General features: G+C 43.1%; 7 non-coding genes across 7 annotated transcripts; 2 read left to right on the forward strand and 5 right to left on the reverse strand.

Moving 5' to 3' along the window:
* The first annotated feature begins 7,895 nt into the window (after positions 1 to 7,895).
* On the forward strand, positions 7,896 to 8,009 carry LOC140282414 (U5 spliceosomal RNA). Its single transcript, XR_011909851.1, has one exon. It is a non-coding gene; the product is annotated as a U5 spliceosomal RNA (small nuclear RNA).
* A 4,885-nt stretch (positions 8,010 to 12,894) lies between these two features.
* LOC140282469 (U5 spliceosomal RNA) lies at positions 12,895 to 13,011 on the reverse strand. Its single transcript, XR_011909899.1, has one exon. It is a non-coding gene; the product is annotated as a U5 spliceosomal RNA (small nuclear RNA).
* Positions 13,012 to 26,745: 13,734 nt separating this feature from the next.
* Positions 26,746 to 26,936, reverse strand: LOC140282454 (U2 spliceosomal RNA). The gene has a single exon (XR_011909887.1). It is a non-coding gene; the product is annotated as a U2 spliceosomal RNA (small nuclear RNA).
* A 297-nt stretch (positions 26,937 to 27,233) lies between these two features.
* Positions 27,234 to 27,347, reverse strand: LOC140282420 (U5 spliceosomal RNA). Its single transcript, XR_011909857.1, has one exon. It is a non-coding gene; the product is annotated as a U5 spliceosomal RNA (small nuclear RNA).
* Positions 27,348 to 30,382: 3,035 nt separating this feature from the next.
* Positions 30,383 to 30,496, reverse strand: LOC140282507 (U5 spliceosomal RNA). The gene has a single exon (XR_011909933.1). It is a non-coding gene; the product is annotated as a U5 spliceosomal RNA (small nuclear RNA).
* Positions 30,497 to 48,559: 18,063 nt separating this feature from the next.
* LOC140282433 (U5 spliceosomal RNA) lies at positions 48,560 to 48,673 on the forward strand. The gene has a single exon (XR_011909869.1). It is a non-coding gene; the product is annotated as a U5 spliceosomal RNA (small nuclear RNA).
* A 4,940-nt stretch (positions 48,674 to 53,613) lies between these two features.
* LOC140282473 (U5 spliceosomal RNA) lies at positions 53,614 to 53,729 on the reverse strand. The gene has a single exon (XR_011909903.1). It is a non-coding gene; the product is annotated as a U5 spliceosomal RNA (small nuclear RNA).
* Between the last annotated feature and the right edge of the window lie 18,360 nt (positions 53,730 to 72,089).

Consider the following 72,089-nt stretch of genomic DNA (forward strand, 5'->3'; position numbering starts at 1 on the left):
GTCTTACCCGCTTTTTAAAAACTTTAGTCAGAAATTTACACTTTGCAGCTGAACCACCTCCGCTCCCTGTTTTGATCATGTATGGTCTGGCAATACAACCTTTTCTTACCCGTTTGTGAGTAATTATGGCTGGACATTCACACCTACTTGCAGCCAAACACAAATTCTCCCGCTTTTGATGATGTATGGTCCGGCATTCTAGTCTTTTCTAACACATTTATCAGCAATTATGGTCGGAGATTCACACCTACTCACAGCCGAACACTTCCGCTCCCGCATTTGATGGTGTATAGTCGGGCATTCTAACCCTTTCTCATCAGCTTTTTACAAATTATGATCTGACATTCACACGTACTTGCAGTCGAACAGCTCTGCTCCCGCTTTTGATTATGTGTGGTTGGATATTCAAACCTTTTCTTAACTGCTTTTTACAAACTTTGGTCGGACGTTCACACCTTCTTGCAGCCGAACACCTCCGCTCCCTCTTTTGATCATACATTGTCGGGCATTCGCACCTTTTCTTACCCGCTTTTTACAAACCACGGTCGGACTTTCACACCTTCTTGTAGCCGAACACATCCACTCCTGCTTTTGATGATGTATGGTTGGGCATTCGCACCTATTTTTTACCCATTTTTCAGGAATTATGGGTGGACATTCACACCTTTTTGCAGCTGAACACCTCCTCTCCCACTTATGATCATTTGCGGTTTGATTTTCGAAAATTTTCTTTCATGTTTTCTAGCAATTATTGATGGACATTTAGACCTTCTTGCAGCTGAACACCTCAGCTCCTGCTTTTGATCATACATTGTCAGGCATTCGCACCTTGTCTTACCCGCTTTTTACAAACTTTAGTCGAACATTCACACCTTTTTGCAGCCGAACACCACCTCTCCCGCTTTTGATGATGTATGGTCCGGCATTCTTACCTTTTCTAACACATTTTTCAGCAATTATGCTCAGACATTCACACCTGCTTTTGATAAATTTATGGATTGGCATTCGCTCCTTTTTTTACCCATTTTTTAGGAATTATGGAAGGACATTCACACCTTCTTGCAGCCGAACACTTCCTCTCCCGCTCATGATCATGTGCGGTTTGATATTCGAAAATTATCTTTCATGTTTTAAAGCAATTATTGATGGACATTCACACCTTCTTGCAGCTGAACCACCTCCGCTCCCTGTTTTGATCATGAATGGTCTGGCAATACTACCTTTTCTTACCCGTTTGTGAGTAATTATGGCTGGACATTCACACCTACTTGCAGCCGAACACCACCTCTCTCGCTTTTTGAGAGGCATTCTTACCTTTTCTAACACATTTTTCAGCAATTATGGTCGGAGATTCACACCTACTCACAGCCGAACAACCCCGCTCCCGCATTTGATGGTGTACAGTCGGGCATTCTCACCCTTTCTCATCAGCTTTTTGCAAATTATGATCTGACATTCACACCTACTTGCAGTTGAACAGCTCTGCTCCCGCTATTGATTATGTTTGGTTGGATATTCGAACCTTTTTTTTACCCATTTTTCAGGAATTATGGGTGGACATTCACAACTTCTTGCAGCTGAACACCTCCGCTCCTGCTTTTGATCATACATTGTCAGGCATTCGCACCTTGTCTTACCCGCTTTTTACAAACTTTAGTCGAACATTCACACCTTTTTGCAGCCGAACACCACCTCTCCCGCTTTTGATGATGTATGGTCCGGCATTCTTACCTTTTCTAACACATTTTTCAGCAATTATGCTCAGACATTCACACCTGCTTTTGATAAATTTATGGATTGGCATTCGCTCCTTTTTTTACCCATTTTTTAGGAATTATGGAAGGACATTCACACCTTCTTGCAGCCGAACACTTCCTCTCCCGCTTATGATCATGTGCGGTTTGATATTCGAAAATTATCTTTCATGTTTTAAAGCAATTATTGATGGACATTCACACCTTCTTGCAGCTGAACCACCTCCGCTCCCTGTTTTGATCATGAATGGTCTGGCAATACTACCTTTTCTTACCCGTTTGTGAGTAATTATGGCTGGACATTCACACCTACTTGCAGCCGAACACCACCTCTCTCGCTTTTTGAGAGGCATTCTTACCTTTTCTAACACATTTTTCAGCAATTATGGTCGGAGATTCACACCTACTCACAGCCGAAACACTCCGCTCCCGCATTTGATGGTGTATAGTCGGGCATTCTCACCCTTTCTCATCAGCTTTTTGCAAAATATGATATGACATTCACACCTACTTGCAGTCGACCAGCTCTGCTCCCGCTTTTGATTATGTTTGGTTGGACATTCGAACCTTTTCTTAACTGCTTTTTACAAACTTTGGTCGGACATTCACACCTACTTGCAGTCGAACAGCTCTGCTCCCGCTTTTGATGTTTGGTTGGATATTCGAACCTTTCCTTAATACACCTTTTCTTAGCCGAACACATCCGCTCCCGTTATTGATTGTGTACAGTCGGGTATTTTAACCTTTTCTTACCCGCTTTTTACCAACTATGGTCGGACATTCAAACCTTCTTGTAGCCGAACACATCCACTCCTGCTTTTGATGATGTGTGGTTGGGCATTCAAACCTACTTGTTTCCCACTTTTCATTAATTATGGGTGGACATTCACACCTTGTCGCATCCAAACACCTCCGCTCCCTGTTTTGATCATGTATGGTTGGACATTCGCACCTTTTCTCACCGGCTTTTTGCAAACTATGGTCGGCTATTCACAGATTCCTCTCCACCATACTTGTATGGTGGGATATTCACACCCACTTGCATCCGAAGACCTCCGCCCCCACTTTTGTTAATATTTAGTCGGTCATTCGCACCTTACCCGCTTTTGGCAAACTATGACCTTCTTGCAGCCAAACACCTCTGATCTCGCTTTTGATGATGTAAGGTTGGGCATTCAGACCTTGCTTCACCTGCTTTTCACCAAATATTGTCGGACATTCACACCTTCTTGCAGCCGAACACTTCCGCTCCACCTTTTAGTGTTCTATCACACCTTTTTTTTCACCGCATTTTATAGATTATGGTTTGAAATTCTCACCCACTCTCATCCGAAGACCTCTCCTCCCGCTTTTGTTAATATATTTGAACTTTAGTCGGACATTCACACCTTCTTGCAGCTGAACCACCTCCGCTCCCTGTTTTGATCATGTATGGTCTGGCAATGCTACCTTTTCTTACCCGTTTGTGAGTAATTATGGCTGGACATTCACACCTTTTTGCAGCCGAACACCACCTCTCCCGCTTTTGATGATGTATGGTCCGGCATTCTTACCTTTTCTAACACATTTTTCAGCAATTATGGTCGGACATTCACACCTTCTTGCAGCCGAACACTTCCGCTCCACCTTTTAGTGTTCTATCACACCTTTTTTTTCACCGCATTTTATAGATTATTGTTGGAAATTCTCATACACTCTCGTCCGAAGACCTTTCCTCCTGCTTTTGTTAATATATTTGAACTTTAGTCGGACATTCACACCTTCTTGCAGCTGAACCACCTCCGCTCCCTGTTTTGATCATGTATGGTCTGGCAATACAACCTTTTCTTACCCGTTTGTGAGTAATTATGGCTGGACATTCACACCTACTTGCAGCCGAACACCACCTCTCTCGCTTTTGATGATGTATGGACCGGCATTCTTACCTTTTCTAACACATTTTTCAGCAATTATGGTCGGAGATTCACACCTACTCACAGCCGAAAAACTCCGCTCCCGCATTTGATGGTGTATAGTCGGGCATTCTCACCCTTTCTCATCAGCTTTTTGCAAATTATGATCTGACATTCACACCTACTTGCAGTTGAACAGCTCTGCTCCCGCTTTTGATTATGTTTGGTTGGATATTCGAACCTTTTCTTAACTACTTTTTACAAACTTTGGTCGGACATTCACACCTTCTTGTAGCCGAACACATCCACTCCTGCTTTTGATGATGTATGGTTGGGCATTCGCACCTTTTTTTACCCATTTTTCAGGATTTATGTGTTGACATTCAAACCTTCTTGCAGCTGAACACCTCCTCTCCCAGTTATGATCATTTGCGGTTTGATTTTCGAAAATTTTCTTTCATGTTTTCTAGCAATTATTGATGGACATTTAGACCTTCTTGCAGCTGAACACCTCCGCTCCTGCTTTTGATCATACATTGTCAGGCATTCGCACCTTGTCTTACCCGCTTTTTACAAACTTTAGTCGAACATTCACACCTTTTTGCAGCCGAACACCACCTCTCCCGCTTTTGATGATGTATGCTCCGGCATTCTTACCTTTTCTAACACATTTTTCAGCAATTATGGTCGGACATTCACACCTTCTTGCAGCCGAACACTTCCGCTCCACCTTTTAGTGTTCTATCACACCTTTTTTTTCACCGCATTTTATAGATTATTGTTGGAAATTCTCATACACTCTCATCCGAAGACCTCTCCTCCTGCTTTTGTTAATATATTTGAACTTTAGTTTGACATTCACACCTTCTTGCAGCTGAATCACCTCCGCTCCCTGTTTTGATCATGTATGGTCTGGCAATGCTACCTTTTCTTACCCGTTTGTGAGTAATTATGGCTGGACATTCACACCTACTTGCAGCCGAACACCACCTCTCTCGCTTTTGATGATGTATGAACCGGCATTCTTACCTTTTCTAACACATTTTTCAGCAATTATGGTCGGACAATCACACCTACTCAGAGCCGAACACCTCCGCTCCCGCATTTGATGGTGTATAGTCGGGCATTCTCACCTTTTCTCATCAGCTTTTTGCAAATTATGATCTGACATTCACACCTGCTTTTGATAATGTATGGTTTGTCATTCGCACCTTTTTTTACCCATTTTTCAGGAATTATGGGAGGACATTCACACCTTCTTGCAGCCGAACACCTCCTCTCCCGCTTATGATCATGTGCGGTTTGATATTCGAAAATTTTCGTTCATATTTTCTAACAATTATTGATGGACATTCAGACCTTCTTGCAGCTGAACACCTCCGCTCCCGCTTTTGATGGTGTATAGTCGGGCTTTCCAGCCTTTTCTTCTCCGGTTTTTACAAATTGTGGTTGGACATTCAGACCTTCTTGCAGCCGAAAACCTCCGCTCCCTCTTTTGATCATACATCGTCGGGCATTCACACCTTTTCTTACCCGCTTTTTACAAACTTGCACCTTCTTACAGCGGAACACCTCCGCTCCCTCTTTTGATGGTGTATGTTCGGGCATTCAAACCTTTTCTTACCCACTTTTTACAAACTATGGTCGGATATTCAAACCTTCTTGTAGCCGAACACATCCACTCCTGCTTTTGAAGATGTATGGTTGGGCATTCAAACCTACTTGTTGCCCGCTTTTTACTATGGTCGGCCATTCACAGCTTCCTCTCCACCATACTTGTATGGTGGGATGTTCACACCCACTTGCATCCACTTTTGTTGATATTTAGTCGGTCATTCGCACCTTACCCGCTTTTGGCAAACTATGGCCTTCTTGCAGCCAAACACCTCTGATCTCGCTTTTGATGATGTAAGGTTGGGCATTCAGACCTTGCTTCACCTGCTTTTCACCAAATATAGTCGGACATTCACACCTTCTTGCAGCCGAACACTTCCGCTCCACCTTTTAGTGTTCTATGGGGCATTCACACCTTTTTTTTCACCGCATTTTATAGATTATGGTTGGAAATTCTCACCCACTCTCATCCAAAGACCTCTCCTCCATCTTTTGTTAATATACAGTCAGGCATTCGAACCTTTTCTTACCCGCTTTTTACAAATTATGGTCGGACATTCACACCTACTTGCAGCCGAATATTTCCGCTCCACCTTTTAGTGATGTATGGTTGGCATTTGCACCTTTTCTTACCCTCTTTTTATACTGATTGCTGAAGATTAAGTTGTTCTTTCTCAAACTACAACATTTTTTTTATTGTTGAAACTTGATTTGAAGTGGATAAATAAAGAAGGAATAGAAGGAATTAATTTTTTAGCAAAATCTGTACTTCGTCATATGTCGAGAGATGCTTATTGCTGAAGAAGTTCTTTCTCATTCTACAAAGTACAACGTTGTTTATCGTTGAAACTTGATTAGACATGAATAAATATGAAGGACAAAGCAGTCTTAACTTGGTTTAAGTTAAGGAATTCGTTTTATAGGAGAATCCGAATTCGTGCATAACTCGTAAAATAGAGTTTATTTTCGGATTCCTGAAGAATGAGTCTGGTTCTTTCTCATAATACAAAGTTTGCTGTTTATTGTTGAAACTTCATCAGAAGTGAAGAAATAAATGAATGCCTATCAACAAATGTGGGATCTAAACTCTAGTGCTTCCTCTGAAATAATTTCCTTTCTCAATTCAGAAATTTGTGTGTGTAAGTCACAACACCCGTGACACCAAAACGGCTTTCTTTTCTCTCTTTTCTCTACACTCTACACTGTGAGCACACACACCAAATCAGAAAGGCTTTTTTCTCTCTTTTCTACATTATGGACTGTGGGGACACAAAACCGCTCTCTCTTTTTTTTTTTGATTGTGTGCCAGGGCGTTGTCTCACGTATTAGATTATGCTTAAGATACGAATGGGTTTATCAGTCACATCAGAATCCATACATACTGATCCTCCTGTAATAAAATGGTCGGATCTTATCAAACACACTTTGTTTCTTGTGACAATCAAGTCAGCGAAACAGCGTATACACGTCAAGACCCTGAATCAAGTTTGCCACAAGAACTCATAAGTTTGGCAGTATTGCTCTGCCGTCAGCAATCATATACCCATTTTATTTTCGTGAGACATGTGCAGGCACCTGTTCATCTACTGTTCTATCACTATGAATTAGTTTATCTATTATCAATAAGGCTACTTCTACAACTACTATCAAAGTATGTCCGGACTTCTTATGTTGTCAGTTGCTATATATGAATAAGTGGGTAGCTACTGACAAGCATTAAGCATGTCACACAGCCCAAACATATAACATTTCAGGACACACCACAAAGTTAACAACCACAGTGAAGCGTGTCAAAGCCCAAACATGTAACATTCAACAGGACACTTACAAAACACATTCAAATCAAACAGTCAGACAACATACAAGAACATATACCCCAGCCGGCATTGCTCCCTGCCTATTTTCCTAGAGCTCACTATGTGTGCTTACACCTTTATTCACAAACTCTTCAACTTATACTCTTTTACCGAAGCTGCTAAAGCTCGATTGGCCAAATACCCTTAGATCCTATTTCGGTGAATTTGACATCTGCCTTACATGTAACAGATTAGCGGTTTAGCAGTTTTAATTTAGTTTGAGTGAAGGAATTCATTTTATAGCAAAATCCGAAATCGTGAAGAACTCATGAAAGAAAGCTTATTCTCGGATTCCTGAAACTTTAGATTTGCTCTTTCTTTTACTGCAAAGTACAACGTTGGTTTTTTTGTTTAAATCTTTCTAGACATGGTAAATATGAAGGACAAAGCAGTTTTAACATAGTTTGAGTGAAGGAATTCATTTTATAGATAAAATCCCAAGAGTCTGCTGAGAAAAGAGAGTGAATGCGAAGTAGACTTTAACATGGCTCTGGGAGCGAGCAGAGTGTGGGCTAAGCGGGAGAATTGCTTGAAAGAAACGTGACACCGAATGAGCGGTCAGAACAAAGCCTCAATACGGTGTTCTTGTGGTGTTTTTGTTGCTGCCTTGTCTTTTGCACAGAGTAAAAGACAAGGCAGCCATCGAATAGGGCCCGATTGTTCCGACTTGGTCAGCTGAGGAGCAAGGGGGGGGAGCAAGCGTCTCAACCGAGCAAAGCTCACCATGATGAGGCTATGCCAACTAGCCTGATGCCCTGCTCCCGCAGTGACGGATAATCGTACTCTGGTTTCTCTTCATAACGTACAAGTCTTGCGCCTTTTACTAAAGATTTCTGTGGAGAGTAGCACTAATGAGTTGTTTCTATTTTTGGCAGGCTTTACCTTTGCGGGCGAATTCCTTTCTGTCTGTGCAAAAGAAATCTTGTTACTGTGCAGAGTGACTTCTCTGAGTAGAGTCGCCTTACTTGTTGCGACTGTGCCGATGTTCGAAGCTGGAGTGCAAAGTTGTTGCTTGAATGGTGCTCGCTGGAGCGTGCGGGAGTGCAAAGTTATACCATTTAAAAGGGCTGAAGAGTGCTCAGTGCAGCGGGTGGGCGGAGATGCAAAGTGACACTCTGGCCACCTCGAAAACCGATGTTACATCCACTCCCAGGGGCAGCCCAAGCTCTGCCGCAAGTGCGGTGAGCATGGGCACTTGGTTGAGGCTTGTACCAAGGTGATATGTGGGAAGTGCAGAGAAATTGGGCACACTTTTGGAGAGTGTCCAAATGGCAGGAAATGTAATCTCTGTGGAGAATTAAATCACCTCTTCAGAGATTGCCCTAAATCTTTTGCCAACAAATTAAAGACGGTAAAGCCACAGTCAAGCCAACAAAGAGAAGGACCAGAGGTGGCAGTTGGTGAACAAAGTGAAGAGGTTGACCCAATAAATTCAAACTTCCCGCCAAAAGCTTGGATTGGAAGTGAGGAGCAAAAAGGGGAGGAGCCTGTAGAGGCCTCACCACTCAGTGCTGAAGTCTGTGAGAATTCACAGGCAGAGGGTGGAGCTACGCTAAATGAGGAGGAAGAGCAGACAGGTGAGTCTAGTGAAGATACTCACCTCCCCGAAGGTCAACAGCCGAAGAGGACGGCATCTGAGTTGTCCTCTGATTCCCCAGTGGTATCAAAAAAGAGGGGAAGGGTCAGGTCCCTTTCAGAAAGTTCTTCAGTGGAAGAACCTAGACTCACTAAATGAGGTCTCCTTTTTATCTTTAGCTCTGCAATCAACCCCCAGGGACTCAAAGTTAAATGCAACATTACGTCAGAGAAAAGGAAATATAGATCACCCTACTCACTTTTCACCTAAAGAAATGAAGGAAGAACTAGTTTCCCAAGTAATAACCTGAGTGTGTAATTTGTTTTGATAACTTAGAAAAACGAAAATGACATACCTACTTTCCTTTATCCTTTTAATGGTTCTCACCTTCTCAACACTAAATGTGAGAAGTGTGAAATCAAAGACAAGAGCCCAGAGTATTTTATCCTTCTTAGACTCCATAAAATCAGATGTGTTTTTAATACATTAATGTGGACTACCTTTTTAAAAAAACCCATAGACAATGGGAGGAAATGTGGCCCCATTTATCGATATGGAGTGGCTCAAATAAAAATAAAAATGATGGTGTGGCCATTCTAATTAAAAATCCGCATGTTCTGGTGAAAGGTAGCACAGTGGTGAGAGACGGACGGGCACTTTTAGCACACTTGAATTTTATGGGGCAAGACTTTAACCTCTTAAATATTTATGGTTTCAATGGAAAAAATGACAGGTATGACCTTTTAGAAGATACACAGCTTTATATGCTAGGGCAAGTACCTTTAGTTGTAGGAGGGGATTTTAACTGTATCTTGAGCAGGAAAGATAGAAAAAGAGCAGGGGGAGATTTTAAAGTGGATAAGACTTCGATTTTACTTCAGGGCATATGCAGGGATTTTAAGCTTACTGACTGTTTTAAAACCATGCATCCCAGAGAGGAGGGCTTCACCTGGTTTAGTCATGATGGCACCAGAGCCTCTCGCATTGATTATTTCTTTACTAGAGATTGCCCACCCACTGATGTTAGATTCTTTTCAGACCACCTTATGCTCTCCTGCACCCTTTCACCCCCTTCTGGTGTGACGGTAAGAAGTGGTCTGTGGAAACACAACTGTTCCCTGTTGGAGGATGAAATCATAGTCAGTCAGTACAAGGAATGTTATAAAGAGTGGCAGACCCTTCAAGACCTCTACGAAACACATGCACAATGGTGGGAAATGGTGAAGGAAACGACCCAGACTTTTTTTAAACAGCAAGGTAAATGTAAAAAAAGGAAAGAGAATAGATGTATGATGGGACTATAGAAACGCTTACAGCGCTACTTTAAACTAAATCAGTGTGGCATAGACTTTAATGAAGAAATCAAAGATGTCAAAAAGGAAATGTCAGTTTTAGCAGAAATAAAGAGTAAAGGAATTTTTGCAAGAAGCAGGGAGCAGGAAATTGAGGAAGGTGAAAAATGCACACGGTACTTTTTTAAGAAAGTTATAAATAAAAAGGAGTGTATTCAAAATCTAAAAAGAGAAGATGGGTTTTTAACAAAATCCACACAAGAGATGATTGAAACTGTACATACCTTTTATAGTAACATGTAGAAAGAGAAACCAGTGCACTTGAAAACATCGGCAGAAATTTTAAAATTCGTTGACAAAACCGTAAAAGAGAATGCACACTTGACACAGGATTTTACTGCTTTAGAGTTAAAAAAATGCCTAACAGGTTTTAAGAGAAGTCGAGCTCCGGGTTTAGACGGGCTTCCTGCAGAATTCTATCTGACCTTTTGGGACCTTTTTTCATCAGACATTTTAGATGTTTTTAAAGATTTTGAAAAACTCGACCGACTGCCTGACAGATTTAGAGTGGGAATAGTGACTCTACTTTATAAAAAAAATTATAAGACTGACCTAAAGAATTGGAGGCCCATCACACTTTTAAACTTTGACTGTAAACTTTTTAGCAAGGTTTTAGCGACATGGATGTCCTTTGTTTTAGAGGAGGTAATTCACCCAGACCGGGCTTGTGCCATCTCAGGGAGACAACTCACCAACAGCCTCGTACTGATTCGAGACATCATTGATTACGCTAGAAACAGAAACACCCGGCTTGTCATCTTAAATTTAGACTTTGAAAAAGCTTTTGATCGGGTCTCGCATCAATATCTCTTTCAGGTGTTGCAAAAGGTGGGTTTCCCCCAAAGACTGACGACATGTGTGGGATTACTGTACCAAGATATAAGCAGTAGGTTCGTCATAAATGGTCACCTGACTGATGCAGTGAAAGTGAAGTGCGGTGTTCGGCAAGGATGCCCATTATCTGCTCTCTTGTATGTGTGTTGCATCGAGCCTTTAGCACAGATCTTGAGATTAAAGGAGTTGTAATCCCAGGCAGTGCAGGCTTGGTAGCTAAATGTGTCCTATACATGGATGACATTAACATATTGTGTACAGATATTTTATCTATAAATAGAACTTTCGATGTCACTGACTGGTACGCCAAGGGATCAGGGCCAAAAATAAACAAAGAAAAGACACAAACCAAATTTTACGGATCATGGACAGAATCAGAGGTGACTGGACTCCCCCTGACAATTGCCCACAGAGACCAAAAAATACTAGGGATCAAATTTGATACAGAAGGAAAAGGAAAAACAAATTGGCCAGATATTGTGGGGAAAATAAGGAAACGACTAGGGTTTTGGGGACTCAGAGGACTTACAAGAAGGCAAGATTTTAATTATCAAAACAGTTATTTTACCTCTGCTGTTGCTTGCCAGTTCTGTCTTTATGCTGTCACGGGTGTTGTGACTTACACACACACATTTCTGAATTGAGAAAGGAAATTATTTTAGAGGAAGCACTAGAGTTTAGATCCCACATTTGTTGATAGGCATTCATTTATTTCTTCACTTCTGATGAAGTTTCAACTCCAAATGGGAAAGGTTGAGGAGGGAAGTACTGAAGAAGCCAAAAGTGAAAGGAGGGAAAGCAGTACCAGATCTGTATTGTTTTTAGGAAGTCTCTTTACCTCTGTCCAATTAAAGTGTGCAATTAACCCATCCAAAAACCCAGCGGCAGCTGCAATGGCAAGATTCTGGATGGGGGCCTACTTGAGAAGACTACGACTTTTACCATCAGACCTGAAAGTACCTGTGTCTTTTAATCTAACAGAAAGTTATGCTTTTATAAAGACATTTTTAAACCATCTTTGGTCTCTGTTGTGCAGGAGCGGGCCCCAGTGAGTCCAGTGCGTGGGCTCACTATTGGCGAGCCCTCAACAGTTTGGCGCATTGTGAACCTTTCAGCTCTTCCGAACAGACTTTGGGATTTGTCATGGATGGTGGCTCACGAGATTCTGCCAGACAGATATGTCATGCACTCCAGGGGTATATCGGCGACGGCCACCTGCCCCCGTCCAGGTTGTGGCGCGCCTGAGACGGTGAGGCATCTCTTCTGGGAGTGCAGTGCTGCTGTGGACTTGTGGGCAACAGCCGACTCCTTAAATTTCCCGTACTTACCAGCAAAAGAGGTCCTGTCAGCACAACTGGTGCTTTATGGGGTGAGTCAAAATCAGAATCTCAGGAAAGAGGAATTTGTCAAACAGTGGCTCATCCTGGCCGCCATCAAAGACGCCATATGGACCTCAAGAAACTTGCTGGTAAGAAGGCACAAACAGATTCCCCCGTGGCTGTGATCCAGATGGCAGTAGCAACAGCCCAAGAGGCTGCAGCTGGAGGCGGCAGGCCAAGGACACAGCCACAAAGAAGCATCGCCTCTGTGCTCGCTCGGACGAAGGAGTCACACGAAAAAAAGGTCCAAGCAGCAGCAGTGCTCCCTGGATCGTGCAGGAGTGCAAAGTTATATCATTTAAAAGTGCAGCGGGTGGGCGGAGGTGCAAAGTGACACTCTGGCCACCTATAGCCATAAAAAGAACACCGCTACAAGTGCGCATTGTGCCAGGAAGGGCCCTCGGACGTGAACCAGTGGACAGTTATCGCTTCTCGGCCTTTTGGCTAAGCACTGAGCACTCTTCAGCCCTTTTAAATGGTATAACTTTGCACTCCCGCACGCTCCAGCGAGCACCATTCAAGCAACAACTTTGCACTCAAGCTTCGAACATCGGCACAGTCGCAGCAAGTAAGGCAACTCTACTCAGAGAAGTCACTCTGCACAGTAACAAGAGTTCTTTTGCACAGACAGAAAGGGCTTCACCTGAAAAGGTAAAGCCTGTCAAAAATAGAAACAACTCATTAGTGCTGCTCTCCACGGAAGTCTTTAGTAAAAGGCGAAAGACTTGTACGTTATGAAGAGAAACCAGAGTACGATTATCCGTCACTGCGGGAGCAGGGCATCAGGCTAGTTGGCATAGCCACCTTCATACTGGCATAGCAAATTGAGACACTTGCTCCCCCCCTTGCTCCTCAGCTGACCAAGTCGGAACAATCGGGCCCTATTTGATGGCTGCCTTGTCTTTTACTCTGTGCAAAAGACAAGGCAGCAACAAAAACACCACGGGAACACCGTATTGAGGCTTTGTTCTGACTGCTCATTCGGTGTCACGTTTCTTTCAAGCAATTCTCCCGGTTAGCCCACACTTGGCTCGCTCCCAGAGCCGTGTTAAAGTCTACTTCGAATTCACTCTCTTTTCTCAGCAGACTCTTTGGATTTTATCTATAAAATGAATTCCTTCACACAAACTATGTTAAAACTGCTTTGTCCTTCATATTTACCATGTCTAGAAAGATTTAAACAAAAAAAAACAACGTTGTACTTTGCAGTAAAAGAAAGAGCAAATCTAAAGTTTCAGGAATCCGAGAATAAGCTTACTTTCATGAGTTCTTCACGATTTCGGATTTTGCTATAAAATGAATTCCTTCACTCAAATTAAATTAAAACTGCTAAACCGCTAATCTGTTACATGTAAGGCAGATGTCAAATTCACCAAAGTAGGATCTAAGGGTATTTGGCCAATCGAGCTTTAGCAGCTTCGGTAAAAGAGTATAAGTTGAAGAGTTTGTGAATAAAGGTGTAAGCACACATAGTGAGCTCTAGGAAAATAGGCAGGGAGCAATGCCGGCTGGGGTATATGTTCTTGTATGTTGTCTGACTGTTTGATTTGAATGTGTTGTGTAAGTGTCCTGTTGAATGTTACATGTTTGGGCTTTGACACGCTTCACTGTGGTTGTTAACTGTGTGGTGTGTCCTGAAATGTTATATGTTTGGGCTGTGTGACATGCTTAATGCTTGTCAGTAGCTACCCACTTATTCATATATAGCAACTGACAACATAAGAAGTCCGGACATACTTTGATAGTAGTTGTAGAAGTATCCTTATTGATAATAGATAAACTAATTCACAGTGATAGAACAGTATATGAACAGGTGCCTGCCTGTTCTATAAATAGAACTTTCGATGTCACTGACTGGTACGCCAAGGGATCATGGCCAAAAATAAACAAAGAAAAGACACAAACCAAATTTTACGGATCATGGACAGAATCAGAGGTGACTGGACTCCCCCTGACAATTGCCCACAGAGACCAAAAAATACTAGGGATCAAATTTGATACAGAAGGAAAAGGAAAAACAAATTGGCCAGATATTGTGGGGAAAATAAGGAAACGACTAGGGTTTTGGGGACTCAGAGGACTGACAAGAAGGCAAGATTTTAATTATCAAAACAGTTATTTTACCTCTGCTGTTGCTTGCCAGTTCTGTCTTTATGCTGTCACGGGTGTTGTGACTTACACACACACATTTCTGAATTGAGAAAGGAAATTATTTTAGAGGAAGCACTAGAGTTTAGATCCCACATTTGTTGATAGGCATTCATTTATTTCTTCACTTCTGATGAAGTTTCAACTCCAAATGGGAAAGGTTGAGGAGGGAAGTACTGAAGAAGCCAAAAGTGAAAGGAGGGAAAGCAGTACCAGATCTGTATTGTTTTTAGGAAGTCTCTTTACCTCTGTCCAATTAAAGTGTGCAATTAACCCATCCAAAAACCCAGCGGCAGCTGCAATGGCAAGATTCTGGATGGGGGCCTACTTGAGAAGACTACGACTTTTACCATCAGACCTGAAAGTACCTGTGTCTTTTAATCTAACAGAAAGTTATGCTTTTATAAAGACATTTTAGGATTCGCAACTTCAACCATCGGGAGAAGGAGCCCTGTTGTGGGCTCAAACTAGAACACTCTAGAGTTGTTGGATTAAAAGGACTTAAATCACCTCCCGTGCGTTTGCTCCACTCAAGCGGTGTACACATTGTTGAGCGAAGTAAGTAGCCTCCACGAGGCATGGATGGGGCGGGTGTTACAGGGGTCGGTGACCCCCCCCCTACTGCTCCCGCGCCACTCAAATCTGGGTACAGAGAGTATGGCGGGGCAAAAACACCAGAAACAGGGGGCGCATGTTCCAGCGCTGGGACAGGTTCATCTGCCCTCCGGGCTCGTGGGGTTGTTTCATTGTCTTCAGGACGGACAACAGCACATATTGTGCCTTTTTCCTTTCTCCCTTTCTCTTCCCCTAATTTCCTCTTATGAGCTTCAGCCAACCACACTTTTGCAGTAGTGGTTTTGGGTCCGTCCTGTTTTCGACCTTTATTTTTATCTTTATCTTTTAATTTGTTCACCAGCATTTGGCACTGAGGGACTGACAATTTTCCCAAAAAAACATATTTTCTTTTCCAGTGATTTAGGTATTGACATGAACCGGGGCGTTCCTGTTCCATAAATTTACGATCCCCCTCCCCGTCCATTGTACCATTCACATTTCCCATTTTATTAATATATTTATCCTTAATGAACGTCCGAGTTTGTCTACTTCAACAGTCAGTAACCTTTGTTGACACCGTTAGGTTCCCAGTTACTCTGCTGCTTCAAGAAAACTCCGTTCCAATCACTCGTTCCTTTCTCTCATACACACACTCAAACCGGCTCCTACACACACACACACTCAAAAAAGCGAGTTGCACCCTCTCCCGCGCACACTCAAACCAGCACCTCTCACCCTTTCACGTGCACACTCAAAACAGCGCAATTGCACAATACAAATACTAACACACTTAAACACACAAAACACATTAAAAAACAAATACTATAGACTTACAAACACCGGGTACCCATTAGGTAGGGACTTTAACCCTCCTTTTCCTTAGGTAGGGACTTTAACCCTCCTTTTCCTTAGGTAGGGACTTTAACCCTCCTTTTCCCACAAGGTAGGGACTCGAACCCCCCCCCTTTTTTTTTTTTCTCTCTAAAAAAAATAGAAAAAAAAAAAACACAAAATACAATAGACATACAGACAATAGGTACCCTTAGGCAGGGACTCTAGCCCCCCTTACTTTTACTTTTGGCAGGGACTTTCAACCCTCCTTCCTTTTTGTAACTTTACTTTTGGCAGGGACTTTCAACCCTCCTTCCTTTTTCTAACTCAGTTGCAACATTCAATATCAAAATATATTACTTACAATTCAGCTGTTCCTTTTTTTTCTTGGTCTCATCCACTGTCCGTTGTAAAACTGCGCTTGGATGCCGTCATTTGTGAGGAGTTCTCCCGGAAAGGGCCTTCTCTGGCGAACGGAGAATTTTAGCCCCGTGCGTCTTTCCTCCGACCTAGTCGGGCTGTGCACAGTCTACAGAGTTTCGGCCCTCCCGGTAGAAACCCTCGTACAAAATGTTGGATCCGGCTCGAAGGACCAAAATGTTAGAAAAATTAACTAACAGACAACGGTATGAAACCAAGAAATCCCTCAGAGGCCTCAGAATTTTACTTGCAAGGGGAGAACAACACACGAACCTTCTCTCTGCAGATTCACAAGAGTTCTCCAACGAGTGGTTGCCTCCCTTGCTCTTTTATTAGGTGACACATATACACATACATACAATCCTCTATGTGCCCAGGTCTGGTTTATCTCCTGAGTTTGGAGGCATCTCCTTATTTGGGGAGCCATAAAGATAACGATCAGTGGGGGAGACAACATTCCTTCTTCGAACACAGTTCCCTTTGTCTCCCAACTTCTCCTTGTGAAGTTTTGATATGAAATGGCCTCTCTGGCTGTGACTTTTATTTAATGATAATAAGCAAACTTTTCTGACAGAATGTCCACCCATAATTACTGAAAAATGGTTAAGAAAAGGTGCAAATGCCCAACCATACATCATCAAAAGCAGGAGTGGATGTGTTCGGCTACAAGAAGGTTTGAATGTCTGACCATAGTTTGTAAAAAGCGCGTAAGAAAAGGTTCGAATGCCCGCACATACACCATCAAAAGAGGGAGTGGAGGTGTTCCACTGTAAGGTCTGAATGTCCGACCATAGTTGGTAAAAAGCGGGTATGAAAAGGTTAAAATTCCCGACTATACACCATCAAATGCGGGAGCGGAGTTGTTCGGCTGTGAGTAGGTGTGAATCTCGAACCATAATTGCTGAAAAATATGTTAGAAAAGGTAAGAATTCCGGTCCATACATCATCAAAAGTGGGAGAGGTGGTGTTCGGCTTCAAGTACGTGTGAATGTCCAGCCATAATTACTCACAAACGGGTAAGAAAAGGTAGTATTGCCAGACCATACATGATCAAAACAGGGAGCGGAGGTGGTTCAGCTGCAAGAGGGTGTGAATGTCCGACTAAAGTTTTAAAAAAAGCGGGTAAGACAAGATGCGAATGCCCGAAAATGTATGATCAAAAGAGGGAGCGGAGGTTTTCGGCTGCAAGAAGGTCTGAATGTCCACCCATAATTCCTGAAAAATGGTTAAAAAAAGGGTGCGAATGCCCAACCATACATCATCAAAAGCAGGAGTGGATGTGTTCGGCTACAAGAAGATTTGAATATCTATCAATAATTGCTTTAAAACATGAAAGAAAAGGTGCGAATATCAAACCGCACATGATCATCAGCGGGAGAGGAGGTGTTCAGCTGCAAGAAGGTGTGAATGTCCACCCATAATTACTGAAAATTGGTAGGAAAAGGTGCAAATGCCCAACCATACATCATCAAAAGCAGGAGTGGATGTGTTCGGCTACAAGAAGTTTGAATGTCCGAGCATAGTTTGTAAAAAGCGGGTAAGAACAGGTTCGAATGCCCGAACATACACCATCAAAAGAGGGAGCGGAGTTGTTCGGCTGCAAGAAGGTCTGAATGTCCAACCATAATTTATAAAAACCGGGAAGAAAAGGCTCAAAAGCCCGACTATACACCATCAAAAGCGGGAGCAGAGGGGTTCAGCTGCAAGAAGGTCTGAATGTCCATCAATAATTGCTTTAAAACATGAAAGAAAATTTTCGAATATCAAACCACAAATGATCATAAGCGGGAGAGGAGGTATTCGGCTGCATGAAGGTGTGAATTTCCTGACATAATTCCTGAAAAACGGGTAAAAAAAGGTGCGAATGCCCAACCATACATTATCAAAAGCAGGTGTGAATGTCAGATCATAATTTGCAAAAAGCTGATGAGAAAGGTTGAGAATGCCCGACTATACACCATCAAATGCGGGAGCGGAGGTGTTCGGCTGTGAGTAGGTGTGAATGTCAGACCATAATTGCTGAAAAATGTGTTAGAAAAGGTAAAAATGCCGGACCATACATCATCAAAAGCGGGAGAGGTGGTGTTCGGCTGAAAAAAGGTGTGACTGTTCGACTAAAGTTTGTAAAAAGCGGGTAAGACAAGGTACGAATGCCTGACAGTGTATGATCAAAAGCAGGAGCGGAGGTGTTCAGCTGCAAGAAGGTCTAAATGTCCATCAATAATTGCTAGAAAACATGAAAGAAAATTTTCGAAAATCAAACCGCAAATAATCATAAGTGGGAGAGGAGGTGTTCAGCTGCAAGAAGGTGTGAATGTCCACCCATAATTCCTGAAAAATGGGTAAAAAAAAGGTGCGAATTCCCAACCATACATCATCAAAAGCAGGAGTGGATGTGTTCGGCTACAAGAAGGTGTGAATGTCCAACCAAAGTTTGTAAAAAGCAGTTAAGAAAAGGTGCGAATGCCCGACAATGTATGATCAAAAGAGGGAGCGGAGGTGTTCGGCTGCAAGAAGGTGTGAACGTCCGACCAAAGTTTGTAAAAAGCAGTTAAGAAAAGGTTCGAATATCCAACCAAACATAATCAAAAGCGGGAGCAGAGCTGTTCGACTGCAAGTAGGTGTGAATGTCAGATCATAATTTGTAAAAAGCTGATGAGAAAGGGTGAGAATGCCCGACGATACACCATCAAATGCGGGAGCGGAGGTGTTCGGCTCTGAGTAGGTGTGAATGTCCGACCATAATTGTTGAAAAAAAGTGTTAGAAAAGCTAAGAATGCCGGACCATACATCATCAAAAGCGGGAGAGGTGGTGTTCGGCTGCAAAAAGGTGTGAATGTTCGACTAAAGTTTGTAAAAAGCGGGTAAGACAAGGTGCGAATGCCTGACAATGTATGATCATAAGCAGGAGCGGAGGTGTTCAGCTTCAAGAAGGTCTAAATGTCCATCAATAATTGCTAGAAAACATGAAAGAAAATTTTCGAAAATCAAACCGCACATGATCAAAAGCAGGAGTGGATGTGTTCGGCTACAAGAAGGTGTGAATGTCCAACCAAAGTTTGTAAAAAGCAGTTAAGAAAAGGTTCGAATATCCAACCTACCATAATAAAAAGCGGGAGCAGAGCTGTTCGACTGCAAGTAGGTGTGAATGTCAGATCATAATTTGCAAAAAACTGATGAGAAAGGGTGAGAATGCCCGACTATACACCATCAAATACGGGAGCGGAGTTGTTCGGCTGTGAGTAGGTGTGAATCTCCGACCATAATTGCTGAAAAATGTGTTAGAAAAGGTAAGAATGCCTCTCAAAAAGCGAGAGAGGTGGTGTTCGGCTGCAAGTAGGTGTGAATGTCCAGCCATAATTACTCACAAACGGGTAAGAAAAGGTGGTATTGCCATACCATACATGATCAAAACAGGGAGCGGAGGTGGTTCAGCTGCAAGAAGGTGTGAATGTCCATCAATAATTGCTTTAAAACATGAAAGAAATTTTTCGAATATCAAACCGCACATGATCATAAGCGGGAGAGGTGGTGTTCGGCTGCAAGAAGGTGTGAATGTCCTCTCATCATTCCTGAAAAATGGGTAAAAAAAGGTGTGAATGCCAAACCATGCATTATCAAAAGCAGGTGAGAATGTCTGACCATAATTGCTGAAAAATGTGTTAGAAAAGGTAAGAATGCCGGACCATACATCAACAAAAGCGAGAGAGGTGGTGTTCGGCTGCAAAAAGGTGTGAATGTTCGACTAAAGTTTGTAAAAAGCGGGTAAGACAAGGTGCGAATGCCTGACAATGTATGATCAAAAGCAGGAGCGGAGGTGTTCAGCTGCAAGAAGGTATAAATGTCCATCAATAATTGCTAGAAAACATGAAAGAAAATTATCGAAAATCAAACCGCAAATGATCATAAGTGGGAGAGGAGGTGTTCAGCTGCAAGAAGGTGTGAATGTCCACCCATAATTCCTGAAAAATGGTTAAAAAAAGGTGCGAATTCCCAACCATACATCATCAAAAGCAGGAGTGGATGTGTTCGGCTACAAGAAGGTGTGAATGTCCAACCAAAGTTTGTAAAAATCAGTTAAGAAAAGTTGCGAATGCCCGACAATGTATGATCAAAAGAGGGAGCGGAGGGAGCAGAGCTGTTCGACTGCAAGTAGGTGTGAATGTCAGATCATAATTTGTAAAAAGCTGATGAGAAAGGGTGAGAATGCCCGACTATACACCATCAAATTAGGGAGCTGAGGTGTTCTGCTGTGAGTAGGTGTGAATGTCCGACCATAATAGCTGAAAAATGTGTTAGAAAAGGTAAGAATGCTGGACCATACATCATCAAAAGCGGGAAAGGTGGTGTTCGGCTGCAAGAAGGTGTGAAAGTCCGACCATGGTTTGTAAAAAGCGGGTATGAAAAGGTTCGAATGCCCGAATATACACCATCAAAAGCGGAATCGGAAGTGTTTGGCTGCAAGAAGTTGTCAATGTCCGACCAAAGTTTGTAAAAAGCAGTGAAAAGCGAGAATAAGCTTTTAATGAGTTCTGCATGTGTTGGGTTTTGTTTTAAAATGAATTCCTTGACTCAAACTATGTTAAAACTGATTTGTCCTTCATAGTTATCCATGCCTAAAAATGTTTGAAGCATAAACTTCCTCATATTACCCTGAATGAGAAAGAACCACACTTGTGATTAAGCCATACGTTCCTTTTGAGGAGTTCTGGATGATTTGGGATTTTGCTATTAAATAAATTCCTTCACTCAAACCGAGTGAAAACTGCTTTTACCTTCATATTTAGGAATGTCTAGATCGACTTCAACAAAGAACAACATTGTATTTTGCAGTAGAAGAAGTTGAAATTGATCTAGACATTGATAAATATGAAGTTCAAAGCAGTTTCAACTTGGTTTGAGTGAAGGAATGAATTTTATAGCATAATCGGAAATCATGCATTCCTCAAAAGGAACGTATTGCTCAACCAAAGGGATGCTTCTTTCTCATTCAGGGTAACATGAGGAACTATATGCTTGATACATTTTTAGACATGGATAATTATGAAGGACAAAGCAATTTTAACTTGGTTTGAGCAAAGCAATTCATTTACAGGAAAATCCGAAATCGTGCAGAACTCATGAAAGCAAGCTTTTTCTCGGATTCCTGATTCTCCAGTGTTGCTCTTTCCTATACTGTAAAATACAACCTTATTCTTTGTTGAAATCAATCTAGACATTGATGAATATGAAGGACAAAGCAGTTTTCACTTGGTTTGAGTGAAGGAATGAATTTTATACATAAAATCCCAAATCATGCAGAACGTATGAAAATAAGCTTATTCTCGGATTCCTGATCCTTAAGTGTTGCTCTTTCTTCTACTGCAAAATCCAATGTTGTTCTTTGTTGAAGTTGATCTAGACATTGATAAATATGAAGGACAAAGCAGTTTTCACTTGGTTTGAGTGAAGGAATGAATTTTATACATAAAATCCCAAATCATGCAGAACGTATGAAAAGAAGCTTATTCTCGGATTCCTGATCCTTCAGTGCTGCTCTTTCTTCTACTGCAAAATACAACGTTGTTCTTTGTTTAAGTCGATCTAGACATTGATAAATATGAAGGACAAAGCAGTTTTAATTTGGTTTGAGTGAAGGAATTCATTTTATAGTAAAATCCCAAATCGTGCAGAACTCATGAAAATAAGCTTATTCTCGGATTCCTAAAACTTTGATTTGCTCTTTCTTTTACTGCAAATTACAACGTTTTTTAAAAAAAATCTATCTAGACATTGATAAATATGAAGGTAATAGCCGTTTTAACATAGTTTGAGTGAAGGAATTCATTTTATAGATAAAATCCCAAATCATGCAGAACTCCTCAAAAGGGGCGTATGGCTTAATCACAAGTGTGGTTCTTTCTCATTCAGGGTAATATGAGGAAGTTTATGCTTGAAATATATGTAGAAATGGGTACATATGAAGGACAAAGCAGTTTTAACTTAGTTTGAGTGAAGGAATTCATTTTATAGCAAAATCCAAAATCGTGCAGAACTCATGAAAGCAAGCTTATACTCGGATTCCTGAAACTTTAGATTTGTTCTTTCTTTTACTGCAAAGTACAACGTTGTTTTTTGTTGAAATCTATCTAGACATTTATAAATACCAGCCGAACATCTCTGCTGTCGCTTTTGATAATTTATGGTTGGGCATTCTTACCTTTTCTTACCTTTTCTTACCCGCTTTTTAAAAATTATGATCCGACATTCACACTTACTTGCAGTCGAAAACCTTCTCTCCCGCTTTTGATGATGTATGGTTGGGCATTCGCACCTTTTTTTTTAACCCATTTTTCAGTAATTATGGATGGACATTCAGACCTTCTTACAGCCGAAAACCTCCGCTGCCGCTTTTGATGGTTTATAGTCTGGCTTTCGAGCCTTTTCTTCCCCGGTTTTTACAAATTATGGTTGGACATTCAGACCTTGCAGCCGAAAACCTCCGCTGACGCTTTTGATGGTTTATAGTCGGGCATTCGCACCTTGTCTTACCCGCTTTTTACAAACTTTAGTCGGACATTCACACCTACTTGCAGTCGAACAGCTCTGCTCCCACTTTTGATTATGTTTGGTTAGATATTCGAACATTTTCTTAACTGCTTTTTACAAACTTTGGTCAGACGTTCACACCTTCTTGTAGACGAACAACTCCTTCCCGCTATTGATTGTGTACAGTCGGGTATTTTAACCTTTTCTTTCTCGCTTTTTGCCAACTATGGTCGGACATTCACACCGTCTTACACCGGAACACCTCCGCTCCCTCTTTTGATAGTGTATGTTTGGGCATTCGAACCTTTTCTTACCCGTTTTTTACAAACTATGGTCGGACATTCAAACTTCTTGTAGCCGAACACATCCACTCCTGCTTTTGATGATTCGCAACTTTTCTTACCCATTTTTCAGTAATTATGGGTGGACATTCACACCTTCTTGCAGCTGAACACCTCCTCTCCCGCTGAGGATCATGTGCGGTTTGATATTCGAAAATTTTCTTTCATGTTTTAAAGCAATTATTGATGGACATTCAAATCTTCTTGTAGCTGAACCACATCCACTCCTGCTTTTGATGATGAATGGTTGGGCATTCGCACCCTTTTTTTACCCATTTTTCAGGAATTATGGGTGGACATTCAGACCTTCTTGCAGCCGAAAACCTCTGCTCCCTCTTTTGATCATACATTGTTGGGCATTCGCACCTTGTCTTACCCGCTTTTTATAAACTTTAGTCGGACATTCACACCTTCTTGTAGCTGAACCACCTCCGCTCCCTGTTTTGATCATGTATGGTCTGGCAATACTACCTTTTCTTACCCGTTTGTGAGTAATCATGGCTGGACATTCACACGTACTTGCAGCCGAACACCACCTCTCCCGCTTTTGATGATGTATGGACCGGCATTCTTACCTTTTCTAACATATTTTTCAGCAATTATGGTTCGATATTCACACCTACTCACAGCCGAACTACTCCACTCCCGCATTTGATGGTGTATAGTCGGGAATTTTAACCTTTTTTTACCCACTTTTTACCAACAATGGTCGGACATTCACACCGTCTTACACCGGAACACCTCCGCTCCCTCTTTTGATGGTGTATGTTCGAGCATTCGAACCTTTTCTTACCCGCCTTTTATCTATGGTCGGACATTCAGACCTTCTTTCAGCTGAACACCTCCGCTCCCACTTTTGATGGTGTATGTTTGGGCTTTCGAGCCTTTTCTTCCCCGGTTTTTACAAATTATGGTTTGACATTCAGACCTTTCAGCCGAAAACCTCCGCTCCCTCCTTTGATCATACATTGTCGGGCATTCGCACCTTGTCTTACCCGTTTTTTACAAACTTTAGTCAGAAATTCACACCTTGCAGCTGAACCATGTATGGTCTGGCAATACTACCTTTTTTACCCGTTTGTGAGTAATTATGGTCGGAGATTCACACCTACTCACAGCCAAAACAATCCGCTCCCGCATTTGATGGTGTATAGTCGGGCATTCTCACTCTTTCTCATCAGCTTTTTGCAAATTATGATGTGACATTCACAACTGCTTTTGATAATGTATGGTTGCGCATTCGCACCTTTTTTTTTACACATCTTTTAGGAATTATGGGAGGACATTCACACCTTCTTGCAGCCGATCACCTCCTCTCCCTTTTATGATCATGTGTGGTTTGATATTCGAAAATTTTCTTTCAACTTTTAAAGCAATTATTGATGGACATTCAGACCTTCTTGTAGCTGAACCCCTCTGCTCCCGCTTTTGATGGTGTATAGTCGGGCTTTCGAGCTTTTCTTCCCGGTTTTTACAAATTATGGTTGGACATTCAGACCTTCTTGCAGCCGAACACCTCCGCTCCCTCTTTTGATCATACATTGTCGGGCATTCGCACTTTGTCTTACCCGCTTTTTATAAACTTTAGTCGGACATTCACACCTTTATGCAGCTGAACCACCTCCGCTCCCTGTTTTGATCATGTATGGTCTGGCAATACTACCTTTTCTTACCCGTTTGTGAGTAATTATGAATGGACATTCACACCTACTTGCACCCGAACACCACCTCTCAGCTTTTGATGATGTATGGACCGGCATTCTTACCTTTTCTAACACATTTTTCAGCAATTATGGTCGGACATTCACACCTACTCACAGTCGAACACCTCCGCTCCCGCATTTGATGGTGTATAGTCGGGTATTTTAACCTTTTCTTACCCGCTTTTTACAAACTATGGTCGGATATTCAAACCTTCTTGTAGACGAACACATCCACTCCTGCTTTTGATGATGTATGGTTGGGCATTCGAACCTACTTGTTGCCCGCTTTTTACCATGGTCGGCCATTCACAGCTTCCTCTCCACCATACTTGTATGGTGGGATATTCACACCCACTTTCATCCGAAGACCTCCGCCCCCACTTTTGTTGATATTTAGTCGGTTATTCGCCCCTTACCCGCTTTTGGCAAACTATGGCCTTCTTGTAGCCAAACACCTCTGATCTCGCTTTTGATGATGTAAGGTTGGGCATTCAGAACTTGCTTCACCTGCTTTTAACCAAATATTGTCGGACATTCACACCTTCTTGCAGCTGAACACTTCCGCTCCACCTTTTAGTGTTCTATGGGGCATTCACACCTTTTTTTTCACCGCATTTTATAGATTATGGTTGGAAATTCTCACCCACTCTCATCCGAAGACCTCTCCTCCCGCTTTTGTTAATATATAGTCGGGCATTCGAACCTTTTCTTACCCGCTTTTTACAAATTATGGTCGGACATTCACACCTACTTGAAGCCGAATACCTCCGCTCCACCTTTAAGTGATGTATGGTTGGCATTTGCACCTTTTCTTACGTTCTTTTTTACTGATTGCTGAAGATTAAGTTGTTCTTTCTCAAACTACAAAATTTTTTTCATTGTTGAAACTTGATTTGAAGTGGATAAATAAGGAGGACAAACAGTTTTAAGTCAGGCTCATAGAAGGAATTAATTTTATAGCAAAATCTGTACTTCGTCATATGTCGAGAGATGTTTATTGCTGAAGAAGTTCTTTCTCATTCTACAAAGTACAACGTTGTTTATCTTTGAAACTTGATTAGACATAAATAAATATGAAGGACAAAGCAGTCTTAACTTGGTTTGAGTTAAGGAATTCGTTTTATAGGAGAATCCGAATTCGTGCATAACTCGTAAAATAGAGCTTATTTTCGGATTCCTGAAGAATGAGTCTGGTTCTTTCTCATAATACAAAGTTTGTTGTTTATTGTTGAAACTTCATCAGAAGTGAAGAAATAAATGAATGCCTATCAACAAATGTGGGATCTAAACTCTAGTGCTTCCTCTAAAATAATTTCCTTTCTCAATTCAGAAATGTGTGTGTGTAAGTCACAACACCCGTGACACCAAAACGGCTTTCTTTTCTCTCTTTTCTCTACACTCTGCACTGTGAGCACACACACCAAATCTGAAAGGCTTTTTTCTCTCTTTTCTACATTATGGACTGTGGGGACACAAAACCGCTCTCTCTTTTTTTTTTTTTTATTGTGTGCCAGGGCGTTGTCTCTCGTATTAGATTATGCTTAAGATACGTTATGAAGAGAAACCAGAGTACGATTATCCGTCACTGCGGGAGCAGGGCATCAGGCTAGTTGGCATAGCCACCTTCCCCATGGTGAGGTTTGCTTGGTTGAGACGCTTGCTACCCCCCCCTTTCTCCTTGGTTGACAAAGTAGGAACAATCGGGCCCTATTCGATGGCTGCCTTGTCTTTTACTCTGTGCAAAAGACAAGGCAGCCACAAACACCACGGGAACACCGTGTTGAGAATTTGTTCTGACCGCTCATTCGCTGTCGCGTTTCTTTCAAGCAATTCTCCCGGTTAGCCCGCACTCGGCTCGCTCCCAGAGCCGTGTTAAAGTCTACTTTGCATTCACTCTCTTTTCTCACTAGACTAAAAGAAACTTCCATCCTGCACCGCTGTTTGCTTTTTCACAAGAGCAGAGAAGAGCGAACTGTTCCCAGCGGCACTGCAGTACCAGGTCGATGCTTGGAGTGAACGGAGCAAGCTTCTTTTTCAACTCCTATTGCTAAAAATCCAATTAATATGTAGTCCTCGTATAGAGAACATATCAGATATTAAACTGATAACAACAGATACTACACTTGATCTTAGCCAAAAGGCAGAGAAGCGATAACTGTCCACTGGTTCACGTCCGAGGGCCCTTCCTGGCACAATGCGCACTTGTAGCAGTGTTCTTTTTATGGCCATAGGTGGCCAGAGTGTCACTTTGCACCTCCGCCCACCCGCTGCACTGAGCACTCTTCAGCCCTTTTAAATGGTATAACTTTGCACTCCCCCACGCTCCAGCAAGCAACAACTTTGCACTCCAGCTTCGAACATCGGCACAGTTGCAACAAGTAAGGCGACTCTACTCAGAGAAGTCACTCTGCACACTAACGAGATTTCTTTTGCACAGACAGAAAGGGCTTCACCCGCAAAGGTAAAGCCTGCCAAACATAGAAACAACTCCTTAGTGCTGCTCTTCACGGAAGTCTTTAGTAAAAGGCGACAGACTTGTACGTTATGAAGAGAAACCAGAGTACGATTATCCATCACTGCGGGAGCAGGGCATCAGGCTAGTTGACATAGCCACCTTCCCCATGGTGAGCTTTGCTTGGTTGAGACGCTTGCTCCCCCCCCTTGCTCCTCGGCTGACCAAGTAGGAACAATCGGGCCCTATTCGATGGCTGCAACACCTGAAAAAGATATTGATGCGAGACCCGATCAAAAGCTTTTTCAAAGTCTAAATTCAAGATGACAAGATGGGTGTTTCTGTCTCTAGCGTAATCAATGATGTCTTGAATCAGTACGAGGCTGTCAGGGAGTTGTCTCCCTGAGATGGCACAAGCCTGGTCTGGGTGAATTACTTCCTCTAAAACAAAGGACATCCGTGTCGCTAAAACCTTGCTAAAAAGTTTACTGTCAAATTTTAAAAGTGTGATGGGCCTCCAATTATTTAGGTCAGTCTTATCATTTTTTTTTATAAAGTAGAGTCACTATTCCCACTCTAAAACTGTCAGGCAGTCGGTCAAGTTTTTCAAAATCTTTAAAAACATCTAAAACGTCTGATGATAAAAGGTCCCAAAAGGTCAGATAGAATTCTGCAGGAAGCCCGTCTAAACCCGGAGCTCGACTTCTCTTAAAACCTGTTAGGCATTTTTTTTAACTCTAAAGCAGTAAAATCCTGTGTCAAGTATACATTCTCTTTTACGGTTTTGTCAACGAATTAAAAAATTTCTGCCGATGTTTCCAAGTGCACTGGTTTCTCTTTTTACATGTTACTATAAAAGGTATGTACAGTTTCAATCATCTCTTGTGTGGATTTTGTTAAAAACCCATCTTCTCTTTTTAGATTTTGAATACACTCCTTTTTATTTATAACTTTCTTAAAAAAGTACCGTGTGCATTTTTCACCTTCCTCAATTTCCTGCTCTCTGCTTCTTACAAAAATTCCTTTACTCTTTATTTCTGCTAAAACTGACATTTCCTTTTTGACATCTTTGATTTCTTCATTAAAGTCTATGCCACACTGATTTAGTTTAAAGTAGCGCTGTAAGCGTTTCTGTAGTCCCATCTTACATCTATTCTCTTTCCTTTTTTTACGTTTACCTTGCTGTTTAAAAAAAGTCTGCGTCGTTTCCTTCACCATTTCCCACCATTGTGCATGTGTTTCGTAGAGGTCTTGAAGGGTCTGCCACTCTTTATAACATTCCCTGTACTGACTGACTATGATTTCATCCTCCAACAGGGAACAGTTGAGTTTCCACAGACCACTTCCTACCGTCACACCAGAAGGGGGTGAAAGGGTGCAGGAGAGCATAAGGTGGTCTGAGAAGAAAACAGGGGTTAATCTAACATCAGTGGGTGGGCAATCTCTAGTAAAGAATCAATGCGAGAGGCTCTGGTGCCATCATGACTAAACCAGGTGAAGCCCTCCTCTCTGGGATGCATGGTTTTAAAACAGTCAGTAAGCTTAAAATCCCTGAAGTATGCCCTGAAGTAAAATCGAAGTCTTATCCACTTTAAAATCTCCCCCTGCTCTTTTTCTATCTTTCCTGCTCAAGATACAGTTAAAATCCCCTCCTACAACTAAAGGTTGCCCTACCATGTAAAGCTGTATATCTTCTAAAAGATATACAGCTAAAAGATCATACCTGTCATTTTTTCCATTGAAACCATAAATATTTAAGAGGTTAAAGTCTTGCCCCATAAAATTCAAGTGTGCTAAAAGTGCCCGTCCGTCTCTCACCACTGTGCTACCTTTCACCAGAACATGCGGATTTTTAATTAGAATGGCCACACCATCATTTTTATTTTGATTTGAGCCACTCCATATCGATAAATGGGGCCACATTTCCTCCCATTGTCTATGGTTTTTTAAAAAAGGTAGTCCACATTCTTGTATTAAAAACACATCTGATTTTATGGAGTCTAAGAAGGATAAAATACTCTGGGCTCTTGTCTTTGATTTCACACTTCTCACATTTAGTGTTGAGAAGGTGAGAACCATTAAAAGGATAAAGGAAAGTAGGTGTGTCATTTTCGTTTTTCTAAGTTATCAAAACAAATTACACACTTAGGTTATTTCTTGGGAAACTAGCTCTTCCTTCATTTCTTTAGGTGAAAAGTGAGTAGGGTGATCTATATTTCCTTTTCGGACTCTCGGTGTTGGCCTCTGACACAATGTTGCATTTAACTTTGAGTCCCTGGGGGTTGATTGCAGAGCTAAAGTTAAAAAGGAGACCTCATTTGGTGAGTCGGAGGGGAAGACTCTAGGTTCTTCCACTGAAGAACTGTCTGAAAGGGACCTAACCCTTCCCCTCTTCTCTGATACCACTGGGGAATCAGAGGACAACTCAGATGCCCTCCTCTTCGGCTGTTGACCTTCGGGGAGGTGAGTATCTTCACTAGACTCACCTGTCTGCTCTTCCTCCTCATTTAGCGTAGCTCCACCTTCTGCCTGTGAATTCTCACAGACTTCAGCACTGAGTGGTGAGACCTCTACAGGCCCCTCCCCTTTTTGCTCCTCATTTCCAATCCAAGCTTTTGGCGGGAAGTTTGAATTTATTGGGTCAACCTCTTCACTTTGTTCACCAACTGCCACCTCTGGTCCTTCTCTTTGTTGGCTTGACTGTGGCTTTACCGTCTTTAATTTGTTGGCAAAAGATTTAGGGCAATCTCTGAAGAGGTGATTTAATTCTCCACAGAGATTACATTTCCTGCCATTTGGACACTCTCCAAAAGTGTGCCCAATTTCTCTGCACTTCCCACATATCACCTTGGTACAAGCCTCAACCAGGTGCCCATGCTCACCGCACTTGCGGCAGAGCATGGGCTGCCCCTGGTAGTGGATGTAACCTCGGTTTTCGAGGTAGCCAGAGTGTCACTTTGCACCTCCGCCCACCCGCTGCACTGAGCACTCTTCAGCCCTTTCAAATGGTATAACTTTGCACTCCCCCACGCTCCAGCAAGCACCATTCAAGCAACATCGGCACAGTCGCAACAAGTAAGGCGACTCTACTCAGAGAAGTCACTCTGCACACTAACAAGATTTCTTTTGCACAGACAGAAAGGGCTTCACCCGCAGAGGTAAAGCCTGCCAAACATAGAAACAACTCATTAGTGCTGCTCTTCACGGAAGTCTTTAGTAAAAGGCGACAGACTTGTACGTTATGAAGAGAAACCAGAGTACGATTATCCATCACTGCGGGAGCAGGGCATCAGGCTAGTTGACATAGCCACCTTCCCCATGGTGAGCTTTGCTTGGTTGAGACGCTTGCTCCCCCCCCTTGCTCCTCGGCTGACCAAGTAGGAACAATCGGACCCTATTCGATGGCTGCCTTGTCTTTTACTCTGTGCAAAAGACAAGGCAGCAACAAAAACACCACGGGAACACCGTATTGAGGCTTTGTTCTGACCGCTCATTCGGTGTCGCGTTTCTTTCAAGCAATTCTCCCGGTTAGCCCCTTGGGATTTTATCTATAAAATTAATTCCTTCACTCAAACTATGTTAAAACTGCTTTGTCCTTCATATTTACCATGTCTAGAAAGATTTAAACAAAAAAAACAACGTTGTACTTTGCAGTAAAAGAAAGAGCACATCTAAAGTTTCAGGAATCCGAGAATAAGCTTACTTTCATGAGTTCTTCACGATTTCGGATTTTGCTATAAAATGAATTCCTTCACTCAAACTAAATTAAAACTGCTAAACCGCTAATCTGTTACATGTAAGGCAGATGTCAAATTCACCGAAATAGGATCTAAGGGTATTCGGCCAATCGAGCTGTAGCAGCTTCGGTAAAAGAGTATAAGTTGAAGAGTTTGTGAATAAAGGTGTGCGCACACATAGTGAGCTGTAGGAAAATAGGCAGGGAGCAATGTCGGCTGGGGTATATGTTCTTGTATGTTGTCTGACTGTTTGATTTGAATGTGTTGTGTAAGTGTCCTGTTGAATGTTACATGTTTGGGCTTTGACACGCTTCACTGTGGTTGTTAACTGTGTGGTGTGTCCTGAAATGTTATATGTTTGGGCTTTGTGACATGCTTAATGCATGTCAGTAGCTACCCACTTATTCATATATAGCAACTGACAACATAAGAAGTCCGGACATACTTTGATAGTAGTTGTAGAAGTATCCTTATTGATAATAGATAAACTAATTCATAGTGATAGAACAGTAGATGAACAGGTGTATGATTGCTGACGGCAGAGCAATACTGCCAAACTTATGAGTTCTTGTGGCAAACTTGATTCAGTGTCTTGACGTGTATACGCTGTTTCGCTGACTTGATTGTCATAAGAAACAAAGTGTGTTTGATAAGATCCGAACATTTTATTACTGGAGGATCAGTATGTATGTATTCTGATGTGACTGATAAACCCATTCGTATCTTAAGCATAATCTAATACGAGAGACAACGCCCTGGCACACCATCAAAAAAAAAAAAGAGAGAGCGGTTTTGTGTCCCCACAGTCCATAATGTAGAAAAGAGAGAAAAAAGCCTTTCAGATTTGTTGTGTGTGCTCACAGTGCAGAGTGTAGAGAAAAGAGAGAAAAGAAAGCCGTTTTGGTGTCACGGGTGTTGTGACTTACACACAAACATTTCTAAATTGAGACAGGAAATTATTTTAGAGGAAACACTAGAGTTTAGATCCCACATTTGTTGATAGGCATTCATTTATTTCTTCACTTCTGATGAAGTTTCAACAATAAACAACAAACTCTGTATTATGAGAAAGAACCAGACTCATTCTTCAGGAATCCGAAAATAAGCTCTATTTTACGAGTTATGCACGAATTCGGATTCTCCTATAAAACGAATTTCTTAACTCAAACCAAGTTAAGACTGCTTTGTCCTTCATATTTATTCATGTCTAATCAAGTTTCAACGATAAACAACGTTGTACTTTGTAGAATGAGAAAGAACTTCTTCAGCAATAAACATCTCTCGACATATGACGAAGTACAGATTTTGCTATAAAATTAATTCCTTCTATGAGCCTGACTTAAAACTGTTTGTCCTCCATATTTATCCACTTCAAATCAAGTTTCAACAATGAAATAAATTTTGTAGTTTGAGAAAGAACAACTTAATCTTCAGCAATCAGTATAAAAAGAGGGTAAGAAAAGGTGCAAATGCCAACCATACATCACTTAAAGGTGGAGCGGAAGTATTCGGCTGCAAATAGGTGTGAATGTCCGACCATAATTTGTAAAAAGCGGGTAAGAAAAGGTTCGAATGCCCGACTATATATTAACAAAAGCGGGAGGAGAGGTCTTTGGATGAGAGTGGGTGAGAATTTCCAACCATAATCTATAAAATGCGGTGAAAAAAAAGGTGTGAATGCCCCATAGAACACTAAAAGGTGGAGCGGAAGTGTTCGGCTGCAAGAAGGTGTGAATGTCCAACAATATTTGGTGAAAAGCAGGTGAAGCAAGGTCTGAATGCCCAACCTTACATCATCAAATGCGAGATCAGAGGTGTTTGAATGCAAGAAGGCCATAGTTTGCCAAAAGCGGGTAAGGTGCGAATGACCGACTAAATATCAATAAAAGTGGGGGCGGAGGTCTTCGGATGCAAGTGGGTGTGAATATCCCACCATACAAGTATGGTGGAGAGGAAGCTGTGAATAGCCGACCATAGTTTGGAAAAAGCCGTTGAGAAAAGTTGCGAATGTCCAACCATACATGATCAAAACAGGGAGCGGAGATGTTTGGCTGCGACAAGGTATGAATGTCCACCCATAATTAATGAAAAGCGGGCAACAAGTAGGTTTGAATGCCCAACCATACATCATCAAAAGCAGGAGTGGATGTGTTCGGCTAAGAGAAGGTTTGAATGTCCGAGCATAGTTTGTAAAAAGCGGGTAAAAAAAGATTCGAATGCCCGAACATACACCATAATGGGTAAAAAAAAGGTACGAATGCCCAACCATACATCATCATAAGCAGGAGTGGATATGTTCGGCTACAAGAAGGTGTGAACGTCCAACCAAAGTTTTTAAAAAGCAGTTAAGAAAAGGTTTGAATATCCAACCAAACATAATCAAAAGCAGGAGCAGAGCTGTTCGACTGCAAGTAGGTGTGAATGTCAGATCATAATTTGAAAAAAACTGATGAGAAAGGGTGAGAATGCCCGACTATACACCATCAAATGCAGGAGCGGAGTTGTTCAGCTGTGAGTAGGTGTGAATCTCCGACCATAATTGCTGAAAAATGTGTTAGAAAAGGTAAGAATGCCGGTCCATACATCTGGCTGCAAAAAGGTGTGAATGTTCGACTAAAGTTTGTAAAAAGCTGGTAAGACAAGGTGCGAATGCCTGATAATGTATGATCAAAAGCAGGAGCGGAGGTGTTCAGCTGCAAGAAGGTCTAAATGTCCATCAATAATTGCTAGAAAACATGAAAGAAAATTTTCCAAAATCAAACCGCACATGATCATAAGTGGGAGAGGAGGTTTTTAGCTGCAAGAAGGTATGAATGTCCACCTATAATTCCTGAAAAATTGGTAAAAAAAAGGTGCGAATGCCCAACCATACATCATCAAAAGTAGGAGTGGATGTGTTCGGCTACAAGAAGGTGTGAACGTCCAACCAAAGTTTGTAAAAAGTAGTTAAGAAAAGGTTCGAATATCCAACCAAACTGTTTGACTGCAAGTAGGTGTGAATGTCAGATCATAATTTGCAAAAAGCTGATGAGAAAAGGTGAGAATGCCCGACTATACACCATCAAATGCGGGAGCGGAGTTGTTCGGCTGTGCGTAGGTGTCAATCTCCAACCATAATTGCTGAAAAATGTGTTAGAAAAGGTAAGAAATCCGGTCCATACATCATCAAAAGCGAGAGAGGTGGTGTTCGGCTGCAAGTAGGTGTGAATGTCCAGCCATACAAGAATGGTGGAGAGGAAGCTTTGAATAGCCGACCATAGTTTGCAAAAAGCGGGTGAGAAAAGGTGCGAATGTCCAGCCATACATGATCAAAACAGGGAGCGGAGGTGTTTGGCTGCGACAAGGTGTGAATGTCCACCCATAATTAATGAAAAGCGGGCAACAAGTAGGTTCGAATGCCCAACCATACATCATCAAAAGCAGGAGTGGATGTGTTCGTCTACAAGAAGGTTTGAATGTCCGAGCATAGATTGTAAAAAGCGGGTAAGAAAAGGTTTGAATGCCCGAACATACACCATCAAAAGAGGGAACGGAGGTGTTCCGCTGTAAGAAGGTGTGAATAGCCGACCATAGTTGGTAAAAAGCGGGTAAGAAAAGGTTAAAATACCCGAATGTACACAATCAATAGCGGGAGCGGATGTGTTCGGCTACAAGAAGGTGTGAAACTCCGACAATGGTTTGTAAAAAGCGGGTAAGAAAAGGTGCGAATGCCCTACAATGTTTGATCAAAAGAGGTAGCGGAGGTTTTCGGCTACAAGAAGGTGTGAAAGTCCACCCATGGTTTGTAAAAAGCGGGTAAGAAAAGGTTCGAATGCCCGAATATACACCATCAAAAGCGGAAGCGGAGATGTTGGGCTGCAAGAAAGTGTTAACGTCCGACCATGGTTTGTAAAAAGCGGGTAAGAAAAGGTTCGAATGCCCAAGTATATACCATCAAAAGCGGAAACGGAGGTGTTCGGCTGCAAGAAGGTGTGAACTTCAAACCAAAGTTTGTAAAAAGCAGTTAAGAAAGGGTTCGAATATCCAACCAAAAATAATCAAAAAAGGGAGCAGAGCTGTTCGACTGCAAGTAGGTGTGAATGTCCAGCCATAATTACTCACAAACGGGTAAGAAAAGGTAGTATTGCCAGACCATACATGATCAAAACAGGGAGCGGAGGTGGTTCAGCTGCAAGAAGGTGTGAATGTCCGACTAAAGTTTAAATATATTAACAAAAGCGGGAGGAGAGGTCTTCGGATTAGAGTGGTTGAGAATTTCCAACCATAATCTATAAAATGCGGTGAAAAAAAAGGTGTGATAGGACACTAAAAGGTGGAGCGGAAGTGTTCGGCTGCAAGAAGGTGTGAATGTCCGACCATAATTGCTGAAAAATGTGTTAGAAAAGGTAAGAATGCCGGACCATACATCATCAAAAGCGGGAGAGGTGGTGTTCGGCTGCAAAAAGGTGTGAATGTTCGACTAAAGTTTGTAAAAAGCGTGTAAGACAAGGTGCGAATGCCCGACAATGTATGATCAAAAGCGGGAGCGGAGGTGTTCAGCTGCAAGAAGGTCTGAATGTCCATCAATAATTGCTAGAAAACATGAAAGAAAATTTTCCAATATCAAACCGCAAATGATCATAAGCGGGAGAGGAGGTGTTCGGCTGCATGAAGGTGTGAATTTCCGGACATAATTTCTGAAAAATGGGTAAAAAAAGGTGCGAATGCCCAACCATACATTATCAAAAGCAGGTGTGAATGTCAGATCATAATTTGCAAAAAGCTGATGAGAAAGGTTGAGAATGCCCGACTATACACCATCAAATGCGGGAGCGGAGTTGTTCGGCTGTGAGTAGGTGTGAATGTCCGACCATAATTGCTGAAAAATGTGTTAACAAAGACTAGAATTCCGGATCACACATCATCAAAAGCGGGAGAATTTGTGTTCGGCTGCAAGTAGGTGTGAATGTCCAGCCATAATTACTCACAAACGGGTAAGAAAAGGTTGTATTGCCAGACCATACATGATCAAAACAGGGAGCGGAGGTGGTTCAGCTGCAAAGTGTAAATTTCTGACTAAAGTTTTTAAAAAGCGGGTAAGACAAGGTGCGAATGCCCGACAATGTATGATCAAAAGTAGGAGCGGAGGTTTTCGGCTGCAAGGTCTATATGTCCAACCATAATTTGTAAAAACCGGGGAAGAAAAGGCTCGAAAGCCCGACTATACACCATCAAAAGCGGGAGCGGAGGTCTTCCGCTGTAAGGTGTGAACGTCCGACCATAGTTGGTAAAAAGCGGGTAAGAAAAGGTTAAAATACCCGACTGTACACAATCAAAAGACGGAGCGGAGTTGTTCAGCTAAGAGAAGGTGTGAAAGTCCGACCATGGTTTGTAAAAAGCGGGTAAGAAAAGGTTCGTATGCCCGAATATACACCATCAAAAGAGGGAGTGGAGGTGTTTGGCTGCAAGAAGGTGTGAACGTCCGACCAAAGTTTGTAAAAAGCAGTTAAGAAATGGTTCGAATATCTAACCAAACATACATCAAAAGCGGGAGCAGAGCTGTTTGACTGCAAGTACGTGTGAATGTCAGATGATAATTTGCAAAAAGCTGATGAGAAAGGGTGAGATGTCCCAACTTTACAACATCAAATGCGGTAGCGGAGTTGTTCGGCTGTAAATAGGTGTGAATCTCCGACCATAATTGCTGAAAAATGTGTTAGAAAAGGTAAGAATGCCGGTCCATACATCATCAAAAGCGGGAGAGGTGGTGTTCGGCTGCAAGTAGGTGTGAATGTCCATTCATAATTACTCACACACGGGTAAGAAAAGGTAGTATTGCCAGACCATACATGCTCAAAACAGGGAGCGGAGGTGGTGCAGCTGCAAGAAGGTGTGAATGTCTGACTAGAGTTTGTAAAAAGCGGGTAAGACAAAGTGCGAATGCCCGACAATGTATGATCAAAAGAGGGAGCGTAGGTGTTCGGCTGCAAGAAGGTCTGAATGTCCAACCATAATTTGTAAAAACCGGGAAGAAAAGAATCGAAAGGACATGAAGGACAAAATTGCTTTGTCCTTCATAATTATCATAATTATCCATGTCTAAAAATGTATCAAGCATAAAGTTCCTCATATTACCCTGAATGAGAAAGAAGCATCCCTTTGGTTGAGCAATACGTTCCTTTTGAGGAGTGCAGGATTTTCGATTTTGCTATAAAATTCATTCCTTCACTCAAACCAAGTGGAAACTGCTTTGAACTTCATATTTATCAATGTCTAGATCAATTTCAACTTCTTCTGCTGCAAAATACAATGTTGTTCTTTGTTGAAATTGATCTAGACATTGATAAATATGTAGGACAAAGCAGTTTTCACTTGGTTTGAGTGAAGGAATTAATTTTATACATAAAATCCCAAATCATGCAGAACGTATGAAAAGAAGCTTATTCTCGGATTCCTGATCCTTCAGTGTTGCTCTTTCTTCTACTGCAAAATACACTGTTGTTATTTATTGAAGTCGATCTAGACATTGATAAATATGAAGGACAAAGCAGTTTTCACTTGGTTTGAGTGAAGGAATTAATTTTATACATAAAATCCCAAATCGTGCAGAACTCATGAAAATAAGCTTATTCTCGGATTCCTAAAACTTTTGATCTGCTCTTTCTTTTACTGCAAATTACAACGTTTTTTTTAAAAAAAATCTATCTAGACATTGATAAATATTAAGGTAATAGCCGTTTTAACATTGAGTGAAGGAATTCATTTTATAGATAAAATCCCAAATCATGCAGAACTCCTCAAAAGGGGCGTATGGCTTAATCACAAGTGTGGTTCTTTCTCATTCAGGGTAATATGAGGAAGTTTATGCTTGAAATATATGTAGAAATGGGTACATATGAAGGACAAAGCAGTTTTAACTTAGTTTGAGTGAAGGAATTCATTTTATAGCAAAATCCGAAATCGTGCAGAACTCATGAAAGCAAGCTTATTCTCGGATTCCTGATCCTTCAGTGCTGCTCTTTCTTCTACTGCAAAATACAACGTTGTTCTTTGTTTAAGTCGATGTAGACATTGATAAATATGAAGGACAAAGCAGTTTTAATTTGGTTTGAGTGAAGGAATTCATTTTATAGTAAAATCCCAAATCGTGCAGAACTCATGAAAATAAGCTTATTCTCGGATTCCTAAAACTTTTGATCTGCTCTTTCTTTTACTGCAAATTACAACGTTTTTTTTTTTTTAAATCTATCTAGACATTGATAAATATTAAGGTAATAGCCGTTTTAACATAGTTTGAGTGAAGGAATTCATTTTATAGATAAAATCCCAAATCATGCAGAACTCCTCAAAAGGGGCGTATGGCTTAATCACAAGTGTGGTTCTTTCTCATTCAGGGTAATATGAGAAAGTTTATGCTTGAAATATATGTAGAAATGGGTACATATGAAGGACAAAGCAGTTTTAACTTAGTTTGAGTGAAGGAATTTATTTTATAGCAAAATCCGAAATCGTGCAGAACTCATGAAAGCAAGCTTATACTCGGATTCCTGAAACTTTAGATTTGTTCTTTCTTTTACTGCAAAGTACAACGTTGTTTTTTGTGGAAATCTATCTAGACATTGATAAATACCAGCCGAACATCTCTGCTGTCGCTTTTGATAATTTATGGTTGGGCATTCTTACCTTTTCTTACCCGCTTTTTATAAATTATGATCCGACATTCACACCTACTTGCAGTCGAACACCTTCTCTCCCGCTTTTGATGATGTATGGTTGGGCATTCGCACCTTTTTTTACCCATTTTTCAGTAATTATGGATGGACATTCAGACCTTCTTACAGCCGAAAACCTCCGCTGCCACTTTTGATGGTTTATAGTCTGGCTTTCGAGCCTTTTCTTCCCCGGTTTTTACAAATTATGGTTGGACATTCAGACCTTGCAGCCGAAAACCTCCGCTCCCTCTTTTGATCATACATCGTCGGGCATTCGCACCTTGTCTTACCCGCTTTTTACAGACTTTAGTTGGACATTCACACCTTCTTGCAGCTGAACCACCTGCACTCCCTGTTTTGATCATGTTTGGTCTGGCAATACTTCCTTTTCTTACCCGTTTGTGAGTAATTATGGCTGGACATTCACATCTTCTTGCAGCTGAACACCTCTCCCGCTTTTGATGATGTATGGTCCGGCATTCTAGTCTGTTCTAACACATTTATCAGCAATTATGGTCGGAGATTCACACCTACTCACAGCCGACCAACTCCGCTCCCGCATTTGATGGTGTATAGTCGGGTATTCTCACCCTTTCTCATCAGCTTTTTGCAAATTATGATCTGACATTCACACCTACTTGCAGTCGAACAGCTCTGCTCCAGCTTTTGATTATGTTTGGTTGGATATTCGAAACTTTTCTTAACTGCTTTTTACAAACTTTGGTCGGACGTTCACACCTTCTTGCAGCTGAACACCTCCGCTCCCTCTTTTGATGGTGTATATTCGGGCATTCGAACCTATTCTTACCCCGTTTTTACAAACTATGCTCGGAGATTCACACCTACTCACAGCCGAACAACTCCGCTCCCGCATTTGATGGTGTATAGTCGGGCATTCTCATCCTTGCTCATCAGCTTTTTGCAAATTATGATCTGACATTCACACCTACTTGCAGTCGAACAGCTCTGCTTCTGCTTTTGATTATGTTTGGTTGGATATTCGAACCTTTTCTTAAATGCTTTTTACAAACTTTGGTCGGACATTCACACCTTCTTGTAGCCGGACACATCCACTCCTGCTTTTGATGATGTATGGTTGGGCATTCGCACCCTTTTTTTACCTATTTTTCAGGAATTATGGGTGGACATTCAAACCTTCTTGCAGCTGAACACCTCCTCTCCCACTTATGATCATTGGCGGTTTGATTTTCGAAAATTTTCTTTCATGTTTTCTAGCAATTATTGATGGACATTTAGACCTTCTTGCAGCTGAACACCTCCGCTCCTGCTTTTGATCATACATTATCAGGCATTCGCACCTTGTCTTACCCGCTTTTTACAAACTTTAGTCGAACATTCACACCTTTTTGCAGCCGAACCCCACCTCTCCCGCTTTTGATGATGTATGGTACAGCATTCTTACCTTTTCTAACACATTTTTCAGCAATTATGGTCGGACATTCACTCCTTCTTGCAGCCGAACACTTCCGCTCCACCTTTTAGTGTTCTATCACACCTTTTTTTTCACCGCATTTTATAGATTATGGTTGGAAATTCTCAACCACTCTAATCCGAAGACCTCTCCTCCCGCTTTTGTTAATATATTTAAACTTTAGTCGGACATTCACACCTTCTTGCAGCTGAACCACCTCCGCTCCCTGTTTTGATCATGTATGGTCTGGCAATACTACCTTTTTTACCCGTTTGTGAGTAATTATGGCTGGACATTCACACCTTCTTGCAGCCGAACACCACCTCTCTCACTTTTGATGATGTATGGACCGGCATTCTTACCTTTTCTAACACATTTTTCAGCAATTATGGTCGGAGATTCACACCTACTCACAGCCGAAACACTCCGCTCCCGCATTTGATGGTGTATAGTCGGGCATTCTCACCCTTTCTCATCAGCTTTTTGCAAATTATGATCTGACATTCACACCTACTTGCAGTCGAACAGCTCTGCTCCCGCTTTTGATTATGTTTGGTTGGATATTCGAACCTTTTCTTAACTGCTTTTTACAAACTTTGGTCGGACATTCACACCTTCTTGTAGCCGAACACATCCACTCCTGCTTTTGATGATGTATGGTTTGGCATTCGCACCTTTTTTTTTACCCATTTTTCAGGAATTATGGGTGGACATTCAAACCTTCTTGCAGCTGAACACCTCCTCTCCCACTAATGATCATTTGCGGTTTGATTTTCGAAAATTTTCTTTCATGTTTTCTAGCAATTATTGATGGACATTTAGACCTTCTTGCAGCTGAACACCTCCGCTCCTGCTTTTGTTCATACATTGTCAGGCATTCGCACCTTGTCTTACCCGCTTTTTACAAACTTTAGTCGAACATTCACACCTTCTTGCAGCCGAACACCACCTCTCCCGCTTTTGATGATGTATGGTCCGGCATTCTTACGTTTTCTAACACATTTTTCAGCAATTATGGTCGGACATTCACACCTTCTTGCAGCCGAACACTTCCGCTCCACCTTTTAGTGTTCTATCACACCTTTTTTTTCACCGCATTTTATAGATTATGGTTGGAAATTCTCAACCACTGTAATCCGAAGACCTCTCCTCCCGCTTTTGTTAATATATTTAAAATTTAGTCGGACATTCACACCTTCTTGCAGTTGAACCACCTCCGCTCCCTGTTTTGATCATGTATGGTCTGGCAATACTACCTTTTCTTACCCGTTTGTGAGTAATTATGGCTGGACATTCAAATCTACTTGCAGCCGAACACCACCTCTCTCGCTTTTGATGATGTATGGACCGGCATTCTTACCTTTTCTAACACATTTTTCAGCAATTATGGTCGGAGATTCACACCTAGTCACAGCCGAAACACTCCGCTCCCGCATTTGATGGTGTATAGTCGGGCAATCTCACCCTTTCTCATCAGCTTTTTGCAAATTATGATATGACATTCACACCTACTTGCAGTCGAACAGCTCTGCTCCCGCTTTTGATTATGTTTGGTTGGACATTCGAACCTTTTCTTAACTGCTTTTTACAAACTTTGGTCGGACATTCACACCTACTTGCAGTCGAACAGCTCTGCTCCCGCTTTTGATGTTTGGTTGGATATTCGAACCTTTCCTTAATACACCTTTTCTTAGCCGAACACATCCGCTCCCGTTATTGATTGTGTACAGTCGGGTATTTTAACCTTTTCTTACCCGCTTTTTACCAACTATGGTCGGACATTCAAACCTTCTTGTAGCCGAACACATCCACTCCTGCTTTTGATGATGTGTGGTTGGGCATTCAAACCTACTTGTTTCCCACTTTTCATTAATTATGGGTGGACATTCATACCTTGTCGCATTCAAACACCTCCGCTCCCTGTTTTGATCATGTATGGTTGGACATTCGCACCTTTTCTCACCGGCTTTTTGCAAACTATGGTCGGCTATTCACAGATTCCTTTCCACCATACTTGTATGGTGGGATATTCACACCCACTTGCATCCGAAGACCTCCGCCCCCACTTTTGTTAATATTTAGTCGGTCATTCGCACCTTACCCGCTTTTGGCAAACTATGGCCTTCTTGCAGCCAAACACCTCTGATCTCTCATCCGAAGACCTCTCCTCCCGCTTTTGTTAATATATTTGAACTTTAGTCGGACATTCACACCTTCTTGCAGCTGAACCACCTCCGCTCCCTGTTTTGATCATGTATGGTCTGGCAATGCTACCTTTTCTTACCCGTTTGTGAGTAATTATGGCTTGACATTCACACCTTTTTGCAGCCGAACACCACCTCTCCCGCTTTTGATGATGTATGGTCCGGCATTCTTACCTTTTCTAACACATTTTTCAGCAATTATGGTCGGACATTCACACCTTCTTGCAGCCGAACACTTCCGCTCCACCTTTTAGTGTTCTATCACACCTTTTTTTTCACCGCATTTTATAGATTATTGTTGGAAATTCTCATACACTCTAATCCGAAGACCTTTCCTCCTGCTTTTGTTAATATATTTGAACTTTAGTTGGACATTCACACCTTCTTGCAGCTGAACCACCTCCGCTCCCTGTTTTGATCATGTATGGTCTGGCAATGCTACCTTTTCTTACCCGTTTGTGAGTAATTATGGCTGGACATTCACACCTACTTGCAGCCGAACACCACCTCTCTCGCTTTTGATGATGTATGGACCGGCATTCTTACCTTTTCTAACACATTTTTCAGCAATTATGGTTGGACATTCACACCTACTCAGAGCCGAACACCTCCGCTCCCACATTTGATGGTGTATAGTCGGGCATTCTCACCTTTTCTCATCAGCTTTTTGCAAATTATGATCTGACATTCACACCTGCTTTTGATAATGTATGGTTTGTCATTCGCTCCTTTTTTTACCCATTTTTCATGAATTATGGGAGGACATTCACACCTTCTTGCAGCCGAACACCTCCTCTCCCGCTTATGATCATGTGCAGTTTGATATTCGAAAATTTTCTTTCATGTTTTCTAGCAATTATTGATGGACATTCAGACCTTCTTGCAGCTGAACACCTCCGCTCCCGCTTTTGATGGTGTATAGTCGGGCTTTCCAGCCTTTTCTTCCCCGGTTTTTACAAATTGTGGTTGGACATTCAGACCTTCTTGCAGCCGAAAACCTCCGCTCCCTCTTTTGATCATACATTGTCGGGCATTCACACCTTTTCTTACCCGCTTTTTACAAACTTGCACCTTCTTACAGCGGAACACCTCCGCTCCCTCTTTTGATGGTGTATGTTCGGGCATTCAAACCTACTTGTTGCCCTCTTTTTACTATGGTCGGCCATTCACAGCTTCCTCTCCACCATACTTTTATGGTGGGATGTTCACACCCACTTGCATCCACTTTTGTTGATATTTAGTCGGTCATTCGCACCTTACCCGCTTTTGGCAAACTATGGCCTTCTTGCAGCCAAACACCTCTGATCTCGCTTTTGATGATGTAAGGTTGGGCATTCAGACCTTGCTTCACCTGCTTTTCACCAAATATAGTCGGACATTTACACCTTCTTGCAGCCGAACACTTCCACTCCACCTTTTAGTGTTCTATGGGGCATTCACACCTTTTTTTTCACCGCATTTTATAGATTATGGTTGGAAATTCTCACCCACTCTCATCCAAAGACCTCTCCTCCCGCTTTTGTTAATATACAGTCAGGCATTCGAACCTTTTCTTACCCGCTTTTTACAAATTATGGTCGGACATTCACACCTACTTGCAGCCGAATATTTCCGCTCCACCTTTTAGTGATGTATGGTTGGCATTTGCACCTTTTCTTACCCTCTTTTTATACTGATTGCTGAAGATTAAGTTGTTCTTTCTCAAACTACAAAATTTTTTTTATTGTTGAAACTTGATTTGAAGTGGATAAATAAAGAGGACAAACAGTTTTAAGTCAGGCTGATAGAAGGAATTAATTTTTTAGTAAAATCTGTACTTCGTCATATGTCGAGAGATGCTTATTGCTGAAGAAGTTCTTTCTCATTCTACAAAGTACAATGTTGTTTATCGTTGAAACTTGATTAGACATGAATAAATATGAAGGACAAAGCAGTCTTAACTTGGTTTAAGTTAAGGAATTCGTTTTATAGGAGAATCCGAATTCGTGCATAACTCGTAAAATAGAGCTTATTTTCAGATTCCTGAAGAATGAGTCTGGTTCTTTCTCATAAAACAAATGTTGTTTATTGTTGAAACTTCATCAGAAGTGAAGAAATAAATGAATGCCTATCAACAAATGTGGGATCTAAACTCTAGTGCTTCCTCTAAAATAATTTCCATCCATCCATCATCTGCCGCTTATCCGGGGGTCGGGTCGCGGGGGCAGCAGCTCTAGTAGAGAAACCCAGACATCTCTATCCCCGGCCACTTCCTCCAGCTCTTCCGGGGGGACCCCGAGGCGTTCCCAGGCCAGCCGAGAGACATAGTCTCTCCAGCGTGTCCTGGGTCTTTCCCGGGGTCTCCTCCCAGTGGGACGTGCCCGGAACACCTCCCCAGGGAGGCGCCCAGGGGGAATCCTAACCAGATGCCCGAGCCACCTCATCTGACTCCTCTCAATGCGGAGGAGCAGCGGTTCTACTCCGAGCCCCTCCCGGATGACTGAGCTTCTCACCCTATCTCTAAGGGAGAGCCCAGACACCCTGCGGAGGAAACCCATTTCGGCCGCTTGTATTCGCGATCTTCTTCTTTCGGTCACTACCCACAACTCGTGACCATAGGTGAGGATGGGAACGTAGATTGACCAGTAAGTAGAGAGCTTCGCCTTCTGGCTCAGCTCCCTCTTCACAACGACGGGTCGGTGCAGAGCCCGCAACACTGCAGACGCCGCACCGATCCGCCCGTCAATCTCCCGCTCCATTCGTCCCTCACTCGTGAACAAGACCCCGAGATACTTGAACTCCTCCACTTGGGGAAGGATCTCATTCCAGACCCGGAGAGAGCATTCCACCCTTTTCCGGCTGAGAACCATAGTCGCGGATTTGGAGGTGCTGATTCTCATCCCAGCCGCTTCACACTCGGCTGCGAATCGCTCCAGTGAGAGCTGAAGGTCACGGCCTGACGACGCTAACAGAACCACATCATCTGCAAAAAGCAGAGACCCGATTCTGAGGTCGCCAAATCGGACACCCTCAACGCCCTGGCTGCACCTAGATATTCTGTCCATAAAAGTTAGGAACAGAATCGGTGACAAAGGGCAGCCCTGACGGAGTCCAACTCTCACCGGAAACGTATCCGACTTACTGCCGGCAATGCGGACCAAACTCTGGCACCGGTCATACAGAGACCAAACGGCCCCTATCAAGGGGTCCGGCACTCCATATTCCCGGAGCACCCCCCACAGGACTCCACGAGGGACACGGTCGAACGCTTTCTCCAAGTCCACAAAACACATGTAGACTGGTTGGGCGAACTCCCATGCACCCTCCAGGATCCTGCCGAGGGTATAGAGCTGGTCCACTGTTCCACGGCCAGGACGAAAGCCACACTGCATCTCCTGAATCCTCGGCAACCTCAGCCCCAGAAATGGGAGGCCCCGTCTCCGAGCTCTCCGACTCTGCCTCTTCCGAGCACGTGTTGGTAGGATTGAGGAGTTCCTCGAAGTACTCCCCCCACCGACTCACAACATCCCTAGTTGAGGTCAGCAAAGCCCCGTCCCCACTGTAAACAGTGTTGACTGTGAGCCGCTTCCCCCCCCTGAGACGCCGGATGGTGGACCAGAATCTCTTCGAGGCCGTCCGGAAGTCGTTTTCCATGGTCTCACCGAACTCCTCCCAGGCCCGAGTTTTTGCCTCAGCAACCGCCGAAGCCGCGGCCCGTCTGGCCTGTCGGTACCTATCAGCTGCTTCCAGGGTCCCACTGGCCAAAAAGGCCCGATAGGACTCCTTCTTCAGCTTGACGGCTTCCCTCACCACTGGTGTCCACCAGCAGGTTCGAGGGTTGCCGCCACGACAGGCACCGACCACCTTACGGCCACAACTCCGATCAGCTGCCTCGGCAATGGAGTCACGGAACATGGCCCATTCGGACTCAATGTCCCCCACCTCCCCCGGGATATGGTTGAAGCTCTGCCGAAGGTGGGAGTTAAAGCTCCTTCTGACGGGGGATTCTGACAAACGCTCCCAGCAGACCCTCACAATACGTTTGGGCCTGCTAGGTCTGATCGGCATCCTCCCCCACCAGCGGAGCCAACTCACCACCAGGTGGTGATCAGTTGACAGCTCCGCCCCTCTCTTCACCCGAGTGTCCAGGACATACGGCCGCAAGTCCGATGATACAACCACAAAGTCGATCATCGAACTGCGGCCAAGGGTGTCCTGGTGCCAAGTGCACATATGGACACCCTTATGTCTGAACATGGTGTTCGTTATGGACAGTCCATGACCAGCACAGAAGTCCAACAACATAACACCACTCTGGTTCAGATCGGGGGGGCCGTTCCTCTCAATCACACCCCTCCAGGTCTCACTGTCATTGCCCACATGAGCATTGAAGTCCCCCAGCAGAACGAGGGAGTCTCCGGTAGGAGCATTCTCCAGTGCCTCCCCCAGAGACTCCAAAAAGGGTGGGTACTCTGAACTGCTGTTTGGCGCATAGGCACAAACAACAGTCAGGACTCGTCCCCCCACCCGAAGGCGGAGGGAGGCTACCCTCTCGTTCACTGGGGTAAACCCCAATGTACTGGCACACAGCCGGGGGGCAATAAGTATGCCCACACCTGCTCTGCGCCTCTCACCACGGGCAACTCCAGAGTGGAAGAGAGTCCAACCCCTCTCAAGAGGACTGGTTCCAGAGCCCAAGCCGTGCGTCGAGGTGAGTCCGACTATATCTAGCCGGAACCGCTCAGCCTCGCGCACCAGCTCCGGCTCCGGCTCCGGCTCCATCCCCAACAGAGAGGTGACATTCTAAAATAATTTCCTTTCTCAATTCAGAAATTTGTGTGTGTAAGTCACAACACCCGTGACACCAAAACGGCTTTCTTTTCTCTCTTTTCTCTACACTCTACACTGTGAGCACACACACCAAATCAGAAAGGCTTTTTTCTCTCTTTTCTACATTATGGACTGTGGGGACACAAAACCGCTCTCTCTTTTTTTTTTTGATTGTGTGCCAGGGCGTTGTCTCACGTATTAGATTATGCTTAAGATACGAATGGGTTTATCAGTCACATCAGAATCCATACATACTGATCCTCCCGTAATAAAATGGTCGGATCTTATCAAACACACTTTGTTTCTTGTGACAATCAAGTCAGCGAAACAGCGTATACACGTCAAGACCCTGAATCAAGTTTGCCACAAGAACTCATAAGTTTGGCAGTATTGCTCTGCCGTCAGCAATCATATACCCATTTTATTTTCGTGAGACATGTGCAGGCACCTGTTCATGTACTGTTCTATCACTATGAATTAGTTTATCTATTATCAATAAGGATACTTCTACAACTACTATCAAAGTATGTCCGGACTTCTTATGTTGTCATTTGCTATATATGAATAAGTGGGTAGCTACTGACAAGCATTAAGCATGTCACACAGCCCAAACATATAACATTTCAGGACACACCACACAGTTAACAACCACAGTGAAGCGTGTCAAAGCCCAAACATGTAACATTCAACAGGACACTTACACAACACATTCAAATCAAACAGTCAGACAACATACAAGAACATATACCCCAGCCGGCATTGCTCCCTGCCTATTTTCCTACAGCTCACTATGTGTGTGCACACCTTTATTCACAAACTCTTCAACTTATACTCTTTTACCGAAGCTGCTACAGCTCGATTGGCCGAATACCCTTAGATCCTATTTCGGTGAATTTGACATCTGCCTTACATGTAACAGATTAGCGGTTTAGCAGTTTTAATTTAGTTTGAGTGAAGGAATTCATTTTATAGCAAAATCCGAAATCGTGAAGAACTCATGAAAGTAAGCTTATTCTCGGATTCCTGAAACTTTAGATTTGCTCTTTCTTTTACTGCAAAGTACAACGTTGTTTTTTTTTTTGACAGTTTTAACATAGTTTGAGTGAAGGAATTCATTTTATAGATAAAATCCCAAGAGTCTGCTGAGAAAAGAGAGTGAATGCGAAGTAGACTTTAACACAGCTCTGGGAGCGAGCAGAGTGTGGGCTAAGCGGGAGAATTGCTTGAAAGAAACGCGACACCGAATGAGCGGTGTTCCCGTGGTGTTTTTGTTGCTGCCTTGTCTTTTGCACAGAGTAAAAGACAAGGCAGCCATCGAATAGGGCCCGATTGTTCCGACTTGGTCAGCTGAGGAGCAAGGGGGGGGAGCAAGCGACTCAACCGAGCAAAGCTCACCATGATGAGGCTATGCCAACTAGCCTGATGCCCTGCTCCCGCAGTGACGGATAATCGTACTCTGGTTTCTCTTCATAACGTACAAGTCTTGCGCCTTTTACTGAAGATTTCTGTGGAGAGTAGTACTAATGAGTTGTTTCTATTTTTGGCAGGCTTTACCTTTGCGGGCGACGCCCTTTCTGTCTGTGCAAAACAAATCTTGTTACTGTGCAGAGTGACTTCTCTGAGTACAGTCGCCTTACTTGTTGCGACTGTGCCAATGTTCGAAGCTGGAGTGCAAAGTTGTTGCTTGAATTGTGCTCGCTGGAGCGTGCGGGAGTGCAAAGTTATACCATTTAAAAGGGCTGAAGAGTGCTCAGTGCAGTGGGTGGGCGGAGATGCAAAGTGACACTCTGGCCACCTCGAAAACCGAGGTTACATCCACTACCAGGGGCAGCCCAAGCTCTGCCGCAAGTGCGGTGAGCATGGGCACCTGGTTGAGGCTTGTACCAAGGTGATATGTGGGAAGTGCAGAGAAATTGGGCACACTTTTGGAGAGTGTCCAAATGGCAGGAAATGTAATCTCTGTGGAGAATTAAATCACCTCTTCAGAGATTGCCCTAAATCTTTTGCCAACAAATTAAAGACTGTAAAGCCACAGTCAAGCCAACAAAGAGAAGGACCAGAGGTGGCAGTTGGTGAACAAAGTGAAGAGGTTGACCCAATAAATTCAAACTTCCCGCCAAAAGCTTGGATTGGAAGTGAGGAGCAAAAAGGGGAGGGGCCTGTAGAGGCCTCACCACTCAGTGCTGAATCTGTGAGAATTCACAGGCAGAGGGTGGAGCTACGCTAAATGAGGAGGAAGAGCAGACAGGTGAGTCTAGTGAAGATACTCACCTCCCCGAAGGTCAACAGCCGAAGAGGAGGGCATCTGAGTTGTCCTCTGATTCCCCAGTGGTATCAGAGAAGAGGGGAAGGGTTAGGTCCCTTTCAGACAGTTCTTCAGTGGAAGAACCTAGAGTCTTCCCCTCCGACTCACCAAATGAGGTCTCCTTTTTAACTTTAGCTCTGCAATCAACCCCCAGGGACTCAAAGTTAAATGCAACATTGTGTCAGAGGCCAACACCGAGAGTCCGAAAAGGAAATATAGATCACCCTACTCACTTTTCACCTAAAGAAATGAAGGAAGAACTAGTTTCCCAAGTAATAACCTGAGTGTGTAATTTGTTTTGATAACTTAGAAAAACGAAAATGACATACCTACTTTCCTTTATCCTTTTAATGGTTCTCACCTTCTCAACACTAAATGTGAGAAGTGTGAAATCAAAGACAAGAGCCCAGAGTATTTTATCCTTCTTAGACTCCATAAAATCAGATGTGTTTTTAATACAAGAATGTGGACTACCTTTTTAAAAAAACCATAGACAATGGGAGGAAATGTGGCCCCATTTATCAATATGGAGTGGCTCAAATAAAAATAAAAATGATGGTGTGGCCATTCTAATTAAAAATCCACATGTTCTGGTGAAAGGTAGCACAGTGGTGAGAGACGGACGGGCACTTTTAGCACACTTGAATTTTATGGGGCAAGACTTTAACCTCTAAATATTTATGGTTTCAATGGAAAAAATGACAGGTATGACCTTTTAGAAGATACACAGCTTTACATGCTAGGGCAAGTACCTTTAGTTGTAGGAGGGGATTTAAACTGTATCTTGAGCAGGAAAGATAGAAAAAGAGCAGGGGGAGATTATAAAGTGGATAAGACTTCGATTTTACTTCAGGGCATATGCAGGGATTTTAAGCTTACTGACTGTTTTAAAACCATGCATCCCAGAGAGGAGGGCTTCACCTGGTTTAGTCATGATGGCACCAGAGCCTCTCGCATTGATTATTTCTTTACTAGAGATTGCCCACCCACTGATGTTAGATTAACCCCTGTTTTCTTTTCAGACCACCTTATGCTCTCCTGCACCCTTTCACCCCCTTCTGGTGTGACGGTAAGAAGTGGTCTGTGGAAACACAACTGTTCCCTGTTGGAGGATGAAATCATAGTCAGTCAGTACAAGGAATGTTATAAAGAGTGGCAGACCCTTCAAGACCTCTACGAAACACATGCACAATGGTGGGAAATGGTGAAGGAAACGACCCAGACTTTTTTTAAACAGCAAGGTAAATGTAAAAAAAGGAAAGAGAATAGATGTATGATGGGACTACAGAAACGCTTACAGCGCTACTTTAAACTAAATCAGTGTGGCATAGACTTTAATGAAGAAATCAAAGATGTCAAAAAGGAAATGTCAGTTTTAGCAGAAATAAAGAGTAAATGAATTTTTGCAAGAAGCAGGGAGCAGGAAATTGAGGAAGGTGAAAAATGCACACGGTACTTTTTTAAGAAAGTTATAAATAAAAAGGAGTGTATTCAAAATCTAAAAAGAAAAGATGGGTTTTTAACAAAATCCACACAAGAGATGATTGAAACTGTACATACCTTTTATAGTAACATGTAGAAAGAGAAACCAGTGCACTTGGAAACATCGGCAGAAATTTTAAAATTCGTTGACAAAACCGTAAAAGAGAATGCACACTTGACACAGGATTTTACTGCTTTAGAGTTAAAAAAATGCCTAACAGGTTTTAAGAGAAGTCGAGCTCCGGGTTTAGACGGGCTTCCTGCAGAATTCTATCTGACATTTTGGGACCTTTTATCATCAGACATTTTAGATGTTTTTAAAGATTTTGAAAAACTCGACCGACTGCCTGACAGATTTAGAGTGGGAATAGTGACTCTACTTTATAAAAAAAAATTATAAGACTGACCTAAAGAATTGGAGGCCCATCACACTTTTAAACTTTGACTGTAAACTTTTTAGCAAGGTTTTAGCGACACGGATGTCCTTTGTTTTAGAGGAGGTAATTCACCCAGACCGGGCTTGTGCCATCTCAGGGAGACAACTCACCAACAGCCTCGTACTGATTCGAGACATCATTGATTACGCTAGAGACAGAAACACCCGGCTTGTCATCTTAAATTTAGACTTTGAAAAAGCTTTTGATCGGGTCTCGCATCAATATCTCTTTCAGGTGTTGCAAAAGGTGGGTTTCCCCCAAAGACTGACGACATGTGTGGGATTACTGTACCAAGATATAAGCAGTAGGTTCGTCATAAATGGTCACCTGACTGATGCAGTGAAAGTGAAGTGCAGTGTTCGGCAAGGATGCCCATTATCTGCTCTCTTGTATGTGTGTTGCATCGAGCCTTTAGCACAGATCTTGAGAAATGATCGACAGATTAAAGGAGTTGTAATCCCAGGCAGTGCAGGCTTGGTATCTAAATGTGTCCTATACATGGATGACATTAACATATTGTGTACAGATATTTTATCTATAAATAGAACTTTCGATGTCACTGACTGGTACGCCAAGGGATCAGGGCCAAAAATAAACAAAGAAAAGACACAAACCAAATTTTACGGATCATGGACAGAATCAGAGGTGACTGGACTCCCCCTGACAATTGCCCACAGAGACCAAAAAATACTAGGGATCAAATTTGATACAGAAGGAAAAGGAAAAACAAATTGGCCAGATATTGTGGGCAAAATAAGGAAACGACTAGGGTTTTGGGGACTCAGAGGACTGACGAGAAGGCAAGATTTTAATTATCAAAACAGTTATTTTACCTCTGCTGTTGCTTGCCAGTTCTGTCTTTATGCTGTCACGGGTGTTGTGACTTACACACACACATTTCTGAATTGAGAAAGGAAATTATTTTAGAGGAAGCACTAGAGTTTAGATCCCACATTTGTTGATAGGCATTCATTTATTTCTTCACTTCTGATGAAGTTTCAACTCCAAATGGGAAAGGTTGAGGAGGGAAGTACTGAAGAAGCCAAAAGTGAAAGGATGGAAAGCAGTACCAGATCTGTATTGTTTTTAGGAAGTCTCTTTACCTCTGTCCAATTAAAGTGTGCAATTAACCCATCCAAAAACCCAGCGGCAGCTGCAATGGCAAGATTCTGGATGGGGGCCTACTTGAGAAGACTATGACTTTTACCATCAGACCTGAAAGTACCTGTGTCTTTTAATCTAACAGAAAGTTATGCTTTTATAAAGACATTTTTAAACCATCTTTGGTCTCTGTTGTGCAGGAGCGGGCCCCAGTGAGTCCAGTGCGTGGGCTCACTATTGGCGAGCCCTCAACAGTTTGGCGCATTGTGAACCTTTCAGCTCTTCCGAACAGACTTTGGGATTTGTCATGGATGGTGGCTCACGAGATTCTCCCAGACAGATCTGTCATGCACTCCAGGGGTATGTTGGCGACGGCCACCTGCCCCCGTCCAGGTTGTGGCGCGCCTGAGACGGTGAGGCATCTCTTCTGGGAGTGCAGTGCTGCTGTGGACTTGTGGGCAACAGCCGACTCCTTAAATTTCCCGTACTTACCAGCAAGAGAGGTCCTGTCAGCACAACTGGTGCTTTATGGGGTGAGTCAAAATAAGAATCTCAGGAAAGAGGAATTTGTCAAACAGTGGCTCATCCTGGCCGCCATCAAAGACGCCATATGGACCTCAAGAAACTTGCTGGTAAGAAGGCACAAACAGATTCCCCCGTGGCTGTGATCCAGATGGCAGTAGCAACAGCCCAAGAGTCTGCAGCTGGAGGCGGCAGGCCAAGGACACAGCCACAAAGAAGCATCGCCTCTGTGCTCGCTCGGACGAAGGAGTCACACGAAAAAAAGGTCCAAGCAGCAGCAGTGCTCCCTGGATCGTGCGGGAGTGCAAAGTTATATCATTTAAAAGTGCAGCGGGTGGGCGGAGGTGCAAAGTGACACTCTGGCCACCTATAGCCATAAAAAGAACACCGCTACAAGTGCGCATTGTGCCAGGAAGGGCCCTCGGACGTGAACCAGTGGACAGTTATCGCTTCTCGGCCTTTTGGCTAAGCACTGAGCACTCTTCAGCCCTTTTAAATGGTATAACTTTGCACTCCCGCACGCTCCAGCGAGCACCATTCAAGCAACAACAAGCACTCAAGCTTCGAACATCGGCACAGTCGCAGCAAGTAAGGCAACACTACTCAGAGAAGTCACTCTGCACGGTAACAAGAGTTCTTTTGCACAGACAGAAAGGGCTTCACCCGAAAAGGTAAAGCCTGTCAAAAATAGAAACAACTCATTAGTGCTGCTCTCCACAGAAGTCTTTAGTAAAAGGCGAAAGACTTGTACGTTATGAAGAGAAACCAGAGTACGATTATCCGTCACTGCGGGAGCAGGGCATCAGGCTAGTTGGCATAGCCACCTTCATACTGGCATAGCAAGTTGAGACACTTGCTCCCCCCCTTGCTCCTCAGCTGACCAAGTCGGAACAACCGGGCCCTATTTGATGGCTGCCTTGTCTTTTACTCTGTGCAAAAGACAAGGCAGCAACAAAAACACCACGGGAACACCGTATTGAGGCTTTGTTCTGACTGCTCATTCGGTGTCGCTTTTCTTTCAAGCAATTCTCCCGGTTAGCCCACACTTGGCTCGCTCCCAGAGCCGTGTTAAAGTCTACTTCGCATTCACTCTCTTTTCTCAGCAGACTCTTGGGATTTTATCTATAAAATGAATTCCTTCACACAAACTATGTTAAAACTGCTTTGTCCTTCATATTTCCCATGTCTAGAAAGATTTAAACAAAAAAACCAACGTTGTACTTTGCAGTAAAAGAAAGAGCAAATCTAAAGTTTCAGGAATCCGAGAATAAGCTTACTTTCATGAGTTCTTCACGATTTCGGATTTTGCTATAAAATAAATTCCTTCACTCAAATTAAATTAAAACTGCTAAACCGCTAATCTGTTACATGTAAGGCAGATGTCAAATTCACCAAAATAGGATCTAAGGGTATTTGGCCAATCGAGCTTTAGCAGCTTCGGTAAAAGAGTATAAGTTGAAGAGTTTGTGAATAAAGGTGTAAGCACACATAGTGAGCTCTAGGAAAATAGGCAGGGAGCAATGCCGGCTGGGGTATATGTTCTTGTATGTTGTCTGACTGTTTGATTTGAATGTGTTGTGTAAGTGTCCTGTTGAATGTTACATGTTTGGGCTTTGACACGCTTCACTGTGGTTGTTAACTTTATGGTGTGTCCTGAAATGTTATATGTTTGGGCTGTGTGACATGCTTAATGCTTGTCAGTAGCTACCCACTTATTCATATATAGCAACTGACAACATAAGAAGTCCGGACATACTTTGATAGTAGTTGTAGAAGTATCCTTATTGATAATAGATAAACTAATTCATAGTGATAGAACAGTACATGAACAGGTGCCTGCACATGTCTCACGAAAATAAAATGGGTATATGATTGCTGACGGCAGAGCAATACTGCCAAACTTATGAGTTCTTGTGGCAAACTTGATTCAGCGTCTTGACGTGTATACGCTGTTTCGCTGACTTGATTGTCACAAGAAACAAAGTGTGTTTGATAAGATCCGACCATTTTATTACGGGAGGATCAGTATGTATGGATTCTGATGTGACTGATAAACCCATTCGTATCTTAAGCATAATCTAATACGTGAGACAACGCCTTGGCACACAATCAAAAAAAAAAAGAGAGAGCGGTTTTGTGTCCCCACAGTCCATAATGTAGAAAAGAGAGAAAGAAGCCTTTCTGATTTGGTGTGTGTGCTCACAGTGTAGAGTGTAGAGAAAAGAGAGAAAAGAAAGCCGTTTTGGTGTCACGGGTGTTGTGACTTACACACACAAATTTCTAAATTGAGAAAGGAAATTATTTTAGAATGTCACCTCTCTGTTGGGGAAGGAGCCGGAGCTGGTGCGTGAGGCTGAGCGGTTCCGGCTAGATATAGTCGGACTCACCTCGACGCACGGCTTGGGCTCTGGAACCAGTCCTCTTGAGAGGGGTTGGACTCTCTTCTACTCTGGAGTTGCCCGTGGTGAGAGGCGCAGAGCAGGTGTGGGCATACTTATTGCCCCCCGGCTGTGTGCCAGTACATTGGGGTTTACCCCAGTGAACGAGAGGGTAGCCTCCCTCCGCCTTCGGGTGGGGGGACGAGTCCTGACTGTTGTTTGTGCCTATGCGCCAAACAGCAGTTCGGAGTACCCACCCTTTTTGGAGTCTCTGGGGGAGGCACTGGAGAATGCTCCTACCGGAGACTCCCTCGTTCTGCTGGGGGACTTCAATGCTCACGTGGGCAATGACAGTGAGACCTGGAGGGGTGTGATTGAGAGGAACGGCCCCCCCGATCTGAACCAGAGCGGTGTTATGTTGTTGGACTTCTGTGCTGGTCATGGACTGTCCATAACGAACACCATGTTCAGACATAAGGGTGTCCATATGTGCACTTGGCACCAGGACACCCTTGGCCGCAGTTCGATGATCGACTTTGTGGTTGTATCATCGGACTTGCGGCCGTATGTCCTGGACACTCGGGTGAAGAGAGGGGCGGAGCTGTCAACTGATCACCACCTGGTGGTGAGTTGGCTCCGCTGGTGGGGGAGGATGCCGATCAGACCTGGCAGGCGCAAACGTATTGTGAGGGTCTGCTGGGAGCGTTTGTCAGAATCCCCCGTCAGAAGGAGCTTTAACTCCCACCTCCGGCAGAGCTTCAACCATATCCCGGGGGAGGTGGGGGACATTGAGTCCGAATGGGCCATGTTCCGTGACTCCATTGCCGAGGCAGCTGATCGGAGTTGTGGCCGTAAGGTGGTCGGTGCCTGTCGTGGCGGCAACCCTCGAACCTGCTGGTGGACACCAGTGGTGAGGGAAGCCGTCAAGCTGAAGAAGGAGTCCTATCGGGCCTTTTTGGCCAGTGGGACCCTGGAAGCAGCTGATAGGTACCGACAGGCCAGACGGGCCGCGGCTTCGGCGGTTGCTGAGGCAAAAACTCGGGCCTGGGAGGAGTTCGGTGAGACCATGGAGAACGATTTCCGGACGGCCTCGAAGAGATTCTGGTCCACCATCCGGCGTCTCAGGGGGGGGAAGCGGCTCACATTCAACACTGTTTACAGTGGGGACGGGGCTTTGCTGACCTCAACTAGGGATGTTGTGAGTCGGTGGGGGGAGTACTTCGAGGAACTCCTCAATCCTACCAACACGTGCTCGGAAGAGGCAGAGTCGGAGAGCTCGGAGACGGGGCCTCCCATTTCTGGGGCTGAGGTTGCCGAGGTGGTCAAAAAGCTCCTCGGTGGCAAGGCCCCGGGGGTGGATGAGGTCCGTCCTGAGTTTCTCAAGGCTCTGGATGTTGTAGGGCTGTCTTGGCTGACACGCCTCTGCAGCATCGCGTGGACATCGGGGACAGTGCCTCTGGACTGGCATATTGGGGTGGTGGTCCCCCTCTTTAAAAAGGGGGACCGGAGGGTGTGTTCCAACTATAGGGGTATCACACACCTCAGCCTCCTTGGTAAGGTCTATTCGGGGGTATTGGAGAGGAGGATCCGTCGGATAATCGAGCCTCGGATTCAGGAGATGCAGTGTGGCTTTCGTCCTGGCCGTGGAACAGTGGACCAGCTCTATACCCTCGGCAGGATCCTGGAGGGTGCATGGGAGTTCGCCCTACCAGTCTACATGTGTTTTGTGGACTTGGAGAAAGCGTTCGACCGTGTCCCTCGTGGATTCCTGTGGGGGGTGCTCCGGGAATATGGAGTGCCGGACCCCTTGATAGGGGCCGTTCGGTCTCTGTATGACCGGTGCCAGAGTTTGGTCCGCATTGCCGGCAGTAAGTCGGATACGTTTCCGGTGAGAGTTGGACTCCGTCAGGGCTGCCCTTTGTCACCGATTCTGTTCCTAACTTTTATGGACAGAATTTATAGGCGCAGCCAGGGCGTTGAGGGTGTCCGATTTGGCGACCTCAGAATCGGGTCTCTGCTTTTTGCACATGATGTGGTTCTGTTAGCGTCGTCAGGCCGTGACCTTCAGCTCTCACTGGAGCGATTCGCAGCCGAGTGTGAAGCGGCTGGGATGAGAATCAGCACCTCCAAATCCGAGACTATGGTACTCAGCCGGAAAAGGGTGGAATGCTCTCTCCGGGTCGGGAATGAGATCCTTCCCCAAGTGGAGGAGTTCAAGTATCTCGGGGTCTTGTTCACGAGTGAGGGACGAATGGAGCGGGAGATTGACGGGCGGATCGGTGCGGCGTCTGCAGTGTTGCGGGCTCTGCACCGACCCGTCGTTGTGAAGAGGGAGCTGAGCCAGAAGGCAAAGCTCTCTACTTACTGGTCAATCTACGTTCCCATCCTCACCTATGGTCACGAGTTGTGGGTAGTGACCGAAAGAACAAGATCGCGAATACAAGCGGCCGAAATGGGTTTCCTCCGCAGTGTGTCTGGGCTCTCCCTTAGAGATAGGGTGAGAAGCTCAGTCATCCGGGAGGGGCTCGGAGTAGAACCGCTGCTCCTCCGCATTGAGAGGAGTCAGATGAGGTGGCTCGCGCATCTGGTTAGGATGCCCCCTGGGCGCCTCCCTGGGGAGGTGTTCCGGGCACGTCCCACTGGGAGGAGACCCCGGGAAAGACCCAGGACATGCTGGAGAGACTATGTCTCTCGGCTGGCCTGGGAACGCCTCGGGGTCCCCCCGGAAGAGCTGGAGGAAGTGGCCGGGGACAGAGACGTCTGGGTTTCTCTACTCAAGCTGCTGCCCCCGCGACCCGACCCCCGGATAAGCGGCAGATGATGGATGGATGGAAATTATTTTAGAGGAAGCACTAGAGTTTAGATCCCACATTTGTTGACAGGCATTCATTTATTTCTTCACTTCTGATGAAGTTTCAACAATAAACAACAAACTTTGTATTATGAGAAAGAACCAGACTCATTCTTCAGGAATCCGAAAATAAGCTCTATTTTACGAGTTATGCACGAATTCGGATTCTCCTATAAAACGAATTCCTTAACTTAAACCAAGTTAAGACTGCTTTGTCCTTCATATTTATTCATGTCTAATCAAGTTTCAACGATAAACAACGTTGTACTTTGTAGAATGAGAATGTAGAATGAGAAAGAACTTCTTCAGCAATAAGCATCTCTCGACACATGACGAAGTACAGATTTTGCTAAAAAATTAATTCCTTCTATCAGCCTGACTTAAAACTGTTTGTCCTCTTTATTTATCCACTTCAAATCAAGTTTCAACAATAAAAAAATTTTTGTAGTTTGAGAAAGAACAACTTAATCTTCAGCAATCAGTATAAAAAGAGGGTAAGAAAAGGTGCAAATGCCAACCATACATCACTAAAAGGTGGAGCGGAAATATTCGGCTGCAAGTTGGTGTGAATGTCCGACCATAATTTGGAAAAAGCGGGTAAGAAAAGGTTCGAATGCCTGACTGTATGTTAACAAAAGCGGGAGGAGAGGTCTTTGGATGAGAGTGGGTGAGAATTTCCAACCATAATCTATAAAATGCGGTGAAAAAAAAGGTGTGAATGCCCCATAGAACACTAAAAGGTGGAGCGGAAGTTTTCGGCTGCAAGAAGGTGTGAATGTCCGACTATATTTGGTGAAAAGCAGGTGAAGCAAGGTCTGAATGCCCAACCTTACATCATCAAAAGCAAGATCAGAGGTGTTTGGCTGCAAGAAGGCCATAGTTTGCCAAAAGCGGGTAAGGTGCGAATGACCGACTAAATATCAACAAAAGTGGATGCAAGTGGGTGTGAACATCCCACCATACAAGTATGGTGGAGAGGAAGCTGTGAATGGCCGACCATAGTAAAAAGCGGGCAACAAGTAGGTTTGAATGCCAAACCATACATCATCAAAAGCAGGAGTGGATGTGTTCGGCTACAAGAAGGTTTGAATATCCGACCATAGTTTGTAAAAAGTGGGTAAGAAAAGGTTTGAATGCCCGAACATACACCATCAAAAGAGGGAGCGGAGGTGTTCTGCTGTAAGAAGGTGCAAGTTTGTAAAAAGCGGGTAAGAAAAGGTGTGAATGTCCGACAATGTATGATCAAAAGAGGGAGCGGAGGTTTTCGGCTGCAAGAAGGTCTGAATGTCCAACCACTATTTGTAAAAACCGGGGAAGAAAAGGCTGGAAAGCCCGTATATACACCATCAAAAGCGGGAGCGGAGGTGTTCAGCTGCAAGAAGGTCTGAATGTCCATCAATAATTGCTAGAAAACATGAAAGAAAATTTTAGAATATCAAACCGCACATGATCATAAGCGGGAGAGGAGGTGTTCGGCTGCAAGAAGGTGTGAATGTCCTCCCATAATTCCTGAAAAATGGGTAAAAAAAGGTGCGAATGACAAACCATACATTATCAAAAGCAGGTGTGAATGTCAGATCATAATTTGCAAAAAGCTGATGAGAAAAGGTGAGAATGCCCGACTATACACCATCAAATGCGGGAGCGGAGGTGTTCGGCTCTGAATAGGTGTGAATGTCCGACCATAATTGCTGAAAAATGTGTTAGAAAAGGTAAGAATGCCGGTCCATACATCATCAAAAGCGAGAGAGGTGGTGTTCGGCTGCAAGTAGGTGTGAATGTCCAGCCATAATTACTCACAAACGGGTAAGAAAAGGTAGCATTGCCAGACCATACATGATCAAAACAGGGAGCGGAGGTGGTTCAGCTGCAAGAAGGTGTGAATGTCCAACTAAAGTTGAAATATATTAACAAAAGCAGGAGGAGAGGTCTTCGGATGAGAGTGTATGAGAATTTCCAACAATAATCTATAAAATGCGGTGAAAAAAAAGGTGTGATAGAACACTAAAAGGTGGAGCGGAAGTGTTCGGCTGCAAGAAGGTGTGAATGTCCGACCATAATTGCTGAAAAATGTGTTAGAAAAGGTAAGAATGCCGGACCATACATCATCAAAAGCGGGAGAGGTGGTGTTCGGCTGCAAAAAGGTGTGAATGTCCAGCCATAATTACTCACAAACGGGTAAGAAAAGGTAGCATTGCCAGACCATACATGATCAAAACAGGGAGCGGAGGTGGTTCAGCTGCAAGAAGGTGTGAATGTCCGACTAAAGTTCAAATATATTAACAAAAGCGGGAGGAGAGGTCTTCGGATGAGAGTGGTTGAGAATTTCAAACCATAATCTATAAAATGCGGTGAAAAAAAAGGTGTGATAGAACACTAAAAGGTGGAGCGGAAGTGTTCGGCTGCAAGAAGGTGTGAATGTCCGACAATATTTGGTGAAAAGCAGGTGAAGCAAGGTCTGAATGCCCAACCTTACATCATCAAAAGCGACATCAGAGGTGTTTGGCTGCAAGAAGGCCATAGTTTGCCAAAAGCGGGTATGGTGCGAATGACCGATTAAATATTAACAAAAGTGGGGGCGGAGGTCTTCGGATGCAAGTGGTTGTGAATATCCCACCATACAAGTATGGTGGAAAGGAATCTGTGAATAGCCGACCATAGTTTGCAAAAAGCCGGTGAGAAAAGGTGCGAATGTCCAACCATACATGATCAAAACAGGGAGCGGAGGTGTTTGGATGCGACAAGGTGTGAATGTCCACCCATAATTAATGAAAAGTGGGAAACAAGTAGGTTTGAATGCCCAACCACACATCATCAAAAGCAGGAGTGGATGTGTTCGGCTACAAGAAGGTTTGAATGTCCGACCATAGTTGGTAAAAAGCGGGTAAGAAAAGGTTAAAATACCCGACTGTACACAATCAATAACGGGAGCGGATGTGTTCGGCTAAGAAAAGGTGTATTAAGAAAAGGTTCGAATATCCAACCAAACATAATCAAAAGCGGAAGCAGAGCTGTTCGACTGCAAGTAGGTGTGAATGTCAGATCATAATTTGCAAAAAGCTGATGAGAAAGGGTGAGAATGCCCGACTATACACCATCAAATGCGGGAGCGGAGTGTTTCGGCTGTGAGTAGGTGTGAATCTCCGACCATAATTGCTGAAAAATGTGTTAGAAAAGGTAAGAGTGCCGGTCCATACATCATCAAAAGTGAGAGAGGTGGTGTTCGGCTGCAAGTAGGTGTTAATGTCCAGCCATAATTACTCACAAACGGGTAAAAAAGGTAGTATTGCCAGACCATACATGATCAAAACAGGGAGCGGAGGTGGTTCAGCTGCAAGAAGGTGTGAATGTCCGACTAAAGTTTAAATATATTAACAAAAGCGGGAGGAGAGGTCTTCTGATGAGAGTGGTTGAGAATTTCCAACCATAATCTATAAAATGCGGTGAAAAAAAAGGTGTGATAGAACACTAAAAGGTGGAGCGGAAGTGTTCGGCTGCAAGAAGGTGTGAATGTCCGACCATAATTGCTGAAAAATGTGTTAGAAAAGGTAAGAATGCCGGACCATACATCATCAAAAGCGGGAGAGGTGGTGTACGGCTGCAAAGAGGTGTGAATGTTCGACTAAAGTTTGTAAAAAGCGGGTAAGACAAGGTGCGAATGCCTGACAATGTATGATCAAAAGCAGGAGCGGAGGTGTTCAGCTGCAAGAAGGTCTAAATGTCCATCAATAATTGCTACAAAACATGAAAGAAAATTTTCGAAAATCAAACCGCCAATGATCATAAGTGGGAGAGGAGGTGTTAAGCTGCAAGAAGGTGTGAATGTCCACCCATAATTCCTGAAAAATGGGTAAAAAAAGGGTGCGAATGCCCAACCTTACAGCATCAAAAGCAGGAGTGGATGTGTCCGGCTACAAGAAGGTGTGAATGTCCGACCAAAGTTTGTAAAAAGCATTTAAGAAAAGGTTAGAATATCCAACCAAACATAATCAAATGCGGAAGCAGAGCTGTTCGACTGCAAGTAGGTGTGAATGTCAGATCATAATTTGCAAAAAGCTGATGAGCAAGGATGAGATTGCCCGACTATACACCATCAAATGCGGGAGCGGAGTTGTTCGGCTGTGAGTAGGTGTGAATCTCCGACCATAGTTTGTAAAAAGGGGGTAAGAATAGGTTCGAATGCTAAAATATACACCATCAAAAGAGGGAGCGGAGGTGTTCCGCTGTAAGAAGGTGTGAATGTCTGACCATAGTTGGTAAAAAGCGGGTAAGAAAAGGTTACAATACCCGACTGTACACAATCAATAGCGGGAGCGGAGTTGTTAGGCTACTAAAAGGTGTGAAAGTCTGACCATGGCTTTTAAATAGCGGGTACGAAAAGGTGCGAATGCCTGACAATGTATGCTAGAAAGAGGGAGCGGAGGTTTTCGGCTGCAAGAAGGTCTGAATGTCCACCCATAATTGCTAGAAAACATGAAAGAAAATTTTCGAATGTCAAACCGCACATGATCATAAGCGGGAGAGGAGGTGTTCAGCTGCAAGAAGGTGTGAATATCCACCCATAATTACTGAAAAATGGATAAGAAAAGGTGCGAATACCCAACCATACATCATAAAAAGCAGGAGTGGATGTGTTCGGCTACAAGAAGGTTTGAATGCCGGACCATAGTTGGTAAAAAGCGGGTAAGAAAAAGTGAAAATACCCGACTGTACACAATCAAAAGACGGAGCGGAGTTGTTCAGCAACAAAGTGTGAAAGTCTGACCAAGGTTTGCAAAAAGCGGGTAAGAAAAGGTTTGTATGCCCGAATATACACCATCAAAAGTGGAAGCGGAGGTGTTCAGCTGCAAGAAGGTGTGAACGTCCGACAAATGTTTGTAAAAAGCAGTTAAGAAAAGTTTCGAATATCCAACCAAACATAATCAAAATCGGGAGCAGAGCTGTTTGACTGCAAGTAGGTGTGAATGTCGATCATAATTTGCAAAAAGCTGATGAGAAAGGGTGAGAGGTCCTGACTATACACCATCAAAAGTGGGAGCGGAGGTGTTTAGCTGCAAGAAGGTCTGAATGTCCGACCATAGTTAAAAGGCGGGTAAGAAAAGGTTCGAATGCCCGAATATACACCATCAAAAGAGGGAGCGGTGGTGTTCCGTTGTAAGAAGGTAAGAACTTCCGACCATAGTTGGTAAAAAGCGTGTAAGCCATAATTACTCACAAACGGGTAAGAAAAGGAAGTATTGCCAGACCAAACATGATCAAAACAGGGAGCGGAGGTGGTTCAGCTGCAAGAAGGTGTGAATGTCCGACTAAAGTTTGTAAAAAGCGGGTAAGACAAGGTGCGAATGCCCGACAATGTATGATCAAAAGAGGGAGCGGAGGTTTTCGGCTGCAAGGTCTGAATGTCCAACCATACTTTGTAAAAACCGGGGAAGAAAAGGCTCGAAATTCAGACTATAAACCATCAAAAGTGGCAGCGGAGGTTTTCGGCTGTAAGAAGGGCTGAATGTCCATCCATAATTACTGAAAAATGGGTAAAAAAAGGTGCGAATGCCCAACCATACATCATCAAAAGCGGGAGAGAAGGTGTTCGACTGCAAGTAGGTGTCGGATCATAATTTATAAAATGCGGGTAAGAAAAGATAAGAATGCCCAACCATAAATTATCAAAAGCGACAGCAGAGATGTTCGGCTGGTATTTATCAATGTCTAGATAGATTTCCACAAAAAACAACGTTGTACTTTGCAGTAAAAGAAAGAACAAATCTAAAGTTTCAGGAATCCGAGTATAAGCTTGCTTTCATGAGTTCTGCACGATTTCGGATTTTGCTATAAAATAAATTCCTTCACTCAAACTAAGTTAAAACTGCTTTGTCCTTCATATATACCCATTTCTACATATATTTCAAGCATAAACTTTCTCATATTACCCTGAATGAGAAAGAACCACACTTGTGATTAAGCCATACGCCCCTTTTGAGGAGTTCTGCATGATTTGGGATTTTATCTATAAAATGAATTCCTTCACTCAAACTATGTTAAAACGGCTATTACCTTAATATTTATCAATGTCTAGATAGATTTAAAAAAAAAAAACCGTTGTAATTTGCAGTAAAAGAAAGAGCAGATCAAAAGTTTTAGGAATCCGAGAAAAAGCTTATTTTCATGAGTTCTGCACGATTTGGGATTTTACTATAAAATGAATTCCTTCACTCAAACCAAATTAAAACTGCTTTGTCCTTCATATTTATCAATGTCTACATCGACTTAAACAAAGAACAACGTTGTATTTTGCAGTAGAAGAAAGAGCAGCACTGAAGGATCAGGAATCCGAGAATAAGCTTGCTTTCATGAGTTCTGCATGATTTCGGATTTTGCTATAAAATAAATTCCTTCACTCAAACTAAGTTAAAACTGCTTTGTCCTTCATATGTACCCATTTTTACATATATTTCAAGCATAAACTTCCTCATATTACCCTGAATGAGAAAGAACCACACTTGTGATAAGGCCATACGCCCCTTTTGAGGAGTTCTGCATGATTTGGGATTTTATCTATAAAATGAACTCCTTCACTCAAACTATGTTAAAACGGCTATTACCTTAATATTTATCAATGTCTAGATAGATTGAAAAAAAAAAAAACGTTGTAATTTGCAGTAAAAGAAAGAGCAGATCAAAAGTTTTAGGAATCCGAGAATAAGCTTATTTTCATGAGTTCTGCATGATTTGGGATTTTATGTATAAAATTAATTCCTTCACTCAAACCAAGTGAAAACTGCTTTGTCCTACATATTTATCAATGTCTAGATCAATTTCAACAAAGAATAACGTTGTATTTTACAGTATAGGAAAGAGCAACACTGGAGGATCAGGAATCCGAGAAAAAGCTTGCTTTCATGAGTTCTGCACGATTTCGGATTTTCCTGTAAATGAATTGCTTTGCTCAAACCAAGTTAAAATTGCTTTGTCCTTCATAAATATCCATGTCTAAAAATGTATCAAGCATAAAGTTCCTCATATTACCCTGAATGAGAAAGAAGCATCCCTTTGGTTGAGCAATACGTTCCTTTTGAGGAGTGCAGGATTTCAAATTTTGCTATAAAATTCATTCCTTCACTCAAACCAAGTGGAAACTGCTTTGAACTTCATATTTATCAATGTCTAGATCAATTTAAACTTCTTCTACTGCAAAATACAATGTTGTTCTTTGTTGAAGTCGATCTAGACATTAATAAATATGAAGGTAAAATCAGTTTTCACTCGGTTTGAGTGAAGGAATTTATTTAATAGCAAAATCCCAAATCATGCAGAACTCCTCAAAAGGAACGTATGGCTTAATCACAAGTGTGGTTCTTTCTCATTTAGGGTAATATGAGGAAGTTGCTTCAAACATTTTTAGACATGGATAACTATGAAGGACAAATCAGTTTTTAAACCGCTTTTTAAAAACTTTAGTCAGAAATGTACACCTTGCAGCTGAACCATCTCCGCTCCCTGTTTTGATAATGTATGGTTGGGCATTCGCACCTTTTTTTACCCATTTTTCAGGAATTAGTGGAGGACATTCACACCTTCTTGCAGCCGAACACCTCCTCTCCCGCTTGTGATCATGTGCGGTTTGATATTCGAAAATTTTCTTTCATGTTTTAAAGCAATTATTGATGGACATGCAGACCTTCTTGCAGCTGAACCCCTCTGCTCCCACTTTTGATGGTGTATAGTCGGGCTTTCGATTCTTTTCTTCCCGGTTTTTACAAATTATGGTTGGACATTCAGACCTTCTTGCAGCTGAACACCTCCGCTCCCTCTTTTGATCATACATTGTCGGGCATTCGCACTTTGTCTTACCCGCTTTTTACAAACTTTAGTCGGACATTCACACCTTCTTGCAGCTGCACCAACTCCGCTCCATGTTTTGATCATGTATGGTCTGGCAATACTACCTTTTCTTACGCGTGTGTGAGTAATTATCAATGGACATTCACACCTACTTGCAGCCGAACACCACCTCTCCCGCTTTTGATGATGTATGGACCGGCATTCTTACCTTTTCTAACACATTTTTCAGCAATTATGGTCGGAGATTCACACCTACTTACAGCCGAACAACTCCGCTACCGCATTTGATGTTGTAAAGTTGGGACTTCTCACCCTTTCTCATCAGCTTTTTGCAAATTATGATCTGACATTCACACGTACTTGCAGTCGAACAGCTCTGCTCCCGCTTTTTATTATGTTTGGTTATATATTCCAACCATTTCTTAACTGCTTTTTACAAACTTTGGTCGGACGTTCACACCTTCTTGCAGCCGAACACCTCCACTCCCTCTTTTGATGGTGTATATTCGGGCATACGAACCTTTTCTTACCCGCTTTTTACAAACCATGGTCGGACTTTCACACCTTACAGCGGAAGACCTCCGCTCCCGCATTTGATGGTGTATAGTCGGGCTTTCGAGCCTTTTCTTCCCCGGTTTTTACAAATTATGGTTGGACATTCAGACCTTGCAGCCGAAATCCTCCGCTCCCACTTTTGACCATACATTGTCGGGCATTCGAACCTTGTCTTACCCGCTTTTTAAAAACTTTAGTCAGAAATTTACACTTTGCAGCTGAACCACCTCCGCTCCCTGTTTTGATCATGTATGGTCTGGCAATACAACCTTTTCTTACCCGTTTGTGAGTAATTATGGATGGACATTCACACCTACTTGCAGCCGAACACAAATTCTCCCGCTTTTGATGATGTATGGTCCGGCATTCTAGTCTTTTTTAACACATTTTTCAGCAATTATGGTCGGAGATTCACACTTACTCACAGCCGAACACTTCCGCTCCCGCATTTGATGGTGTATAGTCGGGCATTCTCACCTTTTCTCATCAGCTTTTTACAAATTATGATCTGACATTCACACGTACTTGCAGTCGAACAGCTCTGCTCCCGCTTTTTATTATGTTTGGTTAGATATTCGAACCATTTCTTAACTGCTTTTTACAAACTTTGGTCGGACGTTCACACTTTCTTGCAGCCGAACACCTCCACCCCCTCTTTTGATGGTGTATATTCGGGCATACGAACCTTTTCTTACCCGCTTTTTAGAAACCATGGTCGGACTTTCACACCTTCTCTTAGCTGAACAACTCCGCTCCGTCTTTTGATTGTGTACATTCGGGTATTTTAACCTTTTCTTACCCGCTTTTTACCAACTATGGTTGGACATTCACACCTTACAGCGGAACACCTCCGCTCCCGCTTTTGATCATACATTGTCGGGCATTCGCACCTTATCTTACCCGCTTTTTAAAAACTTTAGTCAGAAATTTACACTTTGCAGCTGAACCACCTCCGCTCCCTGTTTTGATCATCTACGGTCTGGCAATACAACCTTTTCTTACCCGTTTGTGAGTAATTATGGATGGACATTCACACCTACTTGCAGCCGAACACAAATTCTCCCGCTTTTGATGATGTATGGTCCGGCATTCTAGTCTTTTCTAACACATTTATCAGCAATTATGGTCGGAGATTCACACCTACTCACAGCCGAACACTTCCGCTCCCGCATTTGATGGTGTATAGTCGGGCATTCTCACCCTTTCTCATCAGCTTTTTACAAATTATGATCTGACATTCACACCTACTTGCAGTCGAACAGCTCTGCTCCCGCTTTTGATTATGTTTGGTTGGATATTCAAACCTTTTCTTAACTGCTTTTTACAAACTTTGGTCGGACGTTCACACCTTCTTGCAGCCGAACACCTCCGCTCCCTCTTTTGATCATACATTGTCGGGCATTCGCACCTTTTCTTACCCGCTTTTTACAAACCACGGTCGGACTTTCACACCTTCTTGTAGCCGAACACATCCACTCCTGCTTTTGATGATGTATGGTTGGGCATTCGCACCTTTTTTTTACCCATTTTTCAGGAATTATGGGTGGACATTCACACCTTTTTGCAGCTGAACACATCCTCTCCCACTTATGATCATTTGCGGTTTGATTTTAGAAAATTTTCTTTCATGTTTTCTAGCAATTATTGATGGACATTTAGACCTTCTTGCAGCTGATCACCTCCGCTCCTGCTTTTGATTATACATTGTCAGGCATTCGCACCTTGTCTTAACCGCTTTTTACAAACTTTAGTCGAGCATTCACACCTTTTTGCAGCCGAACACCACCTCTCCCGCTTTTGATGATGTATGGTCCGGCATTCTTACCTTTTCTAACACATTTTTCAGCAATTATGGTCAGACATTCACACCTGCTTTTGATAATGTATGGTTTGGCATTCGCACCTTTTTTTACCCATCTTTCAGGAATTGTGGGAGGACATTCACACCTTCTTGCAGCCGAACACTTCCTCTCCCGCTTATGATCATGTGCGGTTTGATATTCGAAAATTTTCTTTCATGTTTTAAAGCAATTATTGATGGACATTCACACCTTCTTGCAGCTGAACCACCTCCGGTCCCTGTTTTGATCATGTATGGTCTGGCAATACTACCTTTTCTTACCCGTTTGTGAGTAATTATGGCTGGACATTCACACCTACTTGCAGCCGAACACCACCTCTCTCGCTTTTTGAGAGGCATTCTTACCTTTTCTAACAAATTTTTCAGCAATTATGGTCGGAGATTCACACCTACTCACAGCCGAACAACTCCGCTCCCGCATTTGATGGTGTACAGTCGGGCATTCTCACCCTTTCACATCAGCTTTTTGCAAATTATGATCTGACATTCACACCTACTTGCAGTTGAACAGCTCTGCTCCCGCTTTTGATTATGTTTGGTTGGATATTCGAACCTTTTTTTTTTCCCATTTTTCAGGAATTATGGGTGGACATTCACACCTTCTTGCAGCTGAACACCTCCGCTCCTGCTTTTGATCATACACTGTCAGGCATTCGCACCTTGTCTTACCTGCTTTTTACAAACTTTAGTCGAACATTCACACCTTTTTGCAGCCGAACACCACCTCTCCCGCTTTTGATGATGTATGGTCCGGCATTTTTACCTTTTCTAACACATTTTTCAGCAATTATGGTCGGACATTCACACCTACTCACAGCCGAACACCTCCGCTCCCGCATTTGATGGTGTATAGTCGGGCATTTTCAACCTTTCTCATCAGCTTTTTGCAAATTATGATCTGACATTCACACCTGCTTTTGATAATGTATGGTTGGGCATTCGCACCTTTTTTTACCCATTTTTCAGAAATTATGTCCGGAAATTCACACCTTCATGCAGCCGAACACCTCCTCTCCCGCTTATGATCATTTGCGGTTTGATATTCGAAAATTTTCTTTCATGTTTTAAAGCAATTATTGATGGACATTCAGACCATCTTGCAGCTGAACCCCTCTGCTCCCGCTTTTGATGGTGTATAGTCGGGCTGTTGAGCCTTTTCTTCCCAGTTTTTACAAATTATGGTTGGACATTCAGACCTTCCTGCAGCTGATCACCTCCGCTCCCTCTTTTGATCATACATTGTCGGGCATTCGCACCTTGTCTTACCCGCTTTTTACAAACTTTATTCGGACATTCACACCTTGCAGCTGAACCACCTCCGCTCCCTGTTTTGATCATGTATGGTCTGGCAATAGTACCTTTTCTTACCCGTTTGTGAGTAATTATGGCTGGACATTCACACCTACTTGCAGCCGAACACCACCTCTCTCGCTTTTTGAGAGGCATTCTTACCTTTTCTAACACATTTTTCAGCAATTATGGTCGGAGATTCACACCTACTCACAGCCGAACAACTCCGCTCCCGCATTTGATGGTGTACAGTCGGGCATTCTCACCCTTTCACATCAGCTTTTTGCAAATTATGATCTGACATTCACACCTACTTGCAGTTGAACAGCTCTGCTCCCGCTTTTGATTATGTTTGGTTGGATATTCGAACCTTTTTTTTTTCCCATTTTTCAGGAATTATGGGTGGACATTCACACCTTCTTGCAGCTGAACACCTCCGCTCCTGCTTTTGATCATACACTGTCAGGCATTCGCACCTTGTCTTACCTGTTTTTTACAAACTTTAGTCGAACATTCACACCTTTTTGCAGCCGAACACCACCTCTCCCGCTTTTGATGATGTATGGTCCGGCATTTTTACCTTTTCTAACACATTTTTCAGCAATTATGGTCGGACATTCACACCTACTCACAGCCGAACACCTCCGCTCCCGCATTTGATGGTGTATAGTCGGGCATTTTCAACCTTTCTCATCAGCTTTTTGCAAATTATGATCTGACATTCACACCTGCTTTTGATAATGTATGGTTGGGCATTCGCACCTTTTTTTACCCATTTTTCAGAAAATATGTCCGGAAATTCACACCTTCATGCAGCCGAACACCTCCTCTCCCGCTTATGATCATTTGCGGTTTGATATTCGAAAATTTTCTTTCATGTTTTAAAGCAATTATTGATGGACATTCAGACCATCTTGCAGCTGAACCCCTCTGCTCCCGCTTTTGATGGTGTATAGTCGGGCTGTTGAGCCTTTTCTTCCCAGTTTTTACAAATTATGGTTGGACATTCAGACCTTCCTGCAGCTGATCACCTCCGCTCCCTCTTTTGATCATACATTGTCGGGCATTCGCACCTTGTCTTACCCGCTTTTTACAAACTTTATTCGGACATTCACACCTTGCAGCTGAACCACCTCCGCTCCCTGTTTTGATCATGTATGGTCTGGCAATACTACCTTTTCTTACCCGTTTGTGAGTAATTATGGCTGGACATTCACACCTTCTTGCAGCCGAACACCTCCGCTTCCGCTTTTGATGGTGTATATTCGGGCATACGAACCTTTTCTTACCCGCTTTTTACAAACCATGGTCGGACTTTCACACCTTCTCTTAGCTGAACAACTCCACTCCCTCTTTTGATTGTGTACAGTCGGGTATTTTAACCTTTTCTTACCCGCTTTTTACCAACTATGGTCGGACGATCACACCTTCTTACAGCGGAACAGCTCCGCTCCCTCTTTTGATGGTGTATGGTTGGGCATTCAAACCTACTTGTTGCCCGCTTTTCATTAATTATGGGTGGACATTCACACCTTGTCGCAGCCAAACACCTCCGCTCCCTGTTTTGATCATGTATGGCTGGACATTCGCACCTTTTCTCACACGCTTTTGGTAAACTATGGTCGGCTATTCACAGCTTCCTCTCCAACATACTTGTATGGCTGGACATTCACACCTACTTGCAGCCGAACACCACCTCTCTCGCTTTTGATGATGTATGGACCGGATTTCTTACCTTTTCTAACACATTTTTCAGCAATTATGGTTGGAGATTCACACCTACGCACAGCCGAACAACTCCGCTCCCGCATTTGATGGTGTATAGTCGGGCATTCTCACCTTTTCTCATCAGCTTTTTGCAAATTAGGATCTGACATTCACACCTACTTGCAGTCAAACAGTTTGGTTGGATATTCGAACCTTTTCTTAACTACTTTTTACAAACTTTGGTTGGACGTTCACACCTTCTTGTAGCCGAACACATCCACTCCTACTTTTGATGATGTATGGTTGGGCATTCGCACCTTTTTTTTACCCATTTTTCAGGAATTATAGGTGGACATTCACACCTTCTTGCAGCTGAAAACCTCCTCTCCCACTTATGATCATGTGCGGTTTGATTTTGGAAAATTTTCTTTCATGTTTTCTAGCAATTATTGATGGACATTTAGACCTTCTTGCAGCTGAACACCTCCGCTCCTGCTTTTGATCATACATTGTCAGGCATTCGCACCTTGTGTTACCAGCTTTTTACAAACTTTAGTCGAACATTCACACCTTTTTGCAGCCAGATGTATGTACCGGCATTCTTACCTTTTCTAACACATTTTTCAGCAATTATGGTCGGAGATTCACACCTA

Source organism: Leuresthes tenuis, unplaced genomic scaffold (genome assembly GCF_036924035.1).
Source record: "Leuresthes tenuis unplaced genomic scaffold, fLeuTen1.0.hap1 SCAF_22, whole genome shotgun sequence".
Lineage (NCBI taxonomy): Eukaryota > Metazoa > Chordata > Actinopteri > Atheriniformes > Atherinopsidae > Leuresthes > Leuresthes tenuis.